Source organism: Podarcis muralis, chromosome 6 (assembly GCF_964188315.1).
Source record: "Podarcis muralis chromosome 6, rPodMur119.hap1.1, whole genome shotgun sequence".
Classification (NCBI taxonomy): Eukaryota; Metazoa; Chordata; class Lepidosauria; order Squamata; family Lacertidae; genus Podarcis; species Podarcis muralis.
In genome coordinates this window covers 37,588,393-37,660,177 of record NC_135660.1, presented here as the reverse complement: position 1 = coordinate 37,660,177, position 71,785 = coordinate 37,588,393, and the positions used below count along the sequence as shown (strand labels likewise).

Below are 71,785 nucleotides of genomic sequence, written 5' to 3'. Positions count from 1 at the left end.
GTGGGCTTTGTGGTGTCAATGTTGGGGGTCGGTGGAGTTATTGCCTCTACTGTCATGGACCAATGGAGCACCCAAGACCTTTACAACAATCCGGTGACAGCCGTCTTTAATTACCAGGGTCTATGGCGCACTTGTGTCAGGGAGAGCTCTGGTTTCACCGAATGCCGCTCCTATTTCACCATCCTTGGACTACCAGGTAGGGAATATGCTGTACTCTCAATAGTGCGATTCAAAAGAGCTGGTGGGATGAAGTGACTCAAGACTGCTGTAGGCCCCTGAGAGAACCGGATCCTCTCATTTGCTCTTGCTCCCTTCCTCATAACATTATTCTCATTTCCATAGACTTTGAGAAAGGGACAGGGGAAGAAATTTGGTTTGGTGGGCCTTTTAATGCAAGCCTACTTAATTTGCGCTGCCCAAAGCAGTATGAACTGGCACACACCTATCCTTCAAAATGTGCCCTTCTCTTAGTTTTGTGATGAAATAATGTTGATATGTATGTGTGTATTGAAATTCATATTTTAGTGAAAGTAATGTACAAAATTGCATTGTACTGGGGATAATTGCTTGTGTATGTTGGAGGAAATGCATACAAAAATGTGCATATTAGGAGAAATTTGCATAAATACACTGACAAATTGCTGTGAGGACTTTTTTTGCTTTAAAAAGTTGCAAACCGATGTGGAACTGTGGAGCACTGAACTTAAAGATTGGGAAAAATGAGAAATGGAGAGAAGCCAAAATTGACAGATCTGTCTATTCCCTACCTAGAGGACAGCATTTTATATAGTGAAATGTTCTGCTGGAGATAGTCACATTTCCCCCCTCACACTGATGCCCATATCATCACCAACATTTGCCAGGCTGGCTGATGTGGGGGCAGAAGTGCAGAAACATGGATGCAGAACTATCCAGAGGGATCAGGAGGTAGAAGGCAAATGACAAAAACCCCATATGACCTGAGTATTATTTCTAATGATGTGGGAAGAGGATGGCGGATTATATACGTGTGTGTGTGTGTGTGCTTGAAATTCAGAATTCAAAAGTATAATATTGCTTTTGTTCAAACTTTCCCCCACCATCCCAAGTCCACATGAACAATGTCATGTTGATTTTGGGAAAGAGATATTGTCTTCCTTTCTAAAGATACCTCTAAAGGGAGGATTTTAAAAGTTAAGAATAAAATATATAAGATAGAAGTCATATACGATAAATTAAATAAAAGCTACTTTCAGGAGACTAGATCTTTACCTCATGTTGTGCAAGGCAAGGCCTTTAGGTTTTTCTTACCCCCACCACTTTCTTATTAAATAGTGTAACGTTTAGTCTTCAGATGATTTAATATCAGATTAGAAATATTTTTTTTTTCCTTTTTGGAAATATAATCTTTGCTTCCTATTTGTCCAGAGAAAAGGGGGAAATCAAACCTCATTGGGGTTGAAATAAAGCGCTTGACACCTGTCCCAAAGCGACATTCTGGAAAGTCTTTTGTGTGTGTTTTCTTTTCTCGACTGGAGCCATTGCAAAGGTATCCTCTTTGTTCTTGCTGCTCAGGCGATGCAGAAAACCCTCCACATTTATCATCCTCATGCCCTCCTTATCAACTGCTGAAGAGCAGCCTACAACTTAAGCCCTGTTGTTCTAAATCTTTAATGCCAGAAACAGATTCTTAATGATAATGGCATACATCTCCTGTAACATCAGTATGGTGACTCTTCTAGTATTCTGCTAGAAGTACAAAACTGGTAAACAATTCCAGCATATTTATAATGGGTTTTTAAGATTTATCTGTGCTTAATGACTTAGTTCTATTTGTTTTATATTGTGGTTTAGTTCCTCCAGGGGTAAAATGTTTAGTTAAGACTCTTCTGAACTTACCTATATAATGAGGGATGGGGTGTCCATACTGAATAGAAGCATCTGTCAAGTCAGTACCTAGTGTACTCCTCTTTTGCTGCTCTTTGTAGGTCTCTGGACGTGGGTGACCACCTCATAGGAACATAGGAAGCAGCCTTATATTGAGACAGACCTATGGTCAGTCTAGCTCAATATTGTCTACAGTGATTGGCAGTGGATCTTCGGGGTTTCAGATCCTTTCCTAGCAGTGCCTAGAGATGGCAGGGAATGAACCTGCATGCTCTTCCACAGAGCTATGGCCTTACCCTAAGAGTCTTCCTTCCTCTCAGATTCTAGCACGTAGGTATAGGAAGAAGAATGTTGGACAGAGCCTTTCTGGCATCTGCCTTAGATATTAGTGGTGGGGAAGATCCAGAAGCGGAAGACTGGCATCTCTGCGCTTATGCTTTACTGTTATTTTTTTTACAATATTTGTAATTCCAACATATGTCTTTTTGCACAAGCAAGTAAACATATCGATATTCGATGGGGAGAGCCGAACAATAAAAAGTGACAAGCAAACCCGACATTCCAATTTCCCTGTATTGAGTTTAGGAAGGGATGCATTTATCAGTGTGTGCAAAGAGCAATGGAAATGAGTTTTCTGCCAAAAGTGTGCTGTGTGGCGGCAACCTAATCTGTGTGCTTGGGGTGTCAAAGGCACCTATGATACACTTACACATCATGGTCAGCTCATGTTTTCCTCTACAGCAATTATATCCATGGAGGAAAATAGCAATGTCTGAAGGGGCCCAAACGATTTCTTTGAAATCAGCTGCCGACAGTGCCTCCTACAAATTTATCTGCAGGTAGTGGTGTGCTCACATTGCTATTTTAAAACAGTAACACTACATTGTATTCATTATACAATATAGATAGATCTGACTAAAGAGTAAAGTTTGCTCTTGCTTTCACCATGTTAAAAACCTGCATTTTATCACCCTACGAGGCAAAGTAGGTAATGTGATGCATTGATAAAATAAATATCAGCAAAGTAAATGTAAGACTAGCTGTTAGCAGTAGGAGGGAGCTTCCAAACCTTATAAAGCTTGCTTCCTGTCTTGGCCGAAAACGTATCCAAGGTACCCTTTCCTTCAGTCTCTTTCTCTCTTTCTCAATACTGGAATCAACAAGGAACAGGAATCCAGAGAATTAGCCCAGGAAAAATTAATCTCACAGGCTTCCAGGTTTTGAGACATATGGAAGTAAGAACCCCCCCCCCCCCCCAAATTGCACCTTAAAGCTTTTGGTTTATCTTGGTCTCCACAGATCTTTCCGTGCCATGTGGTGCCCTATAGTTGAGGACTTTTTGAACAGGAAGTGCCAAAAAATGACTTATTTGATTTATTCTTTAATATATGTCTAGACAGCCCTTCACCGCTCAGAAAAAAACTCCACAGCAGATTGCAAAGTGTTAAGTTAAAAACATTTACAATAAATCATAATTAGCCTGGAGCTAAACAAGCAAAAAGCAGATTAAAAATGCTAAAATTTGTTTTACACACATATTTTTAAAGCAATCATAACTTCATCTCTGGCCAACACAAGGCATTGGAGCCAATTACTAGGGACTGAGGGGTCTTTGTCGCCCCAATAAAATATTTGAGCCCCCCCCCCAAATATGACGGATATTGCCTTTCAAAAAGTGTGTGTGCACCATGCCATATGATCAATTATGTGGGGTGGGGTTCTCCTGCCCCCCAAATATTTTATTCCAGTTGGCACCCCTTACACAAGGGTTAATGCTTGACAAAGCATGACTCCTGGTAGCATGACTCCAGTGTGCAAAAGGCAGGGGCGCATTGTGGTGGGTGATGCAAATGGGTGTGTAGTATTCTGCATGTGGTACCGCTAGAAACGACCCTTCGTTGCTTAATAATGAAAAACATGGCTGGAAATGGAGGAAGTGAATCATATCTGATGGGGCAGAGTTGGGCAAGTCACACATCTCAGCCTCAGCCATTCCACTTTATAAGCAAAGAAAAACTATGGGTTGTAACAGTGCTGTTAAGATGGCAGCTTATGAGTCACTCGCCCAAAGAAGACATAGGTTCGCATAAGCTTTGCATGTGCTAATCTATAAGTATATATGGGAATTTAGAAATAAATGCTGAAATAGAAATAGAAATGTAATATAGTACATCTCACCTTAGGGGGGAAACTGTGGTCAAGTGACCCACATCCCTGCTCAGTCTGCCTCCCCACATGGTCAAGGGGCAACCGCAAGGCCCCTCCACTTCCTTCTTAGGGTTATTCATCTTTAAAGAAGGCTTGGCCAGGAACAGCCTTCAAACAGAGGACAGGTCCTCTGTAAGGTAAGACGCACATAGGATAAGTGCTGCTGTGGACAAAATGAAATAGCTCTTGTACACCACCTTCCACAGCCATGAGCCATTGTCCTTGAATGTGTGGGGGGTTTGTTTTGTTATTTTGGTAGCTGTTCAGTGGAGGTGGAGGTGGTGTGATTATTATTATTATTATTTTAATGGCTCTGGGCACAATTGATCACTTGTCACACGGCGAGAGAAGAAGTTCCATTTTCGCCTCATGTGAAAAACAAAGCCGGCTGCAAGGCAAAATATGAAATATTCTACCTCACTTCCCCAGGCACTCGAAAGTAGAAAAAGAACCACTTGGGAATAGACCTTGTGCTGAGAGACAGAGGAGACAAAGCTATCGCAGCTCTGCTTGGCCAAAATAATATCAATCTGCAAGCGCGGAGTGGTTTTGTGTGTGATTCAGCGCTGTGTACATGTTTTTAATTAACTTGTCATCCTAAAGTGCTAACAGACCAAATCAATTAGCATGTAAATTCCTCAGCCACGGAGGAGGATTCTGGCACCCCCCACCAGTATTTATTCTGTGAGTAAATGTAATATAAATGTACATACAAATATGTTTTACTCCAAAGTAGCTGGTAGTTGGTAATCATGATCAGCATAGTCTAATGAAGAAAGAAATGGCATACACCCACCCACCCCCCAACATAAAACTAAAGCAGCATGTCTTTTGTTAAGAAGAATAAAAGTAGAAACACTTTTCTCACTTACTGTATATTTTATGATTGTAATTGCTGGGAATATCCATACAAGAAGAGCCTTGCCAGTGAGGCAGGTCCATGTTTTACTGGGGCGTTCTGGGTGTGTGATAGAGCTGTCTTTACACCATTTGCAATGAGTAATGGAGAACAATGTTTCAGGGAAAACAAGTAAATATAAATAATCAAATTGTAGCAATATGTCTTTCTCTAGGATGGAAAACTACGAGATTGAGGGATGAGTTTACTCTAAGCCCGCCCCACCCATTTTTACATTACAGCCACCTCACCCGCTTGGACATAGTTAATGGGGCTGCCAGTATTTCCATTATAAAGCCCTATTTATTATTCTGACAATAGCAATTTATATTATGAACAATAGTGTCATAGTGAATAAAAACAGTAAGATTGGTGTGGAGCAGCCAGGCAACCCAAATGTATCACTGACATTTTGGTTTCAGTGTTTCTCCCCAACCCCCTAACCCACCCTGCCTTAATGCTCTCAAGTGCACCAAAAACAAAGAGTCCTTATGATTTATTTTAGTTAAAGTTATTCTGTCCTTAGAAGTTTACTAAAATGGGAGAGTCTAGTACAAGATATTGCAAAAGGGAAGGCGTAATGACAATTAATTGTGTCAGTCTTCAAGCCATTGGTACTAGAGTAGGCATAATGTCTTACCTAGCATTACTCCAGAGTAGCATCTGTGGCTGGTGAACTATATCCTCAATTTCTGTTTCAACTGATCTCTTACAAAAATGTAATCAAGGTTTGATATACCATCAACAATTATGCCGGCTAGGTCCTATTCTGTCTTCCATCACCTACCCCATTTTACCATCCTGGTCCAGATAGCATAATTTATCAAATTAGAGATGCCACAAAACGATCATATGACCATTTCCTTCCAGATTTGTGATATTTTCATGACTTCCACAATATTTTCCATTAATATATCTCGTATCCATACTCATAACAGTCACAACTTTCAAAACTTCTCTTCCCTAGTCTGGTACTTCCCAGCGCTGGTGCTGCTTTGAAAGATAGCTAGAAAATGGTGTGGTACCTGCTTTATTTGTAAACCAAATGAAATATCATTGTATCTTGAACTCCAGCCTAGTTCATGCCATTTGTATTGATTGTAAGAAGATGCCAATTGGGTGCTGGACAAGAATGGTGAATCATTTCATTTTTTATGGAGTCAACAGATCACCAACACCCCTAGATCCTTTTCTACAGTGTGTTGGCTGCATTTTTTAAATTGACTACACCAGTGAAGATAGAGGACCAATGCAGACTGAAGTCCCTGCCTTTATAACTCTGAGGATCAGATGTATTACATGAACATATCTGATATGCAAATTAATCACTGGGTGGGCTCCGAAAAAGGTGGATTGGCACTTGACATGGTAAATGAACAAAGGCAGCCCCAAGGCCTTCGGACTAAGAGTCTTTGTGTTTGGAGAGAAAACTCTAATTCATCCTGCAAAGCCATTCAGAGACTCCAATTACTGAAGTTTCACTCTTTGGGTTCAAGTCCACAGCATAAGAAGTATTGTACAGAAAAGGGTGGAGTTGCCTTAATTTCCCCCAGTTTTTCCAACTGGATGTCATTCTGTGGGAGTATGCTATATTTACCGAAAAAGAAAGTCAACATGAGTTTCGGGTAGTTTTGTAGGAGCAGCAATGATAACATTGAAATGTTCCAGTGGGTGCAGTGATCAAATACACATTTGTCTGAGGAAAGGGCAGATAAAAGGGGTGGGTGCTGCTGAAACTAGGAGCTAGGGTGTGACTCAGTGGCAAAGAACAAGTTGCATGAATCTGGTTGCCTGTACTATAACATAGCATGAGCCAAACAAGTGCAATACAATTCATGTCTGGGATGAGTAGTCCATAATGGGGACTCCTTGCCCCATCTTGCTGGAATAATCTCTTCACTGGATCATGGGATGAATAGGACCAGTAGATTGATGCTCACTGGACAATCGACAAATATTTCAATAGGCTAACCTTGTCGTTAGCATGAGAGTAACCTGCAGCCCTCTTCATGTTGCTGGACTCCAGTTCCCATCAGACACAGACAGAATGGTCAGTGGTCAGGGATGATGTGAGATGTAGTCCAGCAGTGGTGGACCTTGGCATCTCAAATTTTCATGGCACCCTGTGCAATGCCAAAATCCACCCCCCCACCCAACATTCTCTGTCTGCTAGCTTACACAACAACAACAAAAATCCAATGCAATTGCTGCACTTGTTGTTATTTAGTCATTTAGTCGTGTCCGACTCTTCATGACCCCATGGACCAGAGCATGCCAGGCACTCCTGTCTTCCACTGCCTCCCGCAGTTTGGTCAAACTCATGCTGGTAGCTTCGAGAACACTGTCCAACCATCTCGTCCTCTGTCGTCCCCTTCTCCTTGTGCCCTCAATCTTTCCCAGCATCAGGGTCTTTTCCAGGGAGTCTTCTCTTCTCATGAGGTGGTCAAAGTATTGAAGCCTCAGCTTCAGGATCTGTCCTTCCAGTGAGCACTCAGGGCTGATTTCCTTAAGAATGGATAGGTTTGCAGTCCATGGGACTAGTGCACTAGTGGAAGCTATTTCAGCAACAGCTGGTTCTTGTTGCACAACAGTAGATTTTTAGGCAATCTGCTGCACAACAATCTTTGGTAATGTACTTGTGTTTTGCCTTGTGAAATAACGTTCCCCAGCACAATAACTACGCTGGATGCAACCCAATGTTTATCTGCTCAGCTAGATGGTGTGGTTCTTTATCATGCATATAGTTAAACATCCAGCCTCTTAAATTTTATATATTACTGGGATGCCCAGCCCACCTAGGCAGTTATTACCGACATGTTTATATAATAGCCTATACATACTAAGCTCCCTGTAAATTATCCCTCCTAATGATAGTTTTCATTCAATTTACAATGAGAATATTGTATTGATTGTGTCTGTCGAAAATAAGAGTAGCATGACTGGGTAAAAGCTGGATTTGTTTCTAGGTCAGAGTTGAAGTAAATCAGTTGCAGGAGTGTATTAGATCAGAATTGATGAGCCTGGAGTCCAGAAGGCCTCTGTAACTCACTGCCGTGCATCTGGCAGAGCAGCTTGGCAAATTTATATCACTCCCCAGAGCCATTTACCACAGTGGAGAAACGAAATTAATTTCCTAATTCTTACAGCCATTCTGCCTTTCCCAACAACCACCTATAAAACGGCTGTTCTCCCTTAGCTTGTATGAGGGCATTTCTAACTGAAGCCACCATTGGTACGTTCATCCACAACTTGATAAACTATGATTCATAAAGCTCTAGACAAGAGCCATGGCCATTCACTCCTTCCTCGTTTCTTCTCTTTCCTTCACTCCTCCCTATACTCACAGACTTTGGCACAGAGATTCCAGCTTACCTTATGCCAGTGTTCTTTGTGATGTCTGAACCAGAGAACTCTGGATTGATGTTGGTTAACAAAACAGGATAATAAACCAGGGGGAAGAGAGGGGAGGGGCAATGAAGAAACACATGGCCATAGGACTCATCCGTGATTTATCAGCTATGGCTTTTTGTTCTGTGAACTGCCCTGAAATCTCTGGGTATAGGGTGGTATAATAATAATAATAATAATAATAATAATAATAATAATAATAATGGAGCCATGGGCAAGTGTTCAAACACAGCCACAGTGCGCTTGATTAGGGCTGAGGTTCTGCTGTTATGGTCATCTGGGAAATAATGGAAGCAGAATTATGGATGGGTGACCTCTTTGTGTAGGTCACTATTCCACTTGAACCAATAATTAAGTTGTGCCATCAAGTGTCACTTTAGGCTGGTTTCTCAGTGAGCATAAGGATGCTAAAGTCTCCTCTCCTGTGTATTTATGTTTCCCACCTGTTAAGGTCATCCCTAGACATTTTTCAAACCCCAAACAGCTTTACCACATGTTCTGAGAGCAGGTCCTGGGTTCTACTGAAATATTGCAAGGTATCCTGGGACATGCTTTTGGACTGCCAGCTGCTTCACAGTGGCTTCTAAAAATGTTGCTGTCCAAAATAGTCACTTGGGTTGTTTGTATAGTCAGGCCATCCTTGTGTCTCTTGTACACAGAGGTTTATTGTGTTTTCAGTTGTAACTTGTAGTAGTACATTTACGGCAAAAGGCTTCATGCCCATATTACGGTACTTATTTCAAGAAACTTTGTGGCTCTTAGGCACAAAATTGATTTGATTCAGAAATAAACTCACTCAGGTCCAGTTCACATGTAATGGTGACCCGTGGTTTAAAATAAACCATGGGTTACTGCTGGTGCGTGCTGCTCAATCATATCTGCCCATCCCTTCATGGAAACAAACCAGAGCAATGGCATAACCAGAACAAATCTAAGATTCTGTTCATGGTTCTTTAGAGAGAAACAAACCTTGAGTGCCGGTTTGCATGTAACACTAAGCCAGTTTATTTCTTCTCAGCTTGGCACAGGGTGGAGAAGGGTGGCTGTAATCGAGAAGCATGCACTAGCACATTGCTTATTTGCAGCAAAGCATTGTTTATGGATTACTGTACTATCATATGCAAATCAGGATACACACTGAATGAGTTAAGTCCCAAAACGAGCTGGGATGAGAGATAAATGTTTTGCGATTAGATTGCACCAGTCTTAGTTTTACCCTGGATTTTCCAAACACTTTGTAACAATAAATTGTTCCTAGTTAACTACTGTAGTATCTCAGATTGTTCTGCCATTCTGAAATACAATAGTTGTTCCTGGGACTAGACAGGCACAGTGACTAAGCTAGTCACCATTTGATATGCTTTAGACTGCAATGGAAATGGCACCAGCCAAACTATTTACTCTGTTTAGGGCTATGATTCGGAGACATTTATGCTCTATCCTTGTTGTCGGCATGTTGGTGCTCACCATTGTACATTTATTTAAATGTTTCATATTTTGTTGGTATTCTTTCAGTCCTCCTCCCAACTCTTCTAAACCTGAAAGAACCAAAATCAAACATGGCGTCCAGACCTCTACTGCATTTCCTCTTGTGTCAACACAGTACTAGATGAATGTAACAGATAAAGGGGTTGCACATTGGTAAAGATTAGGTTAAGGAAGCAATTTATTATTCTAGGGGTGCAGCCCGAGACACCTTCCTCATTGTTAATTCAGTAGAATGATTCATGGTATCGGGTTGTGTAACAGCTTTATAGAAATGTGCAGGGCTTACCACCCCACCCCCAATTAACTTTCGGCGTTAATCAGCACCAGTACAACCTCTCATCTATTAAAATAGAGCAAAAGAACTGTTTTGCCTTAGTCCAGCGGCCCTGTCTTCATCCCTGTTTCGTAATGGATGAACTCAACAGCAAGAGTACAAGAACAACACATAAATCATCAGAGCCATTTTATTCCAGCCCTACCATTAGGTAGCAGATGATGGGGGAAGAGATCAGAGACAAGGAATTAGGGGACAGATCTGTGTGAGCCATTGAGTTTGCCTGATACCCTCTCAGCTAGCCTGCTATGTTCAAGCAAAGTAGACGGCCCTTTGAATAGCTTTCCCAAAGGGGGAGCGTTATCGCTTCTCCTATTCTGAAAGCAGAGCAGTTTTAGAGTGTTTGCAAGGAATGCGTTTTACACCTTTCCTGGTTCAAGAGAGAGATCTAATTCCAAGTAAGCAAGAAGCAAACAGTCACAAAATGCAATGTGATTTATATATATATATATTTTTTAAGTCCCACTTCACATAACAATTGCTAAAAGTCTACAGTGGAGTACACTTTGATGATGCTGACGAGAGCAGGTCATTTTGGAAAGCACTGAAAATATAGCTTGTAATGCTGGTGTTGTCCTCAGTTCCTTTCGTCTCATTGGAATCAGCAACATGTCAGGTACATGGAATAAGCAAAGCTGAATAACAGGGGTAAGAATGAGGGGGGCTGATCATGTGCATTATGAACAGATTGTTCAATGCAGCTTGCAGGTTGACCTCCATTAGTCCAACAATGACTCTTTGGCCAACAAGGGCTTCTAAGGGACAAAGGCACCAGTCTTCACTCCCGCCAACCCCAAAGCACACACCAACCAACAGAACTGAAACTGCGCTATCTTGCAAAAACACATTGAGTCAACAAAGCCTGTTAATGGAAACCATCTGATAAGGGCAGCCACTGTTGGCTGGTACAGTGAATGGGACTTCGCTGCTTCCTTAAGCTTTGCCAGTGGTGTAGCAGCTTCTGATTGCAAAGGAGGTCTCATGTCCACTACAATTTGCCAAGTGTTGGGCTTTGTGGTCTCAACCCTGGGCTTCGCTGGCTGTATTGCGGCCACAGCGATGGATGCATGGAGTACGCAGGACTTATATGACAACCCAGTGACAGCTGTATTCCAGTACCAAGGCCTCTGGAGGAGCTGCGTCAGTCAGAGTTCGGGTCTTACAGAGTGCCGGCCTTATTTCACAATCCTTGGGCTTCCAGGTACGGAACAGGGGCTGGCCAAGCGAGGCTACCCCAGAGATGTGACGAAAGCCAATGATTTTTAATAGGCTAGCAAGAAACAATATTTTAAACAGCTTGCTAATGTAAATGGAGACTAATATTGACTGCAGTGATGTAGTTATAAATGTAGAATCAATTGCTGTGAATAAAACTGTCACACAGAGGATATTAAATTGCACACATCATTTTAAAAGATCATATTTTATTGTTATGGGGAAAGGTGCCAGAAACCCAGAGTGAAAACTAACCAAACTCCTTTTCGGAGGAGAAGCAGCAGTTTCTACCCGCCAGACCAACACTAACTCTGTGTGTATTTGGGCACTGTGTATTTATTTGAATGAACTGATTTGATATCATATCTTGGATATCGGTGTGCACACCCACCAATGAAAGAAACAATTTCCCCACATGACAGTAAATAGGTTTAATCCCTCCTTCCACCGCCCACTGGTAAGTAATATAGATACTTGGCCTGAACATGTTGGGAGGAGAAAATGTTGTTTCTTGTTTTTGTGAAGAACTATGCAGAAATTCTGGTTTTAGTATGCTGTTCGGCCGCAATAATAATAAACTTTCAGGTATCATTCTGGCCTTTTTCTGTTTCTGAAGTTTTAGTGGAACTTTTTGTGGTCAAAGCAATGAGTGTATTTGGCAGGGTGTGTGCCTGTTGGAAAGTAGATAGGGGCAAATTTCTGTTATCAAGAAAGGATGTGATTTCAACATCTGGGTCAGTGCAAATAGGCCGCAAATACAGTAAGTGCAACCATAAAATGACTTTGGAATAGACAGACATTCAAAAATATTAAATGAAACATATCTGATATGTCATGAATAATATATATTTCACATTTTGAAAATCACATTTCTAATTTTTGAAATCAAGTTTTCAAGTGAGCAGGCTTTACATGTCTAGGGTGAAACCATGGTAGTATGATTTTAAGTTGATATAATTTTATATTTTGAAATTGCTGCAACCTGCCCTGGGACCTTATGGTGAAGTTGGTCATGATATTTACTTACTTACTTACTTACTTATTTAATATACCACTTAATTATTCACATCTAAAAGCAGTGTACATAAAACAAGGCCCAGAATTTCTTTTTATCATAAAGCCAAACACTACCTTTAAATGCCTGCTGGAGCAAAAAAAGTCTTAGTCATGTACTTGAAGTTCCTCAAGGAGTGTGCATGTCTAATCTCAGTTGAGAGGGAGTTCCATAGTCTTGGCCCACGGCACTGAATGCACAGCAGCTAATAGTTATGTGCTGTACATCTGAGACACAGGGGACCACCAACAGGGACTCCCCCTAAGATCGCAGTGATTGGGCTGGGATATAAGGTGATTTAAGAATACAAAGTGGTCCTAGATATGGATAGGTGTTTTGGTTTTTTTAAATATATTTTTTTTAACGGAAAATTAAATGTAGTTACGGCCAAAATAATATGTTAGAACACCAGTCATTTTATTTTAAAAATAGCACTCAAACTTTCAAAATATGCCAATCTATTCTCATTATGTTTTTGGTTTTCATCTATTGTTCAGATGTGTTTTTAAGTTTCTGATCTTGGTAAAACAGGAGCCACTGAAATGAATTTTGAGGAACTGAAAGTGGAACATAATACACAGCCAGATCATGCATTGCCTTTCTGTTTGCCTCCTTCTGTTCTGTACACAAAACATGCAGTGATCACCCTTTGGTACCGATAGCACTCTCCCAGGAACTCTTGTTTCCCTATGTGTAATAGTGAAGATCAGGCCTGAGCTGATGAATGGGGGTCTGAAAATGCTTGGATTGTTAATATTAGTGTTCATGCGTTGACTAATTAGACCACACCTCATGTGTAGAATGACTCATTTACCAGCTGCAGCAGATAGTATGGCAGTCGGTAACCGTTTGCAAAATGGACATCTCATAACACAGGGTAATAGGGTCTTTAGATGGTATGGCAAATAACTTGTTAATCGCTTCCTGTTCAGAAACCTTTCGCCATGGAATTACTAAAATAGATTAAACAAAACAACAACAACCAAAAACGAGGTAAGTATCAGGTTTAAGGTGCTGGTTTTAACCTTTAAAGCCCTATATGGCCTAGGACCCTCGTACCTAAGGGACCGCCTCTCCTGGTATGTCCCATGGAGGACCTTACGCAGTGGCGTAGCGGGGGGGGGGGTGCGGGGGGGCCGGCCACACTGGGCGCAACATCTGGGGGTTAGGGTTAGGGGGCGCAAATCCACGAGTTAGGGGGCGCAAATCCACGGGTTAGGGGGCGCAAATTACTTGCCTTGCCCCGGGTGCTGACAACCCACGCTACGCCACTGACCTTACGGTCTTCAAATAAAAACATCTTGGAGATCCTGGGCCACAGGGAGGTTAGGCTGGCCTCAACCAGAGACAGGGCTTTTTCGGCTGTGGCCCCGATCTGGTGGAACGGTCTGTCACAAGAGACTAGGGCCCTGCGGGACTTGACATCTTTCCACAGGGCCTGCAAGACAGAGCTGTTCCACCAGGCCTTTGGCCAAGGCACAGTCTGACCCCCTCCTTTCTGTAATCCTCATAGAACTCTAGCCCAATGGTTGCCATTAATTTGACTCTGAATTGATTTTAGAATGATTGATTGTGATTTTATGTAAACTGTGTTATTTTTACTATTGTTAGCCGCTCTGAGCCCCGCTTCAGCTGGGGAGGGCAGGATATAAATAAATTATTATTATTATTATTATTATTATTATTATTATTATTATTATTCATAAACTGCCCATCTGACTGGGTTCCCTCAGCCACTATGAGTGGCTTCCAACAAATTAAAACACAGTAAGGCATCAAACATTTAAAGCGTCCCTAGATGTCTTCTAGAAGTCAGATAGTTATTTATTTCCTTGACATCTGATGGGAGGGCGTTCCACAGAAGGCCCTCTGCTTGGTTTCCTGTAACCTTCCTTCTTGCAGTATATATATTTCTTGGAGGTAAAAGAGTTTGAAAGGTTGACTCGAGTCAGAATGGGCCAGCTTTCTACAAGGCAAAAATGGCAAAACACATGAGAGAGTAGATGTCACAGGCACATTATCTAAATGTCAAGGGCCACATCCACAGGGAACAAACTGAAGTCCTGTTCTGCTCAAAAAGAACATGTGTGCTTCTTGATGTTTGCTCAACAGACATTAAGCGTGGAGAGCAGCTTCGGATGGGGATGTTTCTGAAAGGGACTTTCAATATTCATTTCACAAATCACCAGGCATTTCCCTTCTTTCTTATGAACAGCCTACATTAGCTCGAGCTCAAGAGGTTATGTTTAATTCTGCATTTAGTAACATGTTTCCCCCCCTGCCCTGAACATTTTGCCAATGGTTCCTTTGTACCACAGCCCTTTGATAAGAGTTGATTTTGGTTGTATTAAGAATTGTGAGTATTATCCCTTTGCTACTCATTTAAATGATTCCTCCCCTTCCCCCATGTGTTTTGCAGCGCTGTTCCAGGCTGTGAGAGCTCTGATGATTGTGGGCATCGTGCTGGGTGCTTTTAGCCTCCTGGTGGCTATTTTTTCCCTGAAGTGTTTACGGATCGGCAATATGGAGGACTCTGCCAAAGCAAACATGACTCTGACTGCTGGAATCATGTGCATTGTAGCTGGTGAGTGATGGTTCTTACTGGGGCTCCACAGCGCCATCTGTTCTGGAAGAGACAATTGAAATAAAGGGGCTGAAAGCATTTAACAAACTTACAACAAGGGACTAATAAAGTTTATAAGCAGGCATTGGAGTGCATTCAGATGGCACTTCATTCCATTTTCCAGACATTTCCTTACCTGTAATTTTTCACATTGTATGTAATATTTCACACAATGTAAAAGCCACTTCTGGAACTCTAGTGGAAATTGTTTCCAGAAAAAAATATATCAGTGTGCAAACCTATTAACACAGAAACCCACACAAGTTTTGCATTATAATTTTCCACAGTTTTCAAATGACAATATCTGGGGCTGTATCCCAGCATACAGCTCTTTCCCACTGTTTAAAATTTAGTCTGATGTGGTATATCAATTAAAAAACCCATATTTCAATAATGAAATGGGAAGTTGGGGAGGGGTAGTACCTCTCGTGGGGGGCATATCATGCCTCCTTTGGGGTAGCTTGTCCACTTTTGGTCCTACCCTGCGCTCAGCTCTATCTGTGGCTCCTAGAAACTGTCAGGATGTGACAGCAGCCACACCCAAGGAATGGTTTTGACTGGCCAGCTAAACCAGATGAGGGTAGCCAATGGGTCCTAAACCTTCTGTGAGTTAGGGATTTCCCTTGCATGTGGAGACAGGCTCCTGCGAATTGAGCAAATGAGGCCAATAGTGGATCCAGGGAAGTCACTTCAGAACTGCAAGCACAGCGGTTTGACTTCACCCCTGGAGGCGCACTCCATTGTCTCTTGAGACAGATGGATGCCGACCATTTCCACAATGCAGTAGGTGCAGTATGCAGTATAAAGAGAATGTTAGAAACTGGAACAGAAGCACCAGCATCACAACCAGCAAAACAAACGCTAAGCCTTGGACTCTCCTGAACTATACTAGTGCAATAAACTGGGTGTTCTGTTGCTTAGATGCAACACCAGCTTAATATTACCAATTTGATTCAAGGACACTTGCACCTGACCCTACTTTTTACATTTCCGGGTAACATAGTTTAAGATATCTAACTTGGTATAAATACACACCTGCAGTGAAAGGTAGCAGCATTCACATACCTGGGCATTGATGATATTATTCTATGGATTCCTGTTTTGTAAGTAAAATTAAGTTTAAAAATCTGGCCTTGACCACCTTGAATTCCATTCTGGCAGCAAGTAATGATCCCTTCTCTCTGACAGGTCTCTGTGCTATCTGTGGGGTATCTGTTTTTGCCAACATGCTTGTTACAAACTTTTGGATGTCAACAGCTAATATGTATCAGCCAGGAATGATGCAGACACTCCAGACAAGGTAATTCTGGGTCATGCACAGCATTCAGTGTTGGGGTGTGTGTGTGTGCAGCCACTTGTGTGTTTCATTCATGACATGTCTAGCCATAATGATGAGACTTAAGGCATAACTACACAAGAGGAATGAATTCTTCACGCCTGGAAATTGTATTCCTTGGGAGGGGCTATTTTCAATACCTTCACCAAGCTACAGTTTTCAGGATTGTATGGTTCAACACTATTAAACTGATACAAAACTGATGTGCTTTGTAGTCTAGACTGGCTTTATAAGTTAGTGTCATCTTCTTTGCCAAGCATTAACTAGATTCATTGGTATTCAATGTATCCATGCCAAGTCAAGTGTATAAACGAATGTCATGGATCACACAGTAACAGAGGAAACTACTTTATCCTGGGTCTATAGCCCAGTTTTGTCCATATAGCCCAATATTATATATTCTGATTGGCCAGTTTTATGAGGTGCTAGACAAAGGTGTTTTTCATCACCTGTTACCTTATCTTTATATATATATATATATATATATATATATATATATATATATATATGTATATATATATATATATATGGTTTTGGTGTCCTCGGGTGTCTTCCCGTGTAAAAGATGGGGTGTCTAGGCGACGTTTCGACGAGGTCTCACTCGTCATCTTCAGGCTGGTGCTTTCGGCTTCTTGTTACAGTAACAAGAAGCCGAAAGCACCAGCCTAAAGATGACGAGTGAGACCTCGTCGAAACGTCGCCTAGACACCCCATCTTTTACACGGGAAGACACCCGAGGACACCAAAACCTGCATTCCTGTACCCGTGAAAATCTACGAAAGCATATATATATATATATATATATATATATATATATATATATATAAAATCTGGAGATACCGAAAACTGAAGGCAGATCTGCACCATACTTTCAAAGCATACTAAATCCACATTTAAAGCATATGACCCCCCCCAAAAAAAAAATCATGAGAAGTGTAGTTTCCCCTTAACAGAGCTACAATCCACAGCTTCATCAACAAACAGCATTTCCCAGGATTCTCTGGAGTACGTCATGAGCTTTAAATGAGAATTGGATGTGTTTAAAAAGTCTGGTTTGAATATGCACTAAATTAGGGACCTCCTCCATGTGCTCTAACACAGAGCGATGGTTCCTCCTCCCAGTAATGTGGGCTAGCTAGGTCCACATCGTGTGGGTGGAAGGCACAGAATGAGTAGGTTGGGATTACAAAACATGGTGCAAAAGAAGCCAGTACATTGGTCGGTTAGATCAGGAAAACAGACAAGGGGGATAGAGGTAGGGTGATGACAGAGACATACTCTACTATAGGCCATGGCTGCAATATGCCCCTCCCACTCCTTTTGAGCAAATGTATTTGCCAACCCTCGCACAAAACCCTTGTTTTAATTTAAATACTAGAGGTAATGCATTCCTTAATTGGAGGGATACAGGTTTCCCATACATGGCTTATCCCTTAACAAAACTTCATTTTAAATATCCTTTCTAAGAAGCAACATATTGACTTGAGTAAGACACGTGGACTTGAGTAAGCTAAGTACCATCACTCACTTCGTTTTCCAGATACACATTTGGTGCTGCCCTGTTTGTGGGATGGGTTGCTGGAGGCCTGGCCTTGGTTGGAGGCATTATGATGTGCATCGCCTGCAGAGGACTGGTACCCGAAGAGACCCAGTGAGTGCCTATACATATTCACGGAACTGTTGTAATGTGGAAGGGCAAGACAGATCCTTTTTTTCATTCTCCAACTTAAAAGGTGGCAGAGTAGCCACACTAAATCACAGGGATGGAGGAGAAAATTGACTCAGTTTGCTTTTGAAAGTGAAGTTACCTAAACTGAACTTTCCAAAGCAATACATGAACTGGAACACAGTTCTCCAGCCAAGTAATGTATAGAAGAAACATGTGTATATTAGGAAAATGCACATAAATAACAAAAAAATGCATTAATTTGGCAAAATTGCATTGAAAAATGTGTATACCAGGAGAACTTTGTACTAAAATGCTGGTAATTTTTCATGATAACTTTTTATTTCCCCCCCAAACGAATGTGGATAACTGAACATTAGACTGGAGAAATGAGAGAATAATAGAATAATAGAACTGTAGAATTGGAAGGGACCCCGAGGGTCATCTTGTCCAATCCCCAGCAATATAGGAATTTCAACTAAAGCATCCAAGACAGGTGGCCATTCAACCTCTGCTTAAAAACTTCCAATGAAGGAGAGGAGACCACCTTCTGAGACAGTCTGCTCCACAGTTGAACAGCTCTTACCATCATACTTCCTGAGAGAACCTGAGAGAAACCAAAATTGTCAGATTCACCCATCCCTACCTACATGCATGATGAGAAAACCACTAAGCATTTCATAAAATGGTTTCTTTCATAATGATTGAGTCTGTTCTACATGTTACTGTAGTGAAATGGAAAAGGGATATTTATGGAGCTTACCTAATTGTATTATATTCTTCACTAAGTAACAAGGAATAGAACAGATGATTCTGAGTAGTCAGTTATCTTAGACAGTTCCACAAAGTGACACCACTTTGCGTTTTATTTCTGTTTCAGTTACAAGGCCGTGTCCTACAAGAGCGCTGGATATAAGTCTGGAACTGGGTATGAAGCCAAGAAGGTCCCAGTAGTTGAAACCAATACTATCAAAAGTGATGACGGGAGACGTTCCTATCCTTCAAAATATGACTATGTATAATCCCTTCCTAAACCTATGGTTTTAGACCAAAGCAACAGCAAAGTCCTAACTTGAAGCCTTTCTCAAGTCTGTTTTCTTATTTTCTTTGGTTTGGCTTGCTGTTTATAAATGTTCTTTTAATATGACTGTGTATAGTTCCTGGCATTATAAAGACTTCCATAAGAACTGTTCCCTTCTGCTACATTTGTTATAATAGCAGTTAAAAGACAGCTGAAGAATTGGTTTACTAATGTACCTTTTGTTGTTTCTTTTAATAGATGTAAGTAGATGTTTAAGACCAGAACATTACTGCAACGTACAGTGTTGAGTTCATGTAAAGTTCATGCATTGAGACTTCATTCAGTGTTTGGTTGCCCTTGATGAAACAAAATGAAATACGAGGCTAAAACAACACCATTACACACAGGCCAATAAAAAATTTAAAAATGTTAAAAACTTAATTTCATACAGTACGTAAAACTGATCTAATATAAATTTCTGAAATAACCACCACCTGCTTACTGAATTCCAGAGGAAACAAAGTTACAATTTGCTTTTTTCTCCTTTCATTAAATTCATCCTCTTGAACAGCCATATGAGCTTATACAGAAAATCCTCATATAGAATAGAAATATGTCAAATATTTCTTAGAGCAAACACTTCTTTTATATATTTGAATACACTATCTGTCATAAGAAAACCAGCGATATCCTTCTGACTTTGTGGCAAAGCACAGAATTTACTGCCACTCTTACATTTCAGTCCTGATAATTTGTGCTGGCAAAACTGCCTTGTCACTAAGGCACAATACCATATTTTTCATGAGATCATATTGCTACGCAATGCCTTAAGATAGTAACCAACAACCAGAGGAATCTGGGCCACATGACCTTGAGCAGAATCATGTCATGTCACCCAGAGATGAGGAACCTCCGGCTGTTGTTGGTTCCCAACTCCCATCAGCCTCAGCCAGCATGACCAGTGATCAGGGATGATGGCCCACACTCCAGAGTCTTACTGAAGAGTCGCATTGCACCCTGCTGTCATTCATTACTGCCAGGGTTAAAGAAAAGAAAATTGGCCTAAGAAACTTTTGTTTTTGTATTCTAATAAATATAATACACTGTTGCCCAACTCTCATTCTGTCATTGTTATTTCTAACAACATCCAAAGATGTACTGCTCTAATTCCAATATAATGGTTTCTTAATCCATTGAATAGTCATTACAAGTGATACAGAACCCCAGTAGGATTACTGTGCAGGTGACACTTGCCAGCCAGGTGAGTTTTCACCTTGGCAGCCATTTAGCAGGTCAAGGTGCAGGAACTGAGAAAGTTTGATCACCACAGAAGTGGTACATAGATGACAGAATGGCAGCTACTACCAGCATCTGTGTTAAAATACTCGATTGGATGGAAGAAGCTATCTTTCACATCTCATGGGTAACCAAAATACAAGTTATGTTATAGCAGAAGTCTCATTAAATATAGAAACATGTAATGCATACTGATCATCATTTAATATTCTTTTAGCCCAGCAGTGCTAATAAATACTGGAAGGATTTATGTTAGTACCATTTGACATTTAGTTTTTAGGCATTTATGGCTTGTTGCATAGTTCTTAAGACCTTTTGCATGTATTTTTTCTTTTTTAAAAAAAACCCTGACGTGTGTATTTTTAATTTAATTAACTAGCTTTTCACAAAGCTGACCTATTGGTTGTATGCCTGTTTCACTTGTTTATAACACTGATTTATTTCTCATTAAAATAAAATACCATTCTTTTTCTTGTTGCTTGCTTGTCACTTGGGTCTTCAGTAATCTCTAGACTCGGTACAGTGGTGCTACCAAGGCAAGGCATTGGGGCAGAGGTCCAAGTCTGTACTCAGCAAAATGAACCTGAGCTTCTCCCCCCCCCCAAATGCAGGGCTGGTTTATCACATTTTGAAGCAGAATCAAAGAACTAGAGGGCACCTTTTTAGAGGAAGGGGTCATAGCTGAGTAGTACAGCATCTGCTTTGCATGCAGATGCTCACATTTCCTTGGCATGTCCAAGAAGGGCTGGGAGAGAACCCTGCCTAAAACTCTGGATAACCACCACCAGTCAGTATGGACAATACTGACATAGATGGACCAATGGGCTGACCTTCTATAAAGTAAGGCCCACTGTAAGACCATTAAGTCCGGAATCTAAAATTATCCAACTGAGCTGCTGCTGCTGCTGCTGCAGTACTGCATTGTAAGAGTTTCACAGTCATTTCAGTTTTATTCCAGGACAAAAGAAAGAAAATGGGGTTTTGCTCTTCACGTCGTTTGTGAAAGCACATTATTTTCCTCTTGGGAAAGTTCTTTACAGGTGCAGAGAATGGCACTCCAAATATTGGCACCCATGGCTTATACAAAAAACACCCCTGAAAATATCAATCAACAAACCAAGTGACCTTGATCCTACACAATACTAAGACAAATGTGATGATCCCAGCGGAAATGTAATTTTTGGAGGCCTTTGTTATCCCTTAGTGTATTTGAAGAGGCTGGCACATGTTTGGGCTGAGCTTATATTAACATCTAAGAAAATAGAATGAACCGGTTGGGTCAGGCCAGTGGACCATGTAGATCAACACACAGGAATGGAGAGGCACATGGGAAGCCTCAAAGCAGGACCTGAGCATACCATGTCATACGTGTGGAGGAAAACCTTAAACAGGTAGCAGAGTTCCCCCAAAATAGACCAGAGGCAATAGTACATCCAGCAGAGCTTTATTTGTGCTGAAGGCAAATGAGTGTAATGGTCACTAATCCAATACATTCAGGATTGGCACAGTCTATAAAAATCCAGTTGTAGCACTTACAATAAAACTTATAAACTTAACTCATAATAAGACTAAACCTTAGCACTAAGCATACTATGTACAGAACACCACACCAGAAGGAAGAGAGATAGAAAGAGAAAGTAAAACCCAGGCTCCTTCTGGTCTATATTTATAGTCAGCAAGACCTTAATTTGAAGAGATGGGAGAACCAGTTTAAGCCAGCTTCCCAGAAGGTGTAACCCAAACAATCATGACCTTTCTGCCTGCTTCTCTCACACAGAGAAACTTCCAGTAGCTTCTAGAATCCTCTTGTATTAATCAGAATAAGAAAGATCTCTACACATCAGATCAACACTTTGTGCACTAAGAAATACCCTGCCCATCTGGCTGGGTTTCTCCAGCCACTCTGGGTGGCTTCCAACAAAAATTAAAAATACATCAAAATGTCACACATTAAAAACTTTCCTGAACATACCACCATCCTACCCACTTGTGATTCCCAGCAGTGGAGACTGAACACCTAAGGACACCTGCTCTATCTTGACACAGAATAATATCCTGAACATATAACTGTTGCTAGGTTGTTTGCACATGACATGATAGTAAAACCAATAAAAATTTCCTGGCATTGGGAATCTCCCCATAGGGCAACTGGTGATAGATTCCTGGCTGTGTATGTGGGGGTGGGGGGACAACCTTCGAGCTGAAGAAGATGCTGGGGTGATCTTTGCCTGCGTGTCTCTCCCCTGCAATCCTTCCCAGAGGGCAGCTGCTGATAGATGGTGGAAGAGGCTCCAAGGAGTCATTTGCTTGTCTGTCTGTCACAGAATTGCTGGACGCAGAGGAGTGGTGGGAGGCACCAGTTGGGAAACCCCCAGGGGAAGAAGGCTCAGAGCCAGGGGATTGGTGGTGGGATGATGATGCGTGGTCAAAGGGAAAAGAGGGAGTGGACTGGGAGGAGAGGTGTGTCAGAAGCTGTAGAGGCAACAGGGTTTGGTGAGCAGGGAGAGGCTGTGGCAGAGAGCAGTCCAGAATCAGAGGCAGAAGAGGGGGGCCAGGAGACAGAGATGAGGCAGGTTGCTGAAGAATTCAGGGATCCTCCTCCGCCTCCTGCTGCAACCAGTTCTCCTCCCCCCGTTCTCCCAGAACATGCAGGAGGGCAAAGGAATGAGAGAATAGATGGAGCTTTAGGCTGCTGGGGAAGGAACAGGTGGAGGAGCCTTAGAGAGCAGTGGGAGGGCAGGGACTTTCAGTCCTCACAAATGCCTCATTGGGGCAAGACCTACTGGGAATCTGGGATCACTAAGGTAAAGGTAAAGGTGCCCCTGACCATTAGGTCCAGTTGTGGAGTTCCACCTCTGGAGTTCCACGCTCATCTCCCTCTATAGGCCGAGGGAGCCAGCGTTTGTCCGCAGACAGCTTCTGGGTCATGTGGCCAGCAGGACTAAGCCGCTTCTGGCGAAGCAGAGCAGAACACAGAAACACTGGGATCGTTAGTCTTGCACTATTTTGGTTTCATTGAATAGAGAGATAACTTCTCTGACACTAGTGAAGTTAAGTTTATTGCTGACCTACTCCTGACTCTGGCTCCTAACCAGAGCCGTAGCTTGCAGAACCATCCAGATTGCACCACCTAGCCATGGACAAATTAGCTCTTCTTTCTACCTCTCCTCCAACCCCCCCCCCCATTCAATTCACCCTCTATTTAAAACCATTTCTTTCGAGGCAATAATCAGTATTTATATTTATGAACATATTTTAGCCGATTTTGTGCCCCCCCATCACCTGCACCCCTGGCGGGGGCCCACCTCACCGCCCCCTAGCTATGGCCCTGTTCCTAACACTGTTGCTCTCCCCTGCCCCACTTTTGGTGTATTTAACTCGCAGTGGTTGTGTCAAGGAGAAATATTGGTGGGGGAAGTCCAGGTTCACATTCAGTGCCTCCTCATGCAATCAGAATCAGAATTAGGAGGGGGACACCTGAATGGAAAGGCTTTCCTTACATCTATGTCACCACCAAAGTACACCCTGAAAGTTCCAGCAGGAAATGTGGGGTGTTTTGGTGGATTTACCCCTCTTATCATGGAAATGTGGTGATGCAGCTACTTCAGCAGCACGACCGCAGGGCATCTCTTAGCACCGGGTTCTACAAAGAGACCTTAATGCAGCAGTCTTTTCTGTAGGGGACACAAACTTTTGAAGTATTTATTAAGTATGGGGCACTATAGACTGGCACTGACTTTGAGCAAAGAATTGTATCTGGAGTTACAAATTGGACTATAAGATAAGAGCTTTCCTGTAATCTCAGCGCAATTAAAAGCCTCTATCTCCCTTCCTGTAGTGACAAGGTTATTGCTCTTCTGTAGCCGAGCAGAGATGAATGAGACACTGGGTTAATAGCCCTAAGATTTATGACATGGTTCTGGCCCAAATATTATGAGAGCAGAGCTCTCTTGGTGAGATATTCCAGCTGAACAAACTTGATAGCATTTCTCTTTTCCTTTATTTTTCATGGAGTGCATTATTTGGGCGAATTTTGTTCTGTTTCCAAGGGTAGGTGCTGGTGCCATTTGATTATTTAATTTCAGCTATCATTTATATTCTCTGCAAGGTTTTCATTGGTAGACCCAGCCTTTTCAAAAAGAGAGAGGTGCCAAGTGGGAAAACGAAATGCTCACACAAATATTTTTAAACAGTCAGGCGGATTCACACACTGACTGCAAATCAGCACAGCCTAATTAGCGTTGAATATCAACCAATGCCAGTTCACAGAACTGCAGAACACACATGCAGAAGCCGGGCTCAAAATATTTACAAACTGGGTCTGCCTAAATATACAGTGATGATTTAGCAGCGGCCATTTGGGACACTCCGTTGAACAGATTCGTAAGTTGTTGCTAGGAGCGGTTCAAAATATTTTGCCAAAGGGGAAAATGGTACTCTCCATTTCACATTCAGAAATTGACCAGGGTGGAATTTGAATCTTATTTCAACAGCAGTGATAGGACAGCCTCCTCCATTACAAACAAGATTAGTGGATGAATGGCAGGCTGCAGAGAACACACCGTTCTATCCTCCCAGCTCCCCAACTCTGCCCCTCCACCATCTGCTGACTGAGGCAGCTGACTCACTCTAGCTAATGGCTGGGTTGGCCCTAAGAACATAAGAAGAGCCTGCTGGGTTAGGCCAATGGCTCATCTGGTCCAGCATCCTGTTCTCACAGTGGCCAACCAGATTCCTGGGGGACACCCAGAAGCAGGATTTGGGCACAAGAACACTCTCCTCTCTTGTGGTTTCCAGCAACTGGTATTCAGAAGCATTACTGCAGGCTTCCTCAGCCTCAGCCCTCCATATGTTTTTGGCCTACAACTCTCATGATCCCTAGCTAGCAGGACCAGTGGTCAGGGATGATGGGAATTGTAGTTTCAAAACATCTGGAGGGCTGAGGTTGAGGAAGCCTGCATTACTGCCTCCAACTGTAAAAGCATAGCATAGCCACCATGACTAGTAGCCTTCAGTGGCCTCCACCTCCAGGAATTTGTTATTTTTTTTTTTAAAAAAAGCTATCTATGTTGTTGTTGTTGTTGTTGTTGTTGTTGTTGTTGTTGTTGTTGTTGTTGTTGTTATTATTATTATTATTATTAATTGAATTTGTATGCTGCCCTATACCCGCAGGTCTCAGGGCGATTCACAACATAAATTCACAATACAGTAGTACCTCGGGTTAAGAACTTAATTTGTTCTGGAGGTCCATTCTTAACCTGAAAGTGTTCTTAACCTGAGGTACCACTTTAGCTAATGGGGCCTCCCGCTGCCACTACGCCGCTGCCACACGGTTTCTGTTTTCAACCTGAAGCAAAGTTCTTAACCTGAGGTACTATTTCTGGGTTAGTGGAGTCTGTAACCTGAAGTGTCTGTACCCTGAAGCGTCTGTAACCGGAGGTACCACTGTATAAAAGCACAAAATGAAAACAGGAACATTCCAATAATCCCCACCATCCACAACATATTTTAAAAGGGTATTGGATGTCAATCAGCCAAAGGCCTGGATAAAGTTGTAGTCAGTGTGGGAGTTACAGGGGTTTTTTTCATACTGTAATAAGCTGCCTTGAGCATGTTTTAAACTGTGGAAAGGTGGCATATAAGTATAATGATGTATGTATGTCTTTCGTGAGGGGCTATGTCAAAAGCTTTTTGAAAATCCAAGCAAACAATGTTTACTACATTCCCCATGTCCACAGGGCTCCAAAAGGTGAGTGGAGGGGACTTACTTTGCAGAAGTTGTGTTGATCCTGTGGCAGTCTTAGTGTGTTGCTCAGAGAAACATGACTGCCCCATATTTGAGTTTTCCATCTACCATTTGCATTTAGCCTTCCTCCCCCTGCTCCCCTCATCTTCTGGTCAGAAAGAGGAACAATGGACTAGGGGTGTGTGTGTTTGTTTTACTTTCATCATTTATGATTTTTGGGAGCTCTGCCAGATTACACCAGCTGTGGATCAGACCCAAAGATTTCAAAAGGCACTTTCCTGCATTCTTGTTTTTGTTTTGGTGTGTTATTGAATGGAGAATATGCTACAAGTCACACCACATATTAACATCTTCAATTTGCATGAAATGCGTTTTCACACCGAGTGCTGGCCTACCCCAGTCCCAGTGGCATGTGCCAGTAATAGGATTTCATTGTCTTGTGGCTGTTTTGGAATCTCATCTTTGCAGAAAGAAGGAAATTCATTTTGGATTAAGCTTTTGTTCCTTTCTATTTCTCTTGTGGGAAAGCTAAATTTGTTTTCTAATGCCATTACAAACAAATCTTTGTGTAAAGGAATTATCAGGGCACCTGTTTCTCCATTTAAACTCGATTAAAAGTAAGTTCCCTCCCTTCAGTGTGCACTTTTTTGACATTGTCTTCTATGGATTTACACATTTCTTTTTCAGTTATTCTCTTGAATTCTGTAATCTCTTTGCTTCCCTTCCATTTCTCTGATGTGTTATAAATGCAGAATACATGAAGAACATGGAATAATTGTGCAGTGTATTAATTCTAGCTTTTCGTACAAGCAGTGGATCATAGGTAGTGTGCATTGAACTCAAATCCCAATTTTGCAACAAGGCAATTAAACTCATAAGAAAAACCAGATTCAGACACCAGGAGATGTATAATACCAGGAGTAATCTTTTTACTGGGTGCTTCCAGACGGTTGCTATTTTCAGCTGAGGTTCAATCATATATTGGGAAATTCAGGTTGTGCAACTAAAGTAGATTTGGAGGTTTTGCATAAAAAATCTACTTCCCCCAAATATTGGACTTTTCGAGATAAGGAAAGTGACAGGATAATGCACAGGTAAGTGCGGAATGAACACTTGCTTGGTGGCCATTGTCTAACTTCCCTGTAAACAAATCTGAATTAATACTCAGTAAGTAGAGAATAACGCGGGTGGTGCTGTGGGTAAAAGCCTCAGCGCCTAGGGCTTGCTGATCATCAGGTCGGTGGTTCGAATCCCCGCGGCGGGGTGCGCTCCCATTGCTGGGTCCCAGCGCCTGCCAACCTAGCAGTTCGAAAGCACCCCCGGGTGCAAGTAGATAAATAGGGACCACTTACTAGCGGGAAGGTAAATGGTGTTTCCGTGTGCTGCGCTGGCTCGCCAGATGCAGCTTGTCACGCTGGCCACGTGACCCGGAAGTGTCTGCGGACAGCGCTGGGCCCCGGCCTATAGAGTGAGATGGGCACACAACCTTAGAGTCTGTCAAGACTGGCCCATACGGGCAGGGGTACCTTTACCTTTACCTTTAAGTAGAGAATATCAGCAAACAAGTAAGGATGACTTTTTAATAAACAGGACATTTGAAAGGGATCATAGTCTAGGGCTGCTGAATTGCAACCTGGAGATTCCTAGGATTCCCTGATGCAGTAGGAAATAACATACATTTCACCCCAGCTTCCCTTTCCTGTTTCTGTTGCCTTCTCCCTCTCTCACCTTTAATTTTTTATTCTTTATTGAAAGATAAAAAGTACATAATTACAAGTGGACAGAGTAAGATAAGGCACAAAAAAGAAGAAAAGAAAGAAAAGAAACAGTACCCATGTAGAAAACAAAACAGAACAACAAGAATTTTTTTTACAGAAATTGGGATCTAGGCATGCCTCGCCTCAAAAAAGGAACAATAGTAGACAACTGGAATGAGGAAAGTACCAGTGGAAGGAGCCATGGGTGCCCTGTTTTCCAGTTCATTGGGAAACCTTGAGGTACAACATAGTATTCTGGGTTGCAATGTGGTGATCTTATAGCCACTCTTTTCTCTTGTGCAAAGCCTTCTCTCTAGGTTCGCCAGGCATGGCCATGGTCATCTCTCAAGGTTTGCTAGCACCCTTAAAAGAGGCCCCCTGTGAGGGCAGGGGAGAGTTTGGGGAGCTGTGAGTTTGGAGAGCTGGCTGATGAGAAGCAGCCTTAGGATCCTGCAAGAGTTTCCTGTTGCCTTGGAGCAGGGGTGGGTGGGAAGTGATGCAAACAGCACTGGCTGTCAGCATCTATACTACCTCCCTGCTTCCAGCTGCTCTGCTTCTACATCTGCAAATCAAGAGTATGCTATAAAAGAAGCGTCAGTCGTCAGCACTCTCCTGTCACAAAGAAACTGATGTTGTCTGTCTTCACCTGGAACTTGGAACTCTGGGAAGTGAGGAGCGACAAACAATACACATCTTTAGGCTTGAGTGGACTCTTGTCTTGCAGACAAGCACATGGTGAAGAGATTTCAGGTAGCTTGCCTGAGCCCTTAGCGCTCTTCAGCATTTGATGAGGTAACGGAGGAATTGACTTCAATCGTCACGAGCTGAAAAGCACTGTGGGGTAAAGGCTTCTCCTTGTGGACCTTTGCAGAGGCAAAGGGTAGGAAGGGAAATAAGGAATGTAGGGTTAGAGCAGCCATCAGCGACGAAACTGGGTCGCAGGGCACTTTACAGAATAGTGCAGTGGCAAGAGATTTAATTGCTTCAGCACTGCTGCATGTGTGTTTTTTGCCTTGGCCCTCAGCATGTATGCTGCAGGAGGGTGAAAGGCTCAGACAGGCATGTTGCTGCCTTTATGTGAGAAAAGGAAGAAGCAGACAGGAAATACATGAGCAGTTGGTGGAGGGAAATCCTTTGGATTCCAGGAAGGTTCCCTTCCCTCTTGGAACCTGCTTCAGAAGGCTAGCTTGAGGATAGGTCCAAGAATGACATCATCTGAGTACTACACATGGGGTGGTGGTGGTGGGGGAGGGAGGAATTCAGTTTGATTTGGAATTTAAAGCAAATTTACTTAATTCACATTTCCCCAAACAATCTGCGAACCAAAACAAAGCTATTCTTCAAAATCTGCACTTGCCCGAATTTTGAGATGCTGTTCTACAACCAAATGATCTGTTCAAAAACCTGCGTATTGGAGGAAAGTATGCATTCAAATGCTTATATCAGTGAAAACACCATAAAATAATGCATTTTATTAGGGGCAATGACTTGCAAAAATGTGTACGTATCAGACACATTTCCAAACCGGAATGTGTGCATTAGGAGAAAATTTGCACTAAAAGGCCTGCAAATTTCCCCCTTTAAAAAAACAAGAACATAAAAGAACATAAACTGTTAAGTTGTGGGTGAACATACAGTATCAGATGACACAGCGATTCTTCAAACAGCTCTTGTTTATTCACAGGCCAGAACTGAACTGAACTGAAGGGTTCAGCTAGCCTGCTTATATAGAGCTCCACGACAACTCAACAGTAACCACTTTCTGTAACTATCCAATCACTGAACGTCACTTTCAATCCCTTATTTGAATATGTGGACCTGAGTGAAAACTATCTACAGTATCCCCCTGCTGGCCCAGGGTGAGAACTTCAGTACATAACATAAACTAATGTGAAAATGTTCAGAGTGGGTTAAGACTGGAAAAATGAAGTGACAAGAGAAACTGAAACTGACAGATTTATCAACGGCTAGTAGCTATAATGGCTATGTTCTCCCTCCACTGTCAGAGGCATTGTGCCTCAAATACCAGTTGCTGTGAATCTCTGGTGGACAGTGTGCTTGTCAGGTGTGCATGCAGGAGCCAGGCCCTGCGACCAATAGGACTTTGCAGGACTGGGGCCTTCCTAAGTTTGTTCTGAAGAGGCAAGGCGCGGCCTCACAGGCGAGGCCAATTGGTAACTCACAGCACCTGGTGGCAAGGGCTGGGAAGGGATATAAGGTCAGCATTTCCCTTCGGCTCTTTGCCACAGCAACACGCTTCCTGCCTTTGGTTTCTTGCTTCCTGATCCTTGAACCTTGGCTTCTTGACTCCCCGCTTCTTGATCCTCAAACCCTTGACTTTGTGACTCCTTGCTTCCTGACCCTCTGACCCTTGGCTTCTTGACTCCCAGCTCTCTGACCCTCAGACTCTTGGCTTCCTGACTCCTGGCTTCTGGACCCCCGCTCCTGCTCCCACCCCACCATCTTGCCCCCGGTCCTGATGTCCCCTGCCGGGACTTCGATCGCCCATGAACTGGACCGTGACAGTGCTGTGGTGCTCATGTCCAGCTTGCAGGTTTCCCACAGGCATCTGGTTGGCCACTGTGAAAACATGATGTTGAACTAGATGGGCCACCAGCCTGATCCAGTAGGCTCCTCTTAGGTTCTTATATGTGTTGGACTGGGTTACATAACAGACTCAAGTGAGTTAAGCGAAAGTTTAGAGGAACATGGCACTTCTGAGGTAAATAGCAGGGAATGCCTGGTGCTGCCTGGGATTTTTTTAGAAACCAAAAAGAAGAAGAAAAGATTGTTAATTATACTGAGAGTGTAATTTGTGAGTTTGGACCCATTATGCCCAAAATTGGGTGAAGTCATGTTTCAGCCCACCATTTTGATTCAGTAGGTTGCCTGGTGTTGAAGACTGCCACTCCCTCCCTCGGGAACCCTCATGCTGAGTTTGGTGATGATCTCTCAAGCCAAATCTATGTAAAAAAATGTGCAAAGCCATGCCAAAGTGACATTTCGGTCTGCCATATTGATTAAAAATGGCGCCTGGCGTTGACACATCAACATAGACCCACTTCCCCACCTCAGGAATCTTTGTGCCTAGTTTGGTGACAATATCTCAAGAGGCATCTGAACAAACAGAAAAACAGCCAGACAAACCACTTTCCAATATATATAGTAGATACAATTATGCAGCCGTATTTTGATGCTGCACTTCAATAAATGTGTCAGTCTGACTATTTGCATTCATGCCTGTATTGTAGCTAACTATGAAACCCAGAAAGATTGATGCTTATTGAGTTGCATTCTTAGTCAAAACATATCTTGTTCATCAGCTGGCAGCAGAGATAGCCAGTGATAATATCTGGCTTTTTGCTCTAATCAACCATAGTGTAGCACGATCTCTTTAACATCTGTTATGTATTGTTTTCTGGCTTGGAAATTAGTGTTCGGAGGTGTCACGCTTATTTGTTTTGAGCTGAAGGGATGGATATTGCAACCCTTAGTGATGCTTAATTAATGCAGTACCACATTCCTTGGGAAATCTATACACCAAAGAGTGGCTTCTGGATGTAAAGGCAGCATCACTAACATTTGGGAGGTACATGCTATTTGTTGTATCAGATTCTCCCATTCGTGCCCTGGAAAATGGGCACATTATGCTTAAATATGGACTTTATTGCCTTCTGCTGTTTATCTAGGAACACAGTAGAAGCTGAGCTAATGGCTAATTAAACTTTATTCTTGATTAGGCCTGGGAGGCTGCACAGAGTAGAAACTATCTCCTCCAACCTGGTCACATCTTTGAGTCAGTTCTCCAAGAGCTGGCCTACTGCATCATAGCTGTACTCTGAAAGGGACAACATGGCAGATATTTAGCTGATAATGCATACATTACAATGATGATTATGACCTCTACATTTATTTGTGAAGCCCAAGTCAGCTTGGGGGTAATCTTGTAAGGTACTAAACCTATCTGAAGAGAGATAAGTGATGCATCGAAGCAAAGATACAGATTTGTAGAAAAAGAGTGGCTTTGCCAATTCAAGGTTGTGGGCACGTTTAAAATACAGCTAGGTCATTCTTTTTCTCAATTCTGATTGAAGCGGATTTCAGGAAAAAACATATCAAAATGCAATATCCCATAAGAAATGACAATATAGCTACAGGATGGATATGGCTTGTGCCTGACATTGTATGTGCACTGCTTTCCAAACCAGTGGTGGAAGAGCACTGAATGCAGAGCAAACAGGGGTGTGTACACAGCCTTACTCTGAAACCAGAACTTAATTTGTTCCAGAGGTCCATTCTTAACCTGAAACTGTTCTTAACCTGAAGCACCACTTTAGCTAATGGGGTCTCCTGCTGCTGCCGTGCCACCGGAGCACGATTTCTGTTCTTATCCTGAAGCAAAGTTTTTAACCCGAGGTACTGTTTCTGGAATAGAAATAGTGGAAAGGGAAGTTTGGGAGATACTGAAGGGGAAATGGACCCATGAGGCAATACACATAAATAAGGTATCTGTGTGCTCTATTTGTGTACAGATTTTTACATTAGGAACATAGGATGCTGCCGTATACTGAGCCAGACCATTTGTCCATCTGGTTCATTGTTGTTCACACTGATGGGCAGTAGATGCCAGGGACTGAACCTGAGACCTTCTTCATAGAAAGCAGATACTATACCACTGAACTATGTGGTCCTTCCTTCCAGATTATTTTCTATTGCTTACTGTGTAGCACCTCCTCCATTGCCTCATCCACAGCTTCTCTTCAAGCCACATGTATCTTGTTAACATGCTCCTCTTATTAACTATGGGTCTTTCTGTTCACTGAAATAGCTATAAGGTCACACACATCCCTGGTGTGAAATTTCTGCCAGAATGATATTGGAAATGGCCAAATACTTGTTACAGTTTCTTCCTGCATATAGAAACTACACAGCCACATGGGCACATTGGGCATGTTATATTACATTTTCTAATGCACATCAAAATAGTTAAAAAGCACCACCATGTGGCTAAAGTTGAAAATGATGCCTTGTTCTTAATCCTTATAATATGTGGCAGTATCATGAAGCCACCTTAGAAATACATATAGTGTAATACTATATAAAACTGTATAAAATCCAGTCAGTTTGCATAGATGGATGGTATAAAATAGATCCAATGTTCTATATGGTGGGGTTTTTAGTATTCCTGTAAAGCTTTGTCACAGTTTTGATCTAAAGATGTCACAAATCAGGGTTTGAGGAATTGTGATAATGCCTTTTCCTTGTCTTGGGGGGAGGATTGAAATGGCTGTGTGAGGTGGGTGTCGAAACTAACCTACTATATAATGGCTTTTTTTCATTTATTCATTTGTTCACTTTTATTTATTTTATTTTTATTTACTTCATAAAATTTATAGAACGCTTGATTGTAAAAACACACACACACAATCTGGTTCCACCCACCTCTGACCTGTGGCCCCTGTACAGTTATACAGAAGGGGATGTGGCCCCCAGGTTGTTGTTTTTTTACAAAAGCTTCCAATGCCTAGCCATAAATGTGATTTTCAGCTTTTAAAAAATGATCCTGTGCACAATCCTGACTGCCTCATAAAGGGATCTACTGGACTGCAGAGTCTGAAGTGGACTATTGATCCGATCCAGATCATGCTATGCCTAGATCAAGTCAGGCGAGTCCACTTTTGACTCTGAACAGGGTGACTCTTTCTCCATTCCAGAGCAGACCAGTTAAAATGAACAGACTTCGATTTTTTTGGGAGTATTTGGAGTATGACTTAGTTGGATATCTCTCACAGTTGCACTTTCTTCTAGATAATATTAATTAATATACTATTTGTAATAGTGCTCCATATTCTGATATGATTCCGTATAGAATGGTAATTAAACATGACCTTGGGCTTGATCAGATTCACATTTAATTCATCTTAGTCTTTTCCATGCCACATCCATAATTAACTGTGTTTTTGGCACAGTACTCTTTCTGCAGTTGTGGCTGTGCTCAGTGTACACCAGAAGGAAGAAAGAGTTTAAAACCTACGTGCATACTTCCCCTGCCCATAGATTTAGCATCAGACTAAAGAGGGCAAACCTTCTTGCAGTAACCAAACCTTCAGAAGGAGTGTACAATTGCAGAGGTTTCTCTATTGTAGGTGATCAGTTATGAAACACACACCTTCCCCACACCTTCTGCATATTTTCCAGTTCTTTGTTTAACCATTTGATGAAAAATTCAAAATAGAGGTGAGCCTTTGTTTTGCAAGAAATGAAAACATTAACTGAGTGGGGTCCATTCAGTTCAATATCCATTCATTCTGAAATGAATGGGTATGCTTTTCGTTGCTCACATACACATTCATTCAGGGACTGACCTTCCTCTTTGCATGGATTTGCAAAGGTAATTTGGAATGTTTTTAAACAGCATTGTACATACATTCTGTAATACAGAAGAAAAGAAATAAATATATTCATCCAGAGACTATTTCACCATGAAAACTGTCGAGATCAAAGCTTACTTTAGGATGCGTTCAGAATAAGAACATACCATACATGCAGTTGACTTCTGGTTTTTTTTTTAACTTTGCCATTTCCCTCTACTAAAAATTATTTCAAATTCAAATATGCACACAAACATGCAACCAGAGTTTACATAACAAACACACAAATGTTGCATGATAAACTTTTATTTCTGGAGATGCCGCTCCTTTTCTAAAATTAGAAAACCCAACCCATAACATCCAAACTTATAAACATTCATATCTGTACTTCGAAGCTAAACATTTGTTGTTTAGGAGTCACTCACAAATCATGATTATTGTGCTGTTATACTTGTGCAAATATTATAGTTATACATACAGGCAATTCATTCATTCATGTAGAGTCAAATCACTTTGAGTGCTATGGCTGGTGGGACTGCCAAAGTATTTTTTCCACCTCCTTTCCACCCCTCCCTTTCTTTCTTTTTCTTTTAAATTGACAAATGCATAAAGCTGAATGTGCACAAGTTAAATGTACAGTATGTAAGTTGCAAGCTACCTCTATCTTAATGGTAAATTACTTTTACATTTTAAAAAAGTGTGGGGTCAGATGGATCCCACATACGATTTCTGTAGGTTTTGTACTTTACATTGAGGATTATTGCCGACTGGAAAAAGGAAGATCTCAATAAATACTATCTTCAAGCTTGCAAATGTCGTCATGATGCTTAATAACTTTTGCCAGGTATTTTACACATCTGCCTTCTTGAGATACACGTAGGGTGGTTACTTGCAAAGACAGCACATATGGTCACATATATCCTGAGAAATCTGGAAATGAGCAAATGGGACTTCTATAAAGCAAATGCTTCAAAAATTTTTTTTTTAATGAAAGGGTTTTTTAATATAAAAAGAAAGGGCAGAAGGGGATATGGACCCCTTATGATCACCCCCAGTTTTGCTCTTGTGTAATTTCTTTTTGGGCAGGTTTATAGGATGCCTCATTTTTACCTACTCCATTTGTTCTCTTGAATACTCTTTTTTAAAATAATAATAATAATAAATCTACTCTGGTAACAAGTGCCATTTGCAGCATCTCAAAAAACAAAGCAAAAAAATGTATGTTTCTTGAGTTGTGGTGCCATCAAGTGGTCAGCTCTATCCAGCAACTTTTTATTTAACGGTGTTTCTAGAACTCAACTATGTTAACTATGAGCCACACCAGATGAGGTACCTCACATTTCTTTAAATTCATATTAAAAACAGCAATTGGGAAAGGGGGGCAAATGAGATGGGAGGTGGGTTTACTCTTTCTCCAACACTGTCATCCCAATCTAAATTGCAATCCATAACTGTTATTTTCCTGTTGGAGGGGGGGAACATGTCTTTCCATTGGATCATGTTACCCCAAATAGAAAAATAGTCTTTAAAATTATGAAAGCATTTTTAGTGTGAAAAGCATTCAATATAGATTTTTAAAAAACCTTATTTACACTCATATATTTTGTGCAAAAACACACGGGGTTAAGAGCAAGGAGAAATGTTGCTATGCATTTAGTAGACGTGTGGCCCTGAATGCCTTAAGTCCAGCTATACTTGAAGCGATAATGATGCTCCTGTGCTGGGGTTATTGCACTTTAGAGACTACAGCTGGGAGCTCATATGACTGAATGCTCCTCCATAGAAAAAAAGAGCAGGGAGCTTCCTCTTCTTGGTTCAGCTTCAAGTGGAGATGTGCTTCCTTCATCAAAAGGTGAACTTCACTGTTACCTGAGACTTCCAGTGAAAGAGTACTTTATCTCTCTCTCTCTCTCTTTTTTTTTTTACTAAGGAGGAAAACATTCAAGCAAAACGACTTCACACTTGAGTCCAAAGATATGATCCTGAGTATTCACATTCTCTCTCTCTGAAAGATCAGCATCCTTTTCGTTGACTTGCCCCAGGAACTGTTCCATCTCAAATGGAGCCTGTTGTCTCACACAGCTCGGCTCAATGCAAAGGTTACCAGGCGCCAGCTCTTGTGCTGCCAGAACCCCAGAGGCTGGTGCCCCGAGAATCAGCTGAGTCCCCGCTGCTCCTTGTGGCTGGTGGCTTCTTCAGCTTGCTGTTGGTCTCCAGGTGTGGGGTGACTTCCTCCAAAGAAGAAATCTCCAAGTCACTGTCCTCCTCCTCAACGAACTGCAGCAAAGGAGAAGAGAAAACAGATAGGAGAGTAAGCAGCAGATGGCAAAGACCAGCCACACTCTCTTATCTCTGCAATGGCTCACATCCTCCTCCTTCAAAATCACCCTAAATCAGTGAAGAAGAAGATACTTCTCAGGGAAGGCACACCCCACCAAGGTTGTATAATATAATAACAATAACAATAACAAATTTTATTTATACCCTGCCCTCCCCGGCCAAAGCAGGGCTCAGGATTGCTAACACCAATAAAACCACAGTAAAAAACATTAAGGGGGGGGTGCCAATTTAAAATACTGGTTAAAATGCAATTTAAAATGCAGCCTCATTTTAAAAGTAGCCTATAAATCAAGACCATAAGGGGAGCGAATCATAAGCGTCAGACTGAGTCCAAACCAAAGGCCAGGCAGAACAGCTCTGCCTTGCAGGCCCTGCAGAAAGATGTCAAGTCCTGCAGGGCCCTAGTCTCTGAAAAGTCCCTGGCCCTAGTTGAGACCACTCTAACCGCCTTGCGACCTGGGACCTCCAAAATGTTGTCATTTGTGGACCTTAAGGTCCTCTGCGGGGCATACCAGGAGAGGCGGTCCCGTAGGTACGTGGGTCCTAGGCCATGTAGCGGTTACAGTGCTGGGAGACCAGGATTCAAGTCTCTGCTTGGCCATGACACTCCCTGAGTGGCCTAGGGCCAATCACAGTCTCTCAGCCTAACCTATTTCATGTACATCACCTTGAACTCATTGGAGGAAAGGTAGGATATAAATACAACGAATAAGTAAATAATTCTTAATTCAGAGCTGTAGATTCAAGTTTCCCATTCTATGCCCAGTACCAGTTTTGCCACCTACTACCCATGAGTCAGTATACAACTGATGGGTTTTCAAGTGGTTGGGTGCTTTGCACTGTCACAGTTAATGGGTGCTGCTCAAGAGCACCTCTTTCCATGTGTCTTGTGCAGGATAACCACCTCATGGATCGCACCCTGTTAGTTAAATCCCTGACAGCTGCAATCCTAAACACGCTCATGAGCAAGACTCATAGAACACTGAGACATTTGTGTTTGAGTAAATATGCATAGTATAATGTTATTGAGAAAGAACTGATGAATGAAAAGCAAAGGTAGCTGTGTTGGCCCAAAAGGAGGGGGGAAATCCAAAATCCACAGTAGGACAATACAGTGGTACCTCGGGTTAAGTACTTAATTCGTTCCGGAGGTCTGTTCTTAACCTGAAACTGTTCTTAACCTGAAGCACCACTTTAGCTAATGGGGCCTCCCACTGCCGCCGTGCCGCAGAAGCTCGATTTCTGTTCTCATCCTGAAGCAAAGTTCTTAACCCGAGGTACTATTTCTGGGTTAGCGGAGTCTGTAACCTGAAGCGTATGTAACCTGAAGTGTATGTAACCCAAGGTACCACTGTATTTTTATTAGGTCGTCAAGCATAAAATGAAGTAAGGGTGAGCAAGCTTTCAAGCTCTCCAGAATTCTTCATCATGCTGAATGAATAGTCCGGAGCAAAAACTGGAATGATGTTTCTTATGGGTTAGAATTCAGCAGGGAGATACCATCTGTCTGATTTCCTAAACTAATGTGTATTGTATAGTACCTGGATTTTTTTAGTAGTTGGGCCAGGTTTAGGAGCTTCTTTGGTAGGGATGGGAAAGAGTTTAACTCCACCAGCAGGCTTTTTCCCAGATGCACTCAGTGTCCTCTCCAGATTTTTAGCCATTGACTGCACCACTGTTTCTACAAGAAGCGAAGAATTGTTGTTATTCATTAAACTTGCTAGTCATTCATTACTCAATTTGTATTGCTCAGAGGTCTCCAAGTGACTTGCAACACATCTAAAACATAAAGGGTGGTATTATACTAACAAGTTCCATCAGTGCAAGAATTTTCACTTGTGTAATGGAAGTATCCCCCTCTCTTCCCTTGCATGTGTCCTGCACCTTCCCCAAATCTATTCCAGGGGAAACCCTGAAAACAGATTTAGTGGGTGCAAAGAAAGAGAAGGAGACGATGTTCTGATGAGCAAGCAAAACTCCCTGGGATGGTGGAATAGTTACCTTAGTGCTGTGCTGGATTCCACCCAAATACATTACACCATTAACAAATTCAAACAAAACACCTACAATTCATATACATATTAAGAGTTAGGATCCGAGTCTAGACATCAGATTTAAACAGCAAAGTTGTTCATAATAATAAATGGCTTCTTAGGAGCTTATGGCTGACCTAAGAAACCATATAATTCTAATGAAAGCTGTCAGAATGACAAAACTAAGAAATGAGCTGACGTGTGTCTGACTGGAGAGCTGGTCCAGGAAAACCTATGGTAATAAGTATCTAGCACACGAACCCTTGCCACTGCGTAACAAGAGCATTCGTGCACAGTGATAGCACAGCAGTTGTGCATCCTCTCAGGTCACAGATTGTTGGCATACAAATACTGCCCTTGAATGGGCTGCAGCACATGGAAAACGTTTTTAAATGCTATGCCAGCCATGTGGAACAACTACATAGGTAAGAGCTTTCTAGCCTACCCTGTTGCATTATAACTAGAGAAGCCTGAAGAATTTGAGCCTCACAAATTCTTGTATGAAATGTCCTGATCTGCACTTATCAGATCAAACTGCATATCAAAACGACATAGCCAACACATTTTGCACTTCTTTCAATACTGCAACAAAATCCTGGTAGTTGAAAAGCACCAAATATGGATTTAAATGCACATTTTCAGAGAACATATGCATTTAAATAAGCATTAAAATACACAGTTCAATGCATATTAAGATGTGCATTAATATATATTAAAAACATGCACGCACACACACCTGAACGAGTCTCTGCTGTTGTTGCAAGGACCCTTCCCATACTGCCTTTCCCCTCCGACAATTCTATGTCAGATGAATCCCAGTCACTCTCTTCATTCTGCGCTGCTCTGGGAGGGTCTGGTTCTGTCTTGCGGGGTGTAAACTTTGGAGATGTAAAGTTTGATTCCTCTTCAGACTCTTCTTCAGAGCTGAAAGGCGAAGTGCTGGCGAATGAAAACAGAGCAGAGTGGGAAACAGAAACAAAGGATGGAGGAGAATTTCATTTGGTGCATTTTTTAAGCGTACTGATCTCCTTCAGTACACTTCCAGGCTAATATATTTATCAGAATGTAATTCTGGACTTCTCCAAATTTTGGGATGCATTTCTCAGCTCAATGCACGCACGCACGCACGGACACACACACACACACACACAACCTCACCAAAATGTGTGTAAGAGTATGTATGTATTCTAGGATGAAATAAGGTTAGAAAAGCACACATTGAGGAAAAATGTATATTTTGTGATAAAAATATATACTGACGTACATATTTATACATGAATTTAAAATATAAATTTATTTCTTTAAAAAAATCTACACTACAGATTAATGCAGAATCGAGACAGGACAGGACAGATCTATGAACAAACACATGTGAAACTGACATGGGTAAGAAATGAAAATCCCCAACTCTGCCTACAGAGTTTTGGAGCAACATCCAACTGAGACTCTTTTGAGAGATTCCCAGGGTACTTTGCAAATCTTAACCAATTAACAAGGTCTGCTGGAAATAGCTGTTTTAGGACAAGGAGCAACACTCTCTCACACAAAATTAAGATTAAAAGTTAAGCCGCACTTTTCTTCATGAAATTAAAAGCTTGCAAAACTGTTTGTAAAATGCTTAAAATATAATGACAACAGTTCAAATGACATCCTCAGTTTTCATACACAATAACCAAGACAATTCAGCATAAAAACAGGAAAATGGAAGTTTAACCCAGAACTTTAACCCACCTGGGATGATGGGCAGCAGAGTATTGAAGAGATGGTGTGCTGCTCCTCACTTGCTTTGGAGAAGGCATCCTGGGGGTCTCCACTGAACTGGCCTTGGAGTTCACTTTGCTCCGAGGGGCTGGTTTGGGCATCTCTGAGGCATAAGGCTTGAATTCAACTTGTTGCATTCTGGGCTTAGAAGACACAACCTGGATTGGAGACTGTGGGCTCCTTTGGCTTTTACCTGAAAGAGATGATTGGAAACATCTGAAGGAAAACAAATTGGCCAGTACCTGATCCAGGTAAATAATAAGGTAAAGGTAAAGGTACCCCTGCCCGTACGGGCCAGTCTTGCCAGACTCTAGGGTTGTGCGCTCATCTCACTCTATAGGCCGGGAGCCAGTGCTGTCCGCAGACACTTCCGGGTCACGTGGCCAGCGTGACATCGCTGCTCTGGCAAGCCAGCGCAGCACACGGAACACCGTTTACCTTCCCGCTAGTAAGCGGTCCCTATTTATCTACTTGCACCCGAAGGTGCTTTCGAACTGCTAGGTTGGCAGGCGCTGGGACCGAACGACGGGAGCGCACCCCGCCGCAGGGATTCGAACCGCCGACCTTTCGATCGGCAAGTCCTAGGTGCTGAGGCTTTAGCCCACAGCGCCACCTGTGCCCCTGTGAGGTAAATAATACACCCCCCCAAATAAAATAAAGGCAATGCGCTGAAAATCACTACCCTAAATTAAGAATATCATAGAGAAACTTTTAGCAACGTTGTCTTCCAGATGTTTTGGACTATGATTTTGGGCTGATAGGAGTTGTGGTCTGGAGGGCTTCAGGTTGACAAAGGCTGTCACAAAGCCTCTTACCTGAGGTTCCCGAGAGTGGCAGCGAGAGATCGCTTTCATCCTTCTGACCCCTTCTGACTTTCCTTTTCACTTCTTGCTCAATTTTGTCTCTTAAGGCGAGGAGCTGTGGAAATTTTTTGGCCTTCTGCTGTTGTTGGGTTTTTATCACATCTCTCAAATGTTTATAGGTTTGAGCAGGGATACCTTTTGAACCCTGTAAGAAAAACAATTAGGAATAATGCAGATTGCATCACTGCCTAATTCTGTTCTTGTGTGGTAGACCACAGCCCTTTTCATTCATAACTGACACATAGAACAAATACGTTTCGATGGAGAGCCCTCCAGGTGTTGTTGGACTCTAAATCCCATCAGCACTGCCAGGCAACCTGGCCAGTAGTTGGGGTTAATGGGAGTTAGAGTTCAACAACATCTGCAGGATCACAGATTTTCCATCCTTGGTTTACCAGCTATTGGGTAGGGATGGAGGAGAAATTCCATAAGTTTGCATTTAAAGGTGACTCTATCAAATTCACACCTTACAAAGTCAAGTGAGAAACATCTTTCAAAAATTGCACTTTCTAAAAAGCTGAAGTATCTTCATGAGAGTTTTTCTTCCTTCATTTTTGTTAGCCACATTTCTAGAGCAATTTGTAAATTCTCATTTTTCCCAGTCTTAGAGAACTGAAACTCATAGATCCTTCCATCCCTATTGCCAGATAAGCTTGCCAAGATCTACTAATAGAGAAACGGGCCGACCAGAGGACACAGAGGCCTAGGCCTCCCTCAAACCTGGAGTGAGTCTTGACAGGCAAACACATTGCGGTGCTGTCATAAAAATAACTGCAGGTGAACTGTGGGAAAGTATTTTTTGGACCCAAGATGGGAAATTTACAGAATTTCCATTAATAAGTTGATTATGAAAAGGAACACAGTGTTAACTTCCCCTGATATGGTCCCTTCTGCAAGCCATTTTCCACAGATGAAGATTCCTAGTGTTGAAGAGCATCAGGGTGTCTATTTTCCTGACCAGGTATGAATGTCCACACATACTGAGGCTGTGTTGGAGGAACTTGTAATGAGACTTGACTCTAAATTCTCAGACATATTAGGCATTGCAATCCTCAGTTGGATATGGAAAAGGAATTCAATGTTGGGCAATTGACTACAAGGGGGAAAGCTCTCTGTATCTACTTTCCCTCTCTCATGGAACTTACCCGCTTCACTCCCATGCTCTCCAGTTTCTCTTCAAGGGTCTCTTCCAGTATCGGCCGGAACTGTTTCAGCAAATTTGGATTCCTCCTCAGTGCTTCCAGAACCCTCTTCTTTCTGTCCAGAGTATCTTCCAGTTCTGTAGTGAAACCAATGGCAAGAACCAGAAAAAATCTTAAGAAATGGTGGCAAATCACCACCCCATCGGTCAGCTCTGGTGTCCAAGCAATCTTTCTTTGGGAAGGGGGACCAGTGGGCAACATCATGGTGCTTTGCTGAATGGAGAGGAACTTCTCCACACACCTTGACAGTGAGGAAAACTATGTTCACAGTGATCATCAGAACTGCTTAAAGGATTCTGGCACCTTAGTATGCTGCCATTATTTTCATATCCCAGCATAATGCTGACACTTAAACTTTTGTTTTGGGTGATCAGAAATGAAATAATTTCGTGAGCACAGCCAATAACATTGGGACCAGCATTACTCTTTGCAATAATGCCTAAATTATCAACTTCCGGAAGTCCGTTTGACTTTCAGAACATTTGGAAACCAAGGCGCGACTTCAGATTGGTTGCAGGAAGCTCCTGCAGCCAATCGGAAGCTGCAGAAGCCACGTTGGACGTTTGGGTTCCAAAGAATGTTCGCAAATCAGAACACTCACTTCTGGGTTTGCGGCATTCGGAAGCCAAAACATTTGACTCGCAAGGCGGTCGGGATCCAAGGTACAACTGTATTCTGCCACTGAATGAGAGCTTGCAATACTTTATTCTTTTGCTACTTGGGGGGGGGAATAGAGTTCTAAATATATAAAGTAGGTGTCAGGGGTTCAGGGGGAGAGGCACAGATGAGGGAGGAGACTGAGAGCGAGGGGGAAGAATCCAGGAACGAGGAGGAGGAGGATGACAATGACTTGAGGGCTTCCATGAGTCTCTCAAGTGAATCGGAGGATTCCCAAAAGGGGGCGCCCCTGGTCAGGCCAAGGGGAGCCACAGGGGGGACTCGTCAGGAGCAGGGGAGCAGCAGGGAAACCCCGAGTGGGAGTGGGTGATCGGGGCCGGCTTCCCAGCCGGAACGGAGTGAAGAGGGTGGAGTTCCCAGTGTGACACACGGAGCAGAGCAGGAAGCAGAGAGGGGAAGGAGATCGGGGCAAGACGTCCTGCCGGAAGGGGCGGAGAGTAGTACAGAGAGTAGTATAACTGTCAAGAGGAAGGTCAGGGGTAGCGAACGCGCGCCAAGTTCAAATGTGGAGGCGCGCGGAAATGCGGAGAGCCCGGAGGAGGAGCCTGGTCCCAAAGCACGGAGGAGGGGGGAGCAGGCGTCTGGGGACTCAGCGTCAGGGGAAAGCAGGAGGGAAGGAACCCAGGGGGGCAGAAAGACCCTGCGGAAAAGGAAGGACAGGAAGAGGTGGACTAGCACAAGCCTCTTAAACTGGTGTAGAGGCGGGACTGATTCAGAGGGGACTTCAGCGGTCTAAGAGTAACAGACGTGGGGCTGCGCGCCTCGGCTGTGGAACAAACAATGTACTTCAATAAAGACTTTTGTAAATAAAGTGGACTTGGCGTTGGTCTCTTGTGAGCTGGGACCTGAGGCGGTCCTGACAGTAGGCCTAAAACCCATCTGCATCCTATGGCAGCTTACCAGAATCCAATTAATAAATATTATAATCAGTAATATGATGCTTATCTGGAGGTGGCAAACTAAAGTTAAGAAACCATCCATCAGTGAAGTGCAGTCCTGTATAATTAGCTGGGGGGGGCTACGGGGGGGGGAGTTGTTCCCTGCACAAGGAGGTGTCTTGGGTTCCAGAGGGAATGGGCCAGCCATTGGTTTCTGGAGACCTATGAAGGTTCACTATTCAAGTTGCACTTTGGACAACAACGGTATCTAGCAGAAAATCGGAGAAGAGCAACTGAAATTGGTGAAAAATACCTTCTTCAGTAGATTCTTCTGAAGTTTCTGCCTTAGGAACAGTTATTTCTGGAAATTAAAAAGAGTAACTTAGGAAAATGCACATTATTCAAATTCCAGTTGGTGGAACTCACACTTCTTACACATTAGCATGGAACTTAAGCTGTACAGTTTCATTTATCCCAGAAAAAAATTGATTTGTAGTTTTGTCCATATGGAACTTGGGAGCAAAGCACTCTTCTGGAGCTCTCGAGGATCAGCCAGAATCCCTCAGATTAGTTACTGTGCATGCCTATTTCACATCTCAAGATTGCACAAGTGCTTAAATCTACCATATGCTTGCAGTGCTGAAGTATACAAAACACACTGGGGGTTTTTTTTGTACATGTGAATTTGTGTGTGTACATGTATGATCTAAATTGTATTTATAGTGCTCAGGATGATAAAACCACTCAGTTGTTATGGAGCACATTAAACATTTCAAAAGACCTCTAGGCACGAAATCACTGAAAAGTTGCTGGATGAGCATGGAATAGCTTTGATGAAAGCACTGGATTGCATATTTTGGTTAGAAGGTTAGAATTTTGAGAGTAATTTTATTATTTGCAGTAATAAATCAGATTTTTCTGCTACTGTTGGACTGCATATTTCAGCACAAAGGAAAACCCTTCAATGCCGAGTTCCAAGCAACTTAATGATCATTCCAGAATCTTCTCATACTTCAGTTAAGTCCCATTAATTTTAACCAATTCAATTATGAACCGGGGAGGTTTAAATGTGATTATAAATTCTTCCTTCTCCAGGCCTATCAACTGATTTAAAGACCTGATGTAAGTGTGCAGTACTTGAACACGTTCTCAATTTCTACAGCAACTACATGTTACCAGTTCTAAGAATGTGTAAATGAAAAAAATGCATTCTTTCTCTGTTAACCTCTGCCTCCCCTCCCCTCTCCTCCTAGACTGGGCACGAACCTGACCTCTTGTACTCTGTCAGATATCATGCACACTGAATCAACAACAATAATTGCAATTATTGTTCACTCTTCCTTTGTGGCTCTACAATTCAGTGATTAATTTGACTGCAGTATCTGTCACTCAGTGACAGTATACTGGACTCTTCCAACAAGCAGAAGAAAAGAGAGGTTGCTCTCATTCCAAAAACAAGAATTCTTATTGTCTGCTAAATCGCTAGAGACAAAGACTTCGGTCCCCTTAGCAGCATAATGGGGAAAAATTGACTGTAGTAACTCTCCCTCACAGATGTGCTCTAAGAAAAATTCTTCTTTTAACTCTGCAAGTAGACTGCAACCTTAGAGCCACTATTAATCACTAATCCTTGATGTGCAGTTTGTACTGGGGCTGCAAGAAATCTTAGTTTCCAGAAAGCAATCTGTGGTTGTCACTATCTATAACAGCAAATAACTATGGAATCAATTGGGGCTTCCTTTGCTTCTGGGCCTCAGTTCCAATTTTAATTCCCACGGACACCAAAATCAGAGGTGAAATGTTCAGAATGACCTTAGAAAAAGAGCTGGATAATTAACTTCACTGTGAGCTTTTGAATCAATAGATATGGCTATTACAGAGTTCCCTTATCTGCCTGCCTAAACCTGCCCAGCTTCATACAGTTTGTCAAAAGAGAAAAAGAAGCATCTAGTGTTATCTATGGAAATTCATTCAGTCTAGATTTTGACCATTACCTTTAGGTTTGCTAGAAGACAAGAGCTTAATCTGCAAAACAAAATACGTTATTAAAAGATCAGTTTTATTTACAGATTTAGGAACTGCTTACTTACTGTGATTGTCCACATAATCAGGAAAAAAGCAAAACATCAGAAAAAGGAGCCCCAAAGATGCACTGTATTCTTTAGGCAGGGCAGACATGGGGAACCATTGGTCATGCTGGGCTGGATGGGAGTTAGAGACTAACAGCTTTTGGAGGGGCACAGCTTCCCCATCCCTGTACCAGGATCTCATTCAAAGTGGTCCTCTGGTATAAGCCCTACTATCATATGAAAGGTTCTCTTCATCAAAAGAACTTGAATAGAAGAATCACAGTGTAGAACAAGGGAGTTTAATATCAGGGGAACATTCAAACATGCAGATTGCCACCTGTTCTTTGGCAAGAGCAGCAGCATGTAATTCTGCTTATTGTGCGATTGAGTCTTAGAGCAGAAGCAACAGTCTGCTTCAGAACAGGACTCAAAACTCTTGTTGAACCTGAGCCCCAAGAGGTGAACAGAGTGCTTCTTACAGGACTGAAGGCAGGAGGCCATATTCAACTTACTGTTTTCTCCTGTGACTGGATGATCTTGACCTGTTCCCTGAGTTGTGCACTGAGTGATGCTATTTGCTGCTTGCTGTGCTCGGCCATTTTCCATTGGTCAGAAGACAAGGAGGCCCGGAGTCTCTCATTCTCACCCTTCAGCTGAGGAGATAAGAACAAATTGTTTAGAGATTTGGGCATGAGGACCCACTGCATGAAGGTAGTGTTATTGTGTGTGCAGGCTCTGCCCTCAGCATCCAGCACAATGTATACACAGAGTCTAGTAATGTAATAGTTTGTTGCATTGTATATGCATAATCTCTGTTTGTGTATCATGCTCTACACAGGTGTGGGCAGATTCTGTTCCTATTTGGACACTGACTTTACACCAGTACAATGTTTGAACTCTTAATGAGGGAGAAACTGTGAGAAAAATATATTCTTCAGCACACTCACCTCTTCCTTCTCCATCTGGTGTTCCTTCTGAAGATCCCTCAGTTTCCACTTCCATTCTGTTTTCTGATAAATTAAAAACAACAACAACCTCAGTCTTAGCCAAACTTATTTGTACTCACCCAGCCCTATTGAAGAGGCTCCTCATGAGGCTGGAGGACCATCACCCAGCTGTGGGGCGTGAAGGCCGCTCAACGGCCCCATTTTTTTGTGCCTGCCAAACAGCAGTGTCATGCTTATGATGATATTTTATTTTCTTCTTAATTATGCTGTTTTAAATGTGCTTTTTATATTTGACTTCACCTACCAATGTCTTCTTTTGAAATGTTTTGCCTCCTATAGTTAAACCATGTTGTATTACTGTCATAGCACAAGGGACATCTTCGTAAGTGACTCCACAACAATCTATCTGCTGTTATCATTTCCCACTCCCTACAATTGCTATATAGCTTAGGTTTTATGGTTTGGCTCCTGGGGTGGGGGTGGGGCTTAGAATGTAATGGACTGCAAAAATAAGATTGTACTCTTAAGTGTCTTCCTCCTACCCTGTTATATTCTACAAGCAAGAGATGATATATTGCAGAGCTCACAACCACATCTATGCTCATGCACCTGTTGCTCAATCTTTGCCTTCATCCCCTGTAGTTCTCTCTGAGTCTTCTTCCATTGTTGCTTGTCAGGTGACTCATCATCCTGCAATGTCCCCAGATTAGAGACCACTGCACTCTTGCCTTGTAGTTCCTGCAGCTTCTGGAGGAGGAATAAGTGGTACATGTAAACACTTGGCTGGCAAAGAGCAGCGGCCAGCGCTATTAAGGCATCTCTCAGGTACAGTAGGTTAGGTTTCTGTACCATATCTGATGGAATATAAAAAGCAGAGTTGTCATGTAAGTTGGGACTTCCCTATGTAGGTATGAATACCTGTTGGGAGGAACACCAGCTTCTTGCTTTGTGTTTTATTATCTTGATTGGGCAAGGATGACTAGCTAGTGTGGATATTCCCCACAAACAGGAGCATAACCAATCGCATGGCTCTCCACTTCCTGCATTTGTCAATGGTGATGGAAATTCAGCTAAGTGAACAAGACCTTGCAAAATTATCCAGGCTATTTATAACCAGAAAAGCGCATTCTACTGAATAATCTCCAGAGAAGGATGGAAATTTTGGCGACACACAGGGCACCACATTACCAAGGTCCATCCATGCTCAAACAAAGTGATTCATCCTTCTCTAACATAGGGAATTTTACCATTCCTTGAAGAAAAGGCCCTGCTGTTCTTTTGTGGTAATATTTAAAAGCAGCATGCCTGTTTATTGAAGCCTGTGACTGCCCTGAATGTTCAAGGAAAAGAGAAAGTTGTGCATTCGCCTTACCCCCTCCAAGGCAGAATTCTTGCTGGCAATGTCCTTGAATTCGGTGAGGAACAGGTGCCGGAGGTCCTCCATCTCCCTTTGAAACTTTACCCTCTCCTCCTCCTTCCATCTCTCAAATTTTCTTCTGCTTTCCTCTTCTCTTTGCCTCAGGTGCTCTGCTTCCTATCAACGAAACAACAAGATCCGAAGCTGGAAATAAGCTGGTTAGAAAAGACAGAAAGTTGTGGCTATGGAATGATTTCACAGCAGTTTCCAGAAATCCCACTCATTCAAACGGAAGTGGAAATACTCCAAGCAAAGGACAGGACGGTCCAATTCTTGCCCAGCTAGTTTAAGCTGGATATTCAACATGGCGACAACCAATAGCTTTCAACAGTGGGAGGGAGATGAGTGGAGTGGCAATGACCTGCACAGACAAGTTGCCCTATCAAATATATTAAAAGTACAATCTTATTATGTCTAGTCAAAGCTAAGTCCCACTGAGTTCAAGGTGTATGATTGTGGCACACAGGAACATAGGAAGCTATCTTATACTGAGGCAGATGGTCCATCTAGCTCAATAGACTCTGACTGGCCATGGTTTCAGGTAGAAGATTCCCCTACCTGGAGACACTTGGGGTCTTCTGCTTGCAAGGCAGCTGCTCTGCCATTGAGCTACAGCCATTCCCTGATATACGTGAGGCTCACAAGGAATTCCTTTCCACTGGTTTATTGGCCGCCCCACTGAACAGCAGATACCCAGGCCAAGAGATTGCCTGAGGTGACTGGCATTGTTCTGAAGGACGTCCATGTGCCTGCAAATGTTTGCCCTTCAGGGTCCCCTCACACCTTCATAGCGTGCATGTTTCTGCAATGGAGGCAACTCACCTTTGGATTTATTTTTACTGGAGCAGAAGAAATATTGTTGGATGGGTATTTTTTTTTAAAAGGTTTTGTTCATTGGTGTTTTTAATCTGATTTGAATGTCTTTGTTATTTTACTTTTTACTGTGTAAATCACTTTACTACTTTCAAAATGCAAAAATGGGACTCAAATATAACAAACAAACAAACAACAAGCCTCTTCCCTTCCAGCTGCCGTGGTGCAAAAGTGCATTATCAAGAGTTTCGCATGCACTGCTTTCACTTTGGCTACAAACAGATTGTTGTAATTCAGCAAGCTATGAGGGCTTTGGCTTTTGTGAGTTCATACCTGAGCCCTGCTTTGGCTCTCAGCCTCCAGTTGGGCATGGGTCTCCTTCAGTTTGACCTTCAGTTCTTCAATCTCACTTTCCATTTGTACCACTTGTTTCTTCTTTTCCTGCTCTATAAAATTCATTCAGAAAAAGGCACAGTTAGTTATGGCGTCAATTGCAAACATTTTTAACTGTAATGTAAGAGTATGATGATGATCAGTGCTTTTTTAAAAAAAATGTTTAGAGGTACTCTCATTTTCCTAATCATATTGAAATACTGCCCCTCAATGAGGCCAAACTTAGATTCACAAAATGTTTAGGGGTATGCGTACTCCCACATTACCCCAGAAAAAAAGCACTTATGATGATGGTAATGATAATGATAATAATAATAATAATAATAGTATTAGTAGTAGTAGTAAGAATAATACTCTGCCCTTCTGGCTTGGTTTTCCCAGCCTGAAACTCTATTTTTCATTTATTTTTTACTTAAAACATTGCTTTGTATGTCAGGAAAATAATATTTGACACAAGTGCATTAACATGGGCCACATTTCAATCCAGTAGTAACTGTGTTTAGGCCTGTTGATTTCAAAGCACACCAGCACAGCTAGCTCTATAATGGATTGTCATCATAAATTATAGCGGAACCACTGCCCTCTGCTGGACAAAACCATGCCCAGAGCTGAATTTCCTCTAGGTTTGTGGATTTCGTTTTCCTCTCATTTTGTGAACTTCCTTTGCCACCTCAATAGTATGTGTGTGGTATATTTTGCAGTTTTCTTAGGCTTCCTAGAAGTATTTTGTTCCCAGTCATAAATCCAAAGCTATACCTCAGAGAATCTCGTGCATATTATTTGGTGAGGTAAATCAATTTGAACAAAATGTATTTGTCATGTTTTAATCTATATGCTTTATGGCTAACTTTATAATTATGTGAGTATGAAGTATACCTTTCTGAGGTGGGGGAGTTATAGTTGCATGATTGTATCCAGATTTGCAGAATGACATCTTAACATTTTCCAAAATGCTGGATGTAAGTACATTAATTTCTGATGTTACCAGTATGGCTCAGAATCAGTTTATATGTGAAACCATTCAGGGGGGAAAAAGATAGCTACTGAGCCCCTTATTTGTAGATAATGGGCAAGCTAAACAGTTTGTTTCATTATAATGATCTTTTAATGTAAAAGGAAATCTCTCCAGATTTTCTACCCACAAATGAGTTAAGGGAAAGAAAATGCCTGAATGCTTAATTAGTAACAAACTACTGGGTATCAACCTGTATATGGAGAGAGGCACTCAAAAATCAAATGCTTTTACAGTTTGATTGATCCAATTGGCCCCTGATGGTCTCAAATAACACTTCAGATCAGGGGCAGTAACTGTGCTGTCCTGCAGATGAACTGTAACATCCATCACCCTTGACTGCTGGCTATGCTAAATGGAGCTGATGTGTGTTTGAGCCCAGCAAAATACCGTATTTTTTGCTCTATAACACGCACCAGACCATAACACGCACATAGTTTTTAGAGGAGGAAAACAAGAAAAAAAATATTCTAAACGAAACAGTGGATGTATGATTTTTGTGGTTCATGCTGTGGCCACAGACATGTGATCTGACAGTGAGTTTGGAGTAGCCCAATGCAAAAATCCTGAGGATCCATGCTTTGTAACCACGTTTTTGCACCACTGCGACCCCAGGCAACAGTGGGTGCGTGATTTTTTTGGTGCAAGATGTAGCCATGGACATGCTATGTGATCTGATGGTGAATTTGGGGTGACCCAGTGCAAAAATCCTGAGGATCCATGTGGATCCGTGCTTTGTAACCATGTTTTAAGTGGGGAGGGAAGGAAAAGCACTCAAGGGACAAGGAGCACGCATGGGGTGTGTGGAGAAGGATGCTGCTAATAATGCTATTTAGCCAGCTGAGTGGGGAGGAGAAAGGGACAGAGAGCCTGCTTGCTTTAAAGGAGCCAACCGGACAGGAGCCGCTTACACTCGTGTAAGCGGCTCCTCTCCTCTCCCGCTTTGCTCCTTTAAAGCAAGCAGGCTCTCTGTCCCTCTCTCCTCCCCACTCAGCGGCTCTTCTCCCGCTTTGCTGTTTCAAAGCGAGCCACGGAGGAGGGAAGAAGGGGAACCATGGATCCTCTGCTCACGACTGCAGTAGATCCCCCCGCCACCCGTAGGCATTCCCTCCATAACACACACAGACATTTCCCCTTACTTTCTAGGAGGAAAAAAGTGAGTGTTATGGTGCAAAAAATACGGTAAATTTGGGCAGGGGCACTGCATTCACTACCCCTGCTCTAGGCAATCTGGAAAACAAAGGGTCCCTATGTGTTAGTTAGTTAGTCAGTTAGTTAGTTAGTTAGTTAGTTAGTTATTAAATTTAACAAGGACAAGGGAAAGAAGAAAATGGGGAAAAATATGAAGTAAAATGCACTCGTTTCACCAGTGCAAAGATTTCTGTTTGTGCAACACAACTCCCCCCCCCCCTTCTAGGTCAGTTTGCATTTCTTAGTACAGAAACTATTGATCTGATGTGTAGAGATCTTTCCTATTCTAATTAATTCAAGTGGTCTCTGGAAGCTTCCCTGTGCGAAAGAAACAAGCAGAAGGTTCATGATGTTTTGGTGATTCCTTCAGACAGTGCTTTTTTCGAGGGGGGAGGGGTACGGATACCCCTAAATATTTTGTGAATCTAAGTTTGGCCTCATTGAGGGGAAGTGTTTCAATATGAGTAGGAAAATGAGAGTACCCCTAAACATATTTTTTTTTAAAAAGCACTGCCTTCAGAGAAACTGAGCACAGCTGGCTTAAACTGGTTCTGTTATCTCTTCTGTCAAGGTCATGATGACTATAAAAGTAAGGCCAGAAGGAGCCTGAGTTTCACTTTCTCTTTCTAACTCTCTTCTTCTGGTGTGGTGTTCTGTATATAGCGTTAAGGTTTAGACTTATTACCGTGGTACCTCTAGTTGCGGACACAATCCATTCTGGGGTGCCATTTGCACCCCCAAAAGTCCGCAACTAGAGCGGTGCTTCTGTGCATGTGTGAAGCGCGCAGAACGCTTCTGCGCACACATGCGCGGTGAAACCTGGAAGTATACACTTCTGGGTTTGCTGCGTTCACAAGCCGAGAAGACGTAACATGAACCTAACGCAACACGAGGTATAACTGTATAAGTTATTGTAAGTTTAAGTTAAGTCTGCTTTAACTGGATTTCTTATGGACGGTGCCAATCCTGAATGTATTGGATTTGCAACCATTATGCTCATTTGTCTTCAGTAGCAGTAAAGCTCTGCTGGATGAACTATTAATTGCCTCTGGTTTATTTTTGGGGAATCCTGCAATGTGTTTAAGTTTTTACTCTGCTAACTATATGTTGGAGTTCTGCTCTGGATCAATATTGCGTAGATTTTCTATGACATTCTCTTCATGAGTGTGCTCTGCACATTCCCCAAATGTGCTCTGGAGCATTGGGGAACTCCCAGAACAGATTTAGAGGGCACACAGGCCGTCCTGTGGGGAGGGGAAGGGGGAAGTTCCATTGCACAGCTAAAAGTCCTTGTGCTGAAGGAACAAGCACACCGAATAACAATGCCCTCTGTATTTCAAATCGGCTATTAGTTATTATGGTCCCTATATGTTAGTGCTAGTTTATGCTGATATTTTAAGACATATATAATTCTTATCTTTTGTGCTGCTAAAAGGGGGGAAGGGCGTATTGTTGGTTTCTTTTTGTATTTGTGATATTTTTAAGACATTGTAAACCAATTAGCAATTATTATTAGTCTTGAAATACGAAGCAGTACATAATGAAATAACTCTCTATGCTCACCTATTGCAGTGACCTCTGGGTGTCTGCGTAGCATGTGGGCTTGAAGAAAGGAGTAATTCATGAAGGTCTTGTCACAGAATTGGCACTGGAGAAAGACAAAGAAAAGGATAGATAGGTCACATGCTGGCCTGGTTCACACATCAAGGTAAGCCAGAATGTGGCTCATCATGTCCACATGAATGTGTTGGCTCCCGGCTAGGAACTCACTCTGCTCTCCCTCTCCCCAGGGCTTTTAAGTTAGCCTGGGAGGACACCTAAGCCGAAGTTTGGCTTAGCCTGTCACTCAGACCAGGGATCAGGGTGAAGATGCCTCCTTCACGACCATGACCTGCAACTGCAGGACAAAACCTTGGCAATAGGTCAAGGAGACGAAACCTGCATCATGATTCTGGATTTAGACCATATGTTAAGCCAAACAAACCAGGACCACATTCACACCACACATTGAAAGCACTATGACACCTCTTTAAACATCCATGGCTTCCCCCAAAGAATTCAAAATGCTGTGGTTTACTAGGGGTGCAGAGAGTTGTTAGGAGATCCCTATTCCCCACACAATTCCCAGAGAGCCTTGGGAAGAGGGATTGACTGTAAAATCACCCTGAGAAACAGAAAACCATGGAGGCGAAATAGGGGTTCCCCAACAACTCTCAGCACCTTAACAAATGACAGCTCCCAGAATTCTTTGGGGGAAGCCATGACTCTTTAAAGTGGTATCATGGTGCTTTAAAAGCATGGTGTGAGTTTGGCCTATGTGTCCATGAGTGCCCTTCTTTACAACCTTGACAGCTATCACATAGACCAGGGTTAGGCAACCTAAGGCCCGGGGGCCAGATGTGGCCCAATCGCCTTCTCAAACTGGCCCACGGATGGTCCAGGATTCAGCATGTTTTTACATGAGAAGAATGTGTCCTTTTATTTAAAATGCATCCCTGGGTTATTTGTGGGGCATAGGAATTGGTTCATTTTTTCCCTTCAAAATATAGTCCGCCCCCCCCCCCCCACAAGGTCTGAGGGACGGTGGACCAGCCCACGGCTGAAAAAGGTTGCTGACCCCTGACATAGACCTAAAAAGCCAGAGGAGGAGCAGAGCATTCCACTAGGCCAACTCCAAGCTTAATGCAGGACCAGATGCTCAAACTAAATCTGAATCATGGGCTGTTTGTGAATGGCTGCTGAAGTACTAACACCCAGACAGCTGTAACCTCCCCCCCCACCCAATGTTTGCTAATCTATCTTTGCTTCTGCAACCACAATCAGGCAGATGAGCTGGAAGAAAAACAAAGATCATTCACATTTCCTTGACAGGCCGCTGACTGAAAATCCACAGTGCATAATGCAGCTCCGTATGCTCCAGCTGTCCCTATTTACCAAGGACAGTCCTCAGAAAACAGAAGGTATTTAAGCAGAAACTGTCAGGGATGCTATAGTTGCATCCTGCATTGTAAATCCTGAACTGAACAGAGGGGTTGGACGAGATGACCTGTGGTACAACAGTGCTCAGGCGATCTCTCCCAATCCTCCACTGTGTTTGCGGGCACAGAAACTTGCAGGCTCATTTCACCAAATTTCTCCAGTATCTCCAGTACCTTATCTCCACCCACCACCTACAAAGTTTCCCCTTCTCCTTTTGCTGCCACTGCAAATGTTAGCAGCAGCAGCAGCAGCAGCAGCATTGGCAGAATGGGCACCATTTTACATCCTCATCAGTCCCCTGGATCTAACATCATCCTGGAGCATTGCAGGGCTAAGGGTGGCCGCCAGAACAAAACGGAGGAGAATATCTGGAGAAAATTCTGCTGGGGAAATTTTTTTAATTAAAACTAAATCAGGCTGAGGGGATGTCAAAAAGAAAGATCTCAGGCATTTTTTCTCAGGGAAATGCCATCTGAGAAGTTTGGGCTCAGCTCCACCTTCAAGGTCTTTTCCTACTTTCCACTCAATGCACCCACCCAAACAGCAAATAAGTGGAAGCTACCACCGGCAGTATCCCTGCTGGGAGCAGTCTGTGCATCCTCATGTAGGAGCACATTCTGGGAGAGAGGAGGGGGTAGAGGCGGCCCTGTTGCTGTCAACTGACGGGAATTGGCCCAGTCTGGGTCCATTTGCTGCCCTAGTCTGGGAACTGGTATAGCAAAAATGCATTTCTGCCCCACCACCTACCCTTGCTGGCATGAGCAGCAGTGTTGCTGAAGCAGTGGTGGCTGTGCCACTGTTATAATCAGCCACTGCTGGTGTGACACATGGCTTGTTCTGCCCATGTGCATATATAGGCACTCAGAAAAGTCCACTAGCTTCCCTTCCATCCCACCAATAGCTGTCCATCCCAATAATACACGTATGCTCATGCCATTATGGTTAGGATGTGGCAGGGAGCAGGGGGTGGCCTACTCCAGCAATGATCCTTACTGTGAGAGCAAGGCTGTCCTAAGTACCCATGTGTGTCCCTATTTACAACTAGGGCTGGGCAATATACTGGTAACTTGTATGAAACTGGTATGGTGTTCTGATTGCAATACCAGTTTCAGACATTTTGAGAGGGGGTTTCATTGTGCTGGCCAGGGAACCATGATGTATTCCCAACTCAGATTGCCTGCAGACAGCAAAGGCACAGACAGACAGGCAGACAGAGCCCAAAAGGGTTCTGGTCAAGCACTTTCTACACCTCCATCTGCCTGTGCCTTTGAGGAAGCCCGCTTCTCTGGCTCACATGAGCCAGAGCAGTATGGGGGCTAGTTCAGCTGGAGGCAGGAGGCTTCCTGCCCCCAGCTGAGCAGTTTAATGAAGCCCCTGCCCCTCTGGCTCAGATAAGCCACAGAAGTATTGGGGTTTGCTCCCATCGTTTAGCCTGGACACTGAGGTCCAGCTCTGAGGGCCTTCTGGAGGTTCCCTCATCAAAAGAAGTGAAGCTACAGGGAACCAGGCAGAGGGCCTTCTCGGTAGTGGTGCCCGCTCTGTGGAACACCCTCCCATTGGATGCCAAGGAAATAAACAACTATCTGACTTTTAGAAGACATCTGAGGGCCTCCCTGTTTAGGGAAGTTGTTAATGTTTGATGTTTTATTGTGTTTTTAATATTCTGTTGGGAGCTGCCCAGAGTGGCTGGGGAAACCCAGCCAGATTGGGGGGGGGGTATAAATAAATAAATTGTTGTTGTTGTTGTTGTTGTTGTTGTTGTTAGGGCTGGGTGATGGGAGGAAGAAGCATCCGAGTTACATTCCAGACATCATGATATATCAGCATATCATGGTATTTAGCTGCTGATATACCACAATGTTGAATACTAGATATCGGCTAGCCCTGTTTACAATTATGAAAGCTGCACAGAAAGCATGCAGCCATATCACTCACCTTGTGGTAGTTATTGGCCCCAGCTTGCAAGAGCAATTGCTGCGTGGCAATCATCTTTTTACGCCTCCTGCTCTCTTCCTTGACACCCTTCAGCTCTTCTGCTTGCTTATCCCAGTCCTGCTTGACGCGTTTGAGGTCTTCCAGGGTCGCTTGGTGTTGCTCTTCCTGAAGGGCCAGGCTCATGCTCAAGTACTCCTGAGAGTGCAGCAGGTACTCGATGGTCAGCTGGGCCATCTTGAAGACCTTCAAGAGCACAGGGTCAACTGGCTGCTGACAGTAGGGGCACTTTTCTGCATCAAGGTTGCAAAAGGTGACGCTGTTGATGTTCTCCTGCAGAGTGGCAAGGTCCAGCTCGCGAGCCACCCGCTCCACATCGATGGCGCTGAACCGCCTCCAGTCAATCGCGTCTCGCCGCAACTGGAATTTAAAGGCGGGGACCAGGCTCGGACCGGCGAGCATGCTGCCCAAGAGATGGCTGCTGCTTGGGAAGTTCATAGGAAATGTAGAGCTTGGCATACCTGTCCAATAATGACGGTGTGCAGACAGTTGTGGTGGGTAGTAAATATTAGCAGCGAAAGGCTGGGCAATGGAAAGGATACAAGATGAATTAGGGCTGGAACAAAATGGGAGCTGATACGAGTACACCTGTGTACTTGAAGCAGACCCAAAACATGTACGAATGTAAGAAGAGCCTGCTGAATCCGGCTAATGGCCCATCTAGTTCACATCCTATTCTCAGTAGCCAAGCAGATCCCCATGGGAATCTCTCAAGCAGGACCTGAACACAAGAACCCTCTTCACTCCTTTGGTTCCCAGCAATAGCTATCCAGAAGCATTACTGCTTCTGACCCTGGAGGCAGAGCACAGCCATCATGGCTGATAGCGACTGGTAGTCTATGTCTAATGCTCTTTTAAAACCATTCTAGTTGGTCGCCATCACTGCCTCCTGATGGAGGGAGTTCCATAGTTTAACTATGTTCTGCATAAATAAGTTCTTCCTTTTATCCATCCCAAATTATCCAACATCCTGATTCATTGGATGTTTGTGAGTTCTAGCATTATGCTAGAAGGGAAAACGACCTTTTCCCTATCCACTTTCTCCATGCCATTGATTTCTATCATGTCACCTCTTCCCTGCCCTTCATCTAGACCAGCGATTCTCAACCTGTGGGTCCCCAGATGTTGTTGGACTACAACTTCCATTATCCCTAGCTAGCAAGGCCAGAGCTCAGGGATGATGGGAGTTGTAGTCCAACAACATCTGGGGACCCACAGGTTGAGAACCGCTGGTCTAGACTAAAAAGTCCCAAAATGGGGCAACCTTTCCTGATAGCAAAGCTGCTCCATCCTCTTGATCATTTTGGCTGCCCTTTTCTGTGTAGCCTGCAAAACTGATTTCCTTTTATATTATTCTATTCAATCCTCGGGCACATGGGAGAACTCAGTCGGTGGAGCAGGAGACCCTGAATCTCAGGGTCATGGATTCAAGCTCCATGTTGGACAAAAGATTCCTGCATTGGGGGTTGGGCTAGATGACCCTCATGGTGCCCTCCAACTCTACAATTCTATGTTTCTATATCACTTTACTTATTACCATTCTAGATCGTTAAACAACTACAGATTAGAAACAACTACTAAGGTTTCAAATAATGAAGAAAATAGCAAGATGAATAGGTGAGCAAATCAAGGTGACTGCTGTTTCTAGCTGAAATGTTTGATTCATTCGCTATTAAATTCAACGTTGGCTCTCAATATAGGCTTATCAAGAATACAGGCAAGGGTTCCAGCTTCCATATAAAAAACACTCCTGTACTTATGTACTCAAACAACTATAATTTGAGTTGTGTTGATTCCTACTCAAATAGAAAATGCACGAGAGTCACTGAGCTTTCAGCTTTGAGGACTGAAAAAATGAGGACATCTAATATGGTACTCTTATTATAACAATTTGCTTTCAACATTTAATTGCCACAATTATAAAACCGCTTACAATGTAATCCTAGACATGCTTATTCAAAAGAAAGTTCTATTATGCTCAATGGGATTTACTTCCAGGAATGTGTGCATAGGATAGTAGCCTCTAGGGGAAAGTACTGTAAAATGATACATACCATTTTTTCCAGTATAGAAATGCTGTTCTGATCTATCTGGACCCCTTGCTTATTCATAACAGACAGTTGTGTTGTGCAACGGTGTGTTACTAGGTGTGTCCTGGCATGATGGTAACAGGACTCCAAAGTTTCCCTCACAGTAGCACAAATATACCATAGCTAAGCAGCACGCTCCAAGTGGTTAAATATTCATTCTTGGCTTTGTATGTATTTGTTTGCAGCTCCAGTATGAGCAAACAAGGATCACAATGAACAACTAGGTGATAACATGTGTTCTCATCTGCCAGCAAAGCTGCTCTGCATTCTACACAGGACAAACAGGCCAGTCTAAATATGAAAGACTAAATGGACACCAATCTGACATCTAAAGTGGCAATATTCAAAAACCAGTGGTGGGACAGTTCAACCTACCAGAATGCTCTATAAATTACCTTAAAGTAGCCATCCTGCAGCAAGGGAAATTCAAAGGGAGATTGCAATATGAAACCACTGAATTGAATGAAAGGGTTCGATGCTATCACTTGTGGGCTGAACCGAGACAAAGGACATTTGGCATATTAGCGATGTTAACTGCTTTACAAAGCATGGTGCCTGTGCCGTCAATAACTATTTGTGAAGTCCCACGGTTAAATATGGAATTATTACTCTCTGTACTTTTCCGCTTTTCATTTCCCTCAGACTTCACTTTTAACAGTTTCCCTCTACCTGCCCCACCCCCCCATACCAAAACCTCAGGATAACACTTCATGCATCTGATGAAGTGGACTGTAGTTCACAAAAAGCAAGTGGCATAATAAATGTGTTAGTCTTTTAGGTGCCATACGACTCCTGGGGCGTGTACAGCCTGCATAATAATGTGCATTCAGTGCTGGATGCAAGTGCCTTTTAGGGGTGCTGTACACACAATGTCCTCCCCATGCTGCCCCAGTGTCCCACACTATTTGCCCACCTGAAGCACATTCTGCTGCAATGGTTATAATCTGCTTTGTGCTGGGAGTGCACTTCTCAAGCACTTGCTATTTACCTGCGCACAGAGAGAGCGCTTTCTCAGGTCACCTCCTGTTGGGGCAGACCTACTGATGTTGCAGGGCTGTTATCACTCCCCTCACCATGTTTAACTTGCCTATGAATGAAAGGGGCAAAATGTACAGGTTGATGTAATCTTCAACCAGGCCCTTGGCTGATTAACATTCTAAAGCCTTTTAAATGTGTGTGTGGGAGGAGGGGGTTGTTGTTTTGTTGTTTCTGTTTTAACTATTTATTTGTGCTTTTATCTTGTATTTCTATGTTGTGAACAACCTTGAGATCTTTTGAGTGGTATAAAAATCTAATAAATATTAATAGACAAATAAATTTTCTTGCAGCTGCTGAAGTCCCAGGGGCCCTGTCAGAAGCAAGGCGGAAGGCCACATTGTAAAACATCATTGGTGGTGCTTAAACAGAATTACAGGAAGCTGCTTAAACAGAATTACAGGAATCTGCCTTATGCTGTCAGACTATCAGTCCATCTCACTCAGTATTGTCCGCATGAGTGTTTCTCAATCTTCAGTTCCCCATAAGTTGTTGGGTTACGGCTCCCATCGTCCCTGATTAAAAGGGCTGAGGGTCTCCAGTTGTTTTTGGACTACAACTCCCATCTTCCCTAGCTAGCAGGACCAGTGGTCAGGGATGATGGGAATTGTCGTTCAAAAACAGCTGGAGATCCAAGTTTGGCAAACACTGGTCTACACAGATTGGCGTGGGTTTCAGACAAGGGTCTTTTTTAGCCCTTCCTGGAGGTGGCAAAGATTGAACCTTCGGCTTTCTGCATGCAGTGCACATGCCCTAACACTGAGTTTCTGCCCTCCCCCTACCTTTTCTCTCACACCATAGAAGAGAATGGCCTTAGTAACATGCCTCTAAGAAGCTAAGTGCTAAGAAGCCCCAATGCCTCCGAAGAGACGGATGCACCGGGCCTTGCTGGCCGCGGAATGTCGAACTCCCCTCCCCCCCCCCCCCCCCGCAAATTTTGGCTAGCAATTTCTACTCAGGCAGTTTCAAAACTGAACAAGGAGCGATGCCTTTTCTCCTCCTCCTCTCCTTTTTTTTTTTTTTTTTTTGGTGGCAGGCTACTTTATAACCAGCATGCCCCAACTCAGCGCCCCTGCTTCCCTTCCCAGTAAACCAACTCCCCTTCCTGCCACGCAGCCCCCAAGTCCTCCCCTTAGCCGCTTCAGATTCTCCAGTAAAGTTTGCAAGGAATCGGCTTTTGGAGAAAAGTTTCCTAGGCAGGCTGCAGGCAGGAGTAGCTTGGTGGACAGCGAGGGAGGAGCTACTATGTAGATTTAGTTCGCTTGGTCAGCTCAGCTCCTTAAGTTTCCAGTCTGGAGGTTGCTGCGAGTGTTTGCAATTTAACAAGCCACTTCATCCGCTGATGTTTTCCGGAGCGGTGGGAACATGCAAGAAGGAAAGAAGGCGAGCAGTGGCTTGAACAAAGCAGAGCTGGTTAGTCCCACCTCTCTGCATTCCTCCTCCTCCCCCTCTTCCCTCCCTCCTTCCCTCCTCCAACTCTTTTGCCACAGAGCTTCACGATGCAACGTTTCAGTTCTTAGAGTACCAAACAAAGCAAATCCTTACCTGTCCCCAGGGCGCATGTTTTGTGGCGTGGGGTTGGGAACGGGGCGCGTGCGAGAGAGAAAGAGAGAGATCTAGAGCAGCCTGGATTTGGAGGCGCAACTCTCTCCGAGCTGGAATCTTCCTTCTCTCCTCCCACCCAGGAAATTCAACACCATCCAGCAAAGCGCTGGTTCCCCACAGCGACGAATCGCCTCGGCCTAAATGCACAACATCAGGCTGAAGCGGGAGAAAGCAGCTCCAGGGCTTTGAGCGCAGAGAGCTGCTCCCTCGAGGATGGGGGGGGGGGGGGAGGAATCGCTGCGAGGCCGTCCCCAAAGCCAAGCCGTTGCTGTAGTAACTTCTAATAACACCCTACCTGATTTCCCTTTCCCTTCTTGTTTGGCTTTGCTAACGCGGAAAGAGGGAGGATCAGGTAATAAAAGTGCATTAGAGCATCGATGCTCAGGGGGTTATTAAGCTGCTGTATGTTTGATAACAAAGCTGCCTCCCCGTGGCTATAATTGTACCCGAACATGTAACTGCAGGTGAGGAGGCTGGGCTCACGGTTGCAATTAAGGACGGGCAAATCTGTCAACATGGGTTTCTCTTAGTTACTCGTTTTTCCAGTCTTCAGTTCAGTTTGGCACTTTCCCACATCAGTTTGCAATGATTATTATTTTTTAAAGTCCTCAAGGTAATTGATCAGCATTTGGGCATGGATTTCTCCTGATAAGACACACTTTTCTATATGATTTTGCCTAATACAGTGGTATCTTGGGTTACATACGCTTCAGGTAACATACACTTCAGGTTACAGACTCCGCTAACCCAGAAACAGTACCTCTGGTTAAGAACTTTGCTTCAGGATGAGAACAGAAATCGTACGGCAGCAGCGGGAGGCCCCATTAGCTAAAGTGGTACCTCAGGTTAAGTACAGTTCCAAGTTAAGAACGGACCTCCAGAACGAATTAAGTACGTAACCAGAGGTACCACTGTATATACATTTTTGCAAGCTAGTTTCCTCTAATGTAAAGCATTTTTCTATGTTATTTTCACTAATATGTGCATAAAAATGCAAGACTACAGCTATAGTTCTATCTCTGGGAGTAAACCCCATTGATCTCAGTTATGGGACTGACCTTGGAATAGATATGTATTGGATTGTGCTGTAAGTTCTCTTTCAATAAGAGTTTTGGTGACATGAAATCAACCAACTTACTTGCATACGTAATACATTTTATCTGGGTTTCTTTTGCTCGGTTCCTCTGGCCATGTCATTTACCCTTGCCCAAACTGCAGTTTGCAAAACCAAACAGAACTTTGCATCTGATCCTTGATGGATTGGGGGCATTCTAGTCTGCTCAATTACTATAAATTGTCTCAAGAGGCAGTAGTTTAAATAGCAACTTGGTTTGCAGTAGGTAAAGCAGAATCATATGCCTGACAAGCAATGGATTATCCACCTCCCCATCCTGTCCTTAAATGAGGCCAGCACATGGTTTCATGATTCTCCATGAATCTTATGGACAAAACGAAATGGCTTTGTCCTTGTCCTTTCAGTGCCCCTTAATAAGTGGTGTATTGAGTACCTGTCAAAGCAAGGAAAGGCCTCTCCCCCCCCCCCACAAAAAAAGTTACTAGGAAAGTTGAAGAGGATAATATATGTAGTTAAGTTCAGAAGTTAGTAGACACCTATTTCTGCATGCAATCAAATTGTCATATAAATATGGTCTATAAATAAGTTACACCATACCAGACAGTTGACTGTAGCTTATCTATTAAAAAGGAGGCCGGAGGGTCAAATGAAGAACAATATATATAAAAATAGCAGGACAAAGACCATCATTCATTATGTCAAGACCAAATATTCCTGCATACATACCGAAGGTTGAAATCCTGTATTATTTGGACATAAGCTCCATTGAATTCAACGGGGCTTACTTCTAAATCAGATATGTACAGGATTGCACTGGAAATCAGTCTTCTTTATTTGTTACAGCTTTATTTATTATATCAACCACAGCATAATGAAAAGCAGATGCAAACAGATGCACAACATAGTATCCATCACCATGACAAACACATAGCATTTTAGCATGATGTGTATCAACAGGGATGTAGACATTGTTTTTAACAAAAATCTGCCTGACTTCAGTGGCAGTAGCAAAAGATAGAATTATGTAGCAAATGACAATTACTATTCCATCTATAGCCATTTATTTTATTATTTATTCAGCTATTATGGAGTTTCCCCCAGGTGGCATTGCTGCCAAACCATGGCATTCTAATCTCTCTCAAGTTATATTCCCATTATGAGGAATGGATGAAGGAGTTGGGTATGCTTTGCTTGGATAAGAGGAGACTGAGAGGAAATATTATAGCCTTCTTCAAACATCTTAAGGCCTATGACATGGAAGATGGAGCAAGTCCCCCCTCCCACCCGCTCTGGAGGGTAGGAGTCAAACCAATGGATTTAAGTTACAAGAAAGAAGATTCTGCCTCAACTTCAAAAATAACTTGTTGATGGTAAGAACTGTTCAACAGTGGAAGGGACACCCTCAGAGCAGTGACGGAAGAACCCTCTCCGGCACCCAGGGCAGGACGCCGAGGGGCGGGGCGAACCGCCCAGTGATGCACATGTGAAGTCCGTATGGACTGTGCATGTGCAGCATCCCGTATGGAGTGTGTACACTGCTTGCAACGACTGTATGGGCTGCCGCTTGCACAACGACCATACGGGCTGCCACGTGAGTGGCATCCCATACTGAGTGTGCATGTGGGGCATCTCGTATGGAGTGTGCATGTACGGCAGCCCATAATGTCGCCATGCGAGAGGCAGCCTGTACGGACGCTGCACGAGTGGCACCCATACTGACTGTGCATGCCCTCGGCCACTCTACAGCTGGGGGGAGGCAGGGGTCATCTTGTCACCCCCTCCAGAGTGGCACCCAGGGTGACCTGCCCCCTCCGCCCCCCACTTCATACGCCCCTGCCTCAGAGAGTGGTGAACGCTACTTCTTTGGAGGTTTTCAAGCAGAGGTTGGATGGCTATGTGTCAGGGATGCTTTAGATGAAATTCTTTGAGATGCTTTTCATTCAGGGCCCTTTCCAAGTCTGCAATTCTCTGATTTCCATCCCCCCTGAGAATATTAAAAATCATCTTGCAGTGGAAGGTGATCTGCTTGGGAGTCCAAGGTTCCTAAATTATACGCCTAATAGGATAAGTATTGCATATGGTAAAATATCCTCCTTTTGCTTTACCACAATGGGCTAGTTTTATTTTGAGACATCTGTTTGCTTCCTTGTGCAGCTTGAATAAGACTCTGGTAAGTAGTAGGGCAATGTGTTCTGAACAGGTTTTCCACCAGGGCATTGCTCCCAATGATCACATTTCTCTTCTCTTTCCTGTTCATGAAGTTCCACAGGTGCAAAGCGTAGGACTCATTGAAGTCTGGCTTTGAATCCCACACTTCATAGTACTTATGCCACAGTGTGTAGGGGATGGGATAGAAGCGCTGGGGGTGCAAGAAGGAAATGTTGTGACATGTCTGATCCTCCACATTATTGAAATCTGTGAGGTTGCACAGCCTCTTTAGCACCCTTGTGATTAAGTGAGGTCCCTGATTTCCCCAGATGGCTCCGTTGTAGTGCTGAACAAAATCTACCATGCAGTCCCAGAGGAACCAGTGATGACGCTGAAAACCAAGGATCCCATTGCTGGAGAACTGGGAAGACTGGGCTGCCAAGAAGTTGGCCACTGGGATGGGTCGGATGGAAATGACATCTGTGTCCATATAAATCCCACCATATTTCCACACCATTGCAAGCCTGATTGCATCAGAGATAATATAGACCCAGTTCTTCTCCTGTGTTGCATTCACCTGCAGGGTTAAAAATGGACACAGAATCAAGGGACAGCTCCTAGCTCCTAAGACATACTCCTTACTTCTTCCTTTCAATGCCTGCAATATTCCCACTACTGGAAGTTCAGGAATGCTTAGCCCTGTGGAGCAGCTCAGGTGTCACATGTATGTGATCCTAGGTTCAAATTCTGGATGTGACTTCCCACTAGAAAAGACCTCACCTCTATGCTGGCATATCTGAGAAAGTGTAGGGCCTGAACGTATCAGTGGGTTCACTGCATCAATCAGTATCTCAGCTCCTACAGAGACCGCTTAACCTGTGGGTGGGAGCAGAGCCCAGTGGTAGACCACAGACATCATGTTTTGCCTGTTGAACACCCCAGGTTTAATTCCCACTATATCCAGTTCAAATGATCAGGTAGGTGATGAGCAAAACTTCTGCCTGAGACCCTGGAGAACTGCTGCCATTCAAACAATACTGAGCTGCATTGGCATATATTTAGTGTAAAAGGAAAACATCAATTTTTAACATGCTGAATAGTACTACACTGGTACCTCTGGTTACAAACTTGATTTGTTCCGGAGGTCCGTTCTTAACCTGAAACTGTTCTTAACCTGTGGTACCACTTTAGCTAATGGGGCCTCCCACTGCCGCTGCACCGCCACCACGCGATTTCTGTTCTCATCCTGAAGCAAAGTTCTTAACCTGAGGTACTATTTCTGGGTTAGCGAAGTCTGTAACCTGAAGCATCTGTAACCCGAGGTACCACTGTAGCCAGTTTATTCAGAATTTCTGGAAAACAGAAATTGTGAATTTGAAACTCTGAAGCCCAATGCAAGTGTAACATATGATGGTGTGTTCTTTTTCATCATATTGACTCTCTCTTCTGAATTCTCCCCACTACCTGGGCTGATTGCCATGTATGGTGATTACTAATACGGTAAAATGATACCAAAGGATATAATAAAACATGCTTTGAAGTTGCATCTTCACCAAACATTACTAAATTTAAGCATACAATGACATTTCAGTGTCTTGGTAGGAAAAGGCAGTTAACAATTTCTTTTCCTTTGCACTGATAAAGCCACCAGTAAACAGTTTGTATTTTTTTAAAAAGGAGATTGATATTTGTCACCAAAAATATTTTTCAACTAACTTTGCAATTAATGTATCCCACCAGAAAATCTTTCTCTCTCACCTGATGGTACCACAGGAACAGAGGTGTGTCCTGGAACAAAATGTCCATCTCCAGGGGGAAAAGGAAAACATTCTTCATAGCCGATAAGAAAGACAGCGAAGGGGAAGTCAACTTGAAATCTATCATTGTGCTATTGTTCAGTCCTTGCATAAAAAAAATGATGGGTCTGTCCGAATAGATTCTAGCAGCAGATTCCACAGAGCATAAAACCAGTGGTGGAGGCTGCAGATGATCAGTTGTCTCCAGAAAGATGATACTTCTCCCCTGGGAGAGGACATCTTGGGGTATCACAAGTTGTTTAGCAACAGGTTTGCAGGAAAAGAAGCAACCAGGTTCTAGGGAGAACTCATACAATATCCCAAATGCAAGCAAAAAGAAGATACATAGGTACATCTGGCTCTCCTTCAGCATGTTGACCGATTCTCCAACTTTTGATCTTAATAAAAACATAATAAATATTAGTCGTACTCTTCTTCACACACACACACACACACACACACACACACACACACTTGTTGCACTCTTGCTTTTCAAAACCTTAACAATAGGTGATCACCATCCTTCTCAGCAGAAGGTTGTGCCCTATTAACAGATTCTGTAGGGTTGCAATGGAGATGTGGGATGAGGAGCCTTGTTTACAGCATGAATGAATTCTTTCAGTCTCCTAGAAAAATATATGGTTAAAAAGAATGGTTCAAGCAGGGGTGTGAAAGCTGTGGCCCTCCAAATGTTGTTGGACTCTTGCCAGCCTCAGTCAAACATGGCCAATGGCCAGGAATGAAGGATGTTGTAATCCGGCAGCATCTGAAGGCCCCCAGCTTCATCAACCCTGGGTTAGTGGTTGACAATACAATCTGATATGTCTCATTATTTTCAGTGGAGCTTACTCCCAAGTAAGTGTATATAAGATTGCAGCTTGCATTTGGGGGGATTTTCCTTTCCTTTCCTTTCCCATCCCATCCCATCCAATTTCTAAGGGTGCAAAGCCACTCACTATACATGCAGACCATGGCAAAAGATCTGAAATCCAGCAAAAATCCTGGAAAAGACCTGCAAATTCTTGGGAGATAATTAGCAGGATGCAGCAGCGTTATTCATGGTAAAATTCAAAAAATAAATATAGATGTCCTCTTACCACCATTTCCTAGATTCCCTTACCTGCCTAAGGGGATTCTTTTCCTGGGCCACTTAAAGAACCCTCCTCATGTTGCTGAGTAGACTCCATTGCTACTGCTGAATTCAGTGTTCCCAGTGGGGCTGCATTCAGAAAATGAACCAAAGTCTGAATTGATTCCCCTCCCAAGCACCAGGCTTTTTCTTCTGTTGCAGACAGGATGCTGATGGGATAAAATTATTTACGGGAGCTCATTCTTCTCTATCGGTGATTAGTGTCTCTGTCCTAATATGGAAGCAGAAATGAGGTGAATAGAAAGCCCATGTCAGGTCTCTGCTGCAGCAATATCAGAGATGGATGGCAGATGAATAAAATTATTTCGTAATTGTTCAAAGTTAGAAAGAAAAACAAAATGCCGTCCTCCAATTTTGGGAAGGTAATACAGTTTTCAGGAGAAAATGAATGTCCCTTCTTCCCAAACTCTGATGTGCTGAGATTGTGTCAGCCAGCTTGCTTGTGCGGCTATTTTGAGACTGTCCTGAACGAGCCATAGATCATCATGAGCCCAATGTCTTCAACAGATGCCCTACAGTACTTTAGGCCAGCTGTGTCTGCAGGAGACTTCAGGAAAGGTAGCAGCTGGGATTCATATAGGTTAGCATCTTGGGTGTTGCTCCATGTCTTCAGCCTCAGCTCCTCAGAAACTCAAAACTTTATTGAATTCAGTTGCAATCTCTCCAAACATGTCTGACTGATTAAAAAAAATAAAATTCAAAAGGTAGCACCCTCTCTATGTTGGTACCTTGGAACACCCTCTAGTTTGCAAAAGACAAGGAATGGCTTTTCTGTCTTTCCCACAACATCCATCTTTTCCATCCAGAAGATCATTTTTGCCGTCAAAGGGGTTGGAACTGATTAAGCACTGCTCCTTCTGCAGAGAAGATCTATTTATCATTGCAAGACAAGTGGCTGAGTGGAGTTTGCAAAGCTCTCCTCAGCCAAGATGCTGATCTCAGTGCTGGCTGCTTAATAAATGTTATCCACTCCTTCTCAGCTTTGCCTATCACAGTAGAAACTTTCAGCTGCGATGCTTCAGCCAACAGCACTGGAGTCGTTTCAAGCGATGAGCTGTCGGAAGAAGGCTGAAGACTCTAAACAGCATGAATAATTTAATATTCTCGGAAGCATCTGATTGTCATTAAAGCATCATTTTGGGGAAGGAAAGGCCTGTTCAAAAGGTGTGTCAGGGTAATTTTGCAGATTAATCTCTTTTCAGTGAATATTCACTACTCTGCTATACTCAAAATCAGGATGCTAAAGAGAAGTGAGATAAATTATCATTTTCTTCCAGTGCATATTTGCATGTGCTTCTTTTACTCTCTTTTAGGGCGTGTGGGATGTTGTCTTAAGGAAAACATGCTTGGAACCATCATTGCCAGTTTTTAGGTGCCTGGGTTTTTGCCCAGACTTTTGGTCATTCACTTGGAATGTAGTGCCGTAAGGCTTTTGACCTGTTTCGTGGAGTTCATTATTCTTATTATAATTATTGTTGATGGAGAGCATTTTGAAATATTGTTCTGTTATATTTCTTCTGTAGGTATGGTTTTTAAATGATTGCCAAACTGTGTGGTATTTTATGGATTCGTAAATCACTTTGAGACATTTTCTTGTGGAATATGATGCAGAAATGTAATATCAGGGATGTGAAACCTATGGTTTTCCAGATGTTGCTGGACTCAGACATTGACATGGATGCGACAGAAAAGGAACTTATTTCCATTTATGGTGGAAGTGCTCACACTTATAAGCATTTTGGATAGTGAGACATACAGAAATGGGGGAAGAATACTGCAAAAATCAATTCATTGTACTCCAGAGCTTTTTTTTGGGGGGGGGGGGAGGGGAAATCAAGGATTAAACAAGGATATTTTATCTGTTAATATTTTTATTAATTGCCACTAGTCCTTCTAATTGGAAGGAATTAGAAAATCTGTCTATACAATCTTCGTATAAGAACGTCTTGTTTATTGAAATCTCTGCAAAGATAACATTCAACTTAAAGCTGCAACAGGGTAAAGCAAAACCATTTCAGTATCCCTTTATCATAGACCAAAATATGTGCATCTCTCTGTCAGAAACAGCCAAATCTATATGGACTTCATAATCATGCACACATGGTCATTGTCCAACTTCCTTTTTGTTATCGGTGCAGTTGAGTCATAACCATACCATTTTTAAAATAATAAAAAATAATAATTGAGAGGACATTTGTAATGACACTGCATTACGTGCTCACCTACACCAATGTTTCAGTCGATAAGCTTGGTTATATGTTTACTCTTTTCTTTATATTTGTATTCTTATCTTGAAAATCAATGTGTGTGTGTGTGTGTGTGTGTGTGTGCGTGTGTGTAATTCAAGCCAATTACTTTTCTCTTCAATTTGCTTTATGAAAGCCAGATATGGAAGTACATGTTGCAACATCCTGCCAAACTCTCAAATTTCTCCAACGTGTTCTGTGAAAAAGGATTTCCATTTTTCTGCCTCATTTTTGGGGCATTTCATAATTTCTTTCGTGGGGGTGGGGTCTTGTTCTTCCCTTATCACTGCTAGGTGGCCAAGGGTTCTCTTTCTTATAAGCATGGCTTATAAGCTCTGCAGTCTGCGGGGTCCTTTTATGATACTCAAAGCCATGCCTCTTCACACTCACATGCAGCTTTTTAAGATTATACAATGATCTTACCATTTTACAATAATAATAATAATAATAATAATAATAATAATAATAATAATAATAATAAGGACTGCATTGCAACAATTAATGCAGACCTCCATGTGTTGCCTTTGAAGTAGATAATTTCTGAGAACATGCATGGACACATGATTTGGAGTGCTCAACTACCTTCTTTTGAGCTGACTTGTGTTTTCCACGATGTTCCATTGTACACAACTGAACTTGCACACCATTCTCTTGAATCTGAAGCACATTGTAAAAGAATAGAAGCATAACCACCCAGCCACACCCTACTTACCATTTCCCCCTCTTTCCCCCTCTTTTCTTCCTAACCAAATAATGATAATAATAAAGATAGGAAGCTTTAAACAGAACAGAGCTGAGTAGTTCTATCCTGTTTCCATTTGCTGTTTTTATGTAATCCATCCAATCCACTTGGTTTATTTAAACCAAGGACTTGTACATTGACCACTAATAATGAATCCTAGGTGAATCCCAATTTATTATGCTGTTTTTGCAATGTACAAGAAGACTTGGTCTTTTAAATTATACCATTTATTATTTCTATGATCCTTGTTTATAAAATCTAATAAATCTAATAAATATCTAATAAAATCTAATAAAAACAAAAAACAAAAAACAAAAAAACAAAACTGAGGCACATTGTGTTTTCAGTGCTTCTGAATGCTTAGCTTTGGAGCATACCATGGCTGAAAAGCTTCTCTTTGGTGTTGATTGGGCAGATCTAGGATCTAGAATAGGGACCCTATTGCAGAAACAGCAAAAGGTCTTCAACCTCCTGCGACACTGGACCACTACACCACTGCACAGGATGTCTTCCCCCAGGGCTTAACTGAAGCATGGGAAGCCTGCAGAGTGCAGAACACTGAAGAGATTATAGAATGAAAGAAAAGACACACACACACACACACACACACACACACAAAACCTTTGAGCACCTTGGAAGTGAAGTAAGCATGGAAGAAACCATGAGAATGTAACTGATTCCCCACCCCATCCTCTTTGATCATTTTGTTGTCCCCGAGAGGGGGCAATGACAATAAAGATATTATTATTATTATTATTATTATTATTATTATTATTATTATTATTATTATTATTATATACTCCTACAGAGACTACCTTACACTGCATTTAAAACCAAAATCGCATTTGGATAAAAACTTTCTCAGGTGGCTAGTCCTAGTCTTTATAACCCTATACCTTCTTCCAGAAGGCAGAAGCTGAAAGAGATCATTTCCGGGGTGCGTACTATCCTGCACTATCTTCAGCTTTCTTATGACACCTGGAAGCATAGACTAGCTTACAGCTCCAAAATCTGAACACCTTTTTCTTGGAACATGGCACATA

At 42.7% G+C, this 71,785-nt stretch overlaps 3 protein-coding genes across 4 annotated transcripts; 1 reads left to right on the top strand and 2 right to left on the bottom strand.

Moving 5' to 3' along the window:
• Positions 1-11,161: 11,161 nt before the first annotated feature.
• On the top strand, positions 11,162-20,832 carry CLDN18 (claudin 18). The gene is made up of 5 exons (XM_028728471.2): positions 11,162-11,403; positions 14,891-15,055; positions 16,283-16,394; positions 17,971-18,081; positions 18,977-20,832. Exons 1-5 carry the CDS (start codon positions 11,184-11,186, stop codon positions 19,116-19,118), a joined length of 750 nt encoding a protein of 249 aa, XP_028584304.2. The 5' UTR covers positions 11,162-11,183; the 3' UTR covers positions 19,119-20,832.
• A 15,360-nt stretch (positions 20,833-36,192) lies between these two features.
• On the bottom strand, positions 36,193-61,634 carry DZIP1L (DAZ interacting zinc finger protein 1 like). Of its 2 annotated transcripts, none has more exons than XM_028730886.2 (16): positions 61,526-61,634; positions 56,799-57,411; positions 53,448-53,532; positions 49,622-49,734; positions 48,431-48,592; positions 47,668-47,805; positions 47,059-47,121; positions 46,624-46,764; positions 46,037-46,067; positions 44,356-44,403; positions 42,430-42,563; positions 41,237-41,429; positions 40,392-40,614; positions 39,397-39,599; positions 38,169-38,308; positions 36,193-36,564 (listed from the first exon to the last, which is right to left on the bottom strand). In XM_028730886.2, exons 1-16 carry the CDS (start codon positions 61,540-61,542, stop codon positions 36,388-36,390), a joined length of 2,481 nt encoding a protein of 826 aa, XP_028586719.2. In that variant the 5' UTR covers positions 61,543-61,634; the 3' UTR covers positions 36,193-36,387. The 2 variants fall into 2 exon arrangements, with proteins under 2 accessions (XP_028586719.2, XP_077786131.1); XM_077930005.1 differs by having other exon boundaries at positions 56,799-57,377; positions 61,526-61,629.
• Positions 61,635-64,189: 2,555 nt separating this feature from the next.
• A4GNT (alpha-1,4-N-acetylglucosaminyltransferase) lies at positions 64,190-66,998 on the bottom strand. The gene is made up of 2 exons (XM_028730888.2): positions 66,567-66,998; positions 64,190-65,385 (listed from the first exon to the last, which is right to left on the bottom strand). Exons 1-2 carry the CDS (start codon positions 66,975-66,977, stop codon positions 64,762-64,764), a joined length of 1,035 nt encoding a protein of 344 aa, XP_028586721.2. The 5' UTR covers positions 66,978-66,998; the 3' UTR covers positions 64,190-64,761.
• Between the last annotated feature and the right edge of the window lie 4,787 nt (positions 66,999-71,785).

Bases quoted from the DNA above. Each gene is read 5' to 3' on its own strand.
- CLDN18 (XM_028728471.2), top strand. From the start codon at position 11,184: ATGTCCACTACAATTTGCCAAGTGTTGGGCTTTGTGGTCTCAACCCTG. The intron at 15,056-16,282 runs GTGAGTGATGGT...TCTCTCTGACAG, and splicing joins AATCATGTGCATTGTAGCTG to GTCTCTGTGCTATCTGTGGG. The intron at 18,082-18,976 runs GTGAGTGCCTAT...TTTCTGTTTCAG, and splicing joins CTGGTACCCGAAGAGACCCA to TTACAAGGCCGTGTCCTACA.
- DZIP1L (XM_028730886.2), bottom strand. The intron at 42,564-44,355 runs GTATTTTTCACC...GTTTCACTACAG, and splicing joins AGAAGAATCTACTGAAGAAG to AACTGGAAGATACTCTGGAC. The intron at 39,600-40,391 runs GTGGGTTAAAGT...TTCATTCGCCAG, and splicing joins TCTGCTGCCCATCATCCCAG to CACTTCGCCTTTCAGCTCTG.
- A4GNT (XM_028730888.2), bottom strand. From the start codon at position 66,977: ATGCTGAAGGAGAGCCAGATGTACCTATGTATCTTCTTTTTGCTTGCA. The intron at 65,386-66,566 runs GTGAGAGAGAAA...TTAACCCTGCAG, and splicing joins TGTTCCTGTGGTACCATCAG to GTGAATGCAACACAGGAGAA.